Here is a 72089-nt window from a genome sequence, read left to right on the forward strand (position 1 = left end):
TGGACAAGCGCTCTGTAATTCTCAGCCACTGGGCAGTGCTGCGGATGCTGCAACACTACCTGCATTGTGGATGGACCTACTATCCACTGGAACAGCGGGTGGCACAGGATCAAAGACTGTCAATCTGGCCATTTGGCCCATCGAGTCCAAACCAGCTCTCCCTGGAGCAAATCACTCAGTCCCATTTCCCCGCTCTATCCCTGTAGCCCTGCAAGTTTATTTTTCTCAAGAGTCGATCCAATTTCCTCTTGAAAACATCGATCATTGCCACTTCCGCCAGCCTTACACTGCAGCGAGTTCCCAGTCGTTACCAAACACTGTTTAAAAACGTTCTTCACATTCCACTCCTCCCCACCCTCACCCACCCCACCACTACTGCACCCCGCCCCCCCCCACCAACCCCCATCCCCCACCACATCTCTTGCCCAAAACAAAATCTAACGGGAACAGCTTTTCTTATTGAAATCTGTCATAACCTTGTACACACTCTCCTCAACCTCCTATCCTCAGGAGAACAACCCCCAGCTTCTCCTACTTAACCTTGTAGCTAAAATCCCTCACTTCTGGAGTCATTCTGGTAAATCCCCTGTGCAACCTCTCAAGGACCTTCAGGATTCACAGAGACTGTTCAGTCAGTTCAAACCTATGATTAGCAAAGTTAATCGAGAACTGAGATGTATCTTAAGTGCCTTTGGCTGTAAGTAAAAATGGATTACTTTCCTCCTTCGAACAGTGCTGTTAGGGAGTGAGTTCCAGGGTTTTGACCCAGTGACAGTGAAGGAATGGTGATGTAGTTCGAAGTCCGGAGGGGAATCTCCGGGTGGTCGTGTTGCCCTGTGTATGCTGCCCTTATCTTCTAGGTGGTAGAGGCTGCGGTTTTGGAAGGTGTTGTTGAAGGAACCTTGATGAGTTGCCACCGTGCGTCAAGGACGATGCGATGGTCACTCGTGCCAATATGGGCATGGACAAATGCATCTATGACAGGTAGATTGGTGATGATGAGGTTAAGTAGATTTTTCCCTCTTGTTGATTCCCTCACCATCTGCTACAGACCTAATCTCAAGCTCAGCCAGCTCGGTCAGTTGTGTGCTATCGAACCACTCTTGGTGATGCACATTAAAGTTGCCCACCCAGGGTACATTCTGTGCCCTCAGTCTCCCTCTGCGTTTCCTCCAAGTATTCAACAATGAGGAGGATTGATTCATCAGCGGAGGGGGAGGGCGGCAGGTGGGGATCAGCAGGAGGCTTCCTTGTCCATGTTTGACCTGATGCCCTGAGACTTCATGGGGCCCAGAGTCAATGTTGAGAATCCCTCCCGACTGTCTACCACGGTGCCGCCACCTCTGCCCTGCTAGTTGGACAGCACATACCCAGGGATGGTGATGGTTGTGTCTGGGACATACATTGTCTGTATTCCATGAGTATGATCATGTCAGACCGTTGTTTTGACTAGTCTGTGGAACAGCTGTCCCTATTTTAGCACAAGCTCCCAGATGTTAGTATTGAGGACTTTTCAGGGTCGCGTTTGCTGGTGTCATTTCATGCCGCCAAACTGGGTGATCCATCTGGTTTCATTCCTTTTTGTAGGATTTGTAGTGGTTTTGATACAACTGAGTGGGTTGCTCGGCTATTTAACAGTCAACCACATTGCTGAGGGCCCGGAGTCACATGCAGGCCTGACGTTCCCTAACGCATATTAGTGAACCCGACAGGTTTTACGATATTTGGCAATGGTTTCCATGGTCACGATTACCGGGTTAGCACTGTTGCTTCACAGCACCAGGGTCCCAGGTTTGATTCCCGGCTTGGGTCACTGTCTGTGCGGAGTCTGCACGTTCTCCCCGTGTCTGCGTGGGTTTCCACCGGGTGCTCTGGTTTCCTCCCACAAGTCTCGAAAGACGTGCTGTTAAGTGAATTGGACATTCTGAATTCTTCCTCTGTGTACCCGAACAGGCGCCGGAGTGTGGCGACTAGGGGCTTTTCACAGTACCTTCATTGCAGCGTTAATGTAAGACTACTTGTGACACTAATAAAGATTATAAAGTGGAAGGAAATGGAAGAAACGGAAAAGGTGCAGCCCTGATTATTCAACGATTAGCAGGAATAAGGGTGGTGATTCTGAGATTAGGATGATTCAAGAAGCTGTTTTGGTTCTTTTCACTATAACAGAGAATGTTGCTGTGTAACCTCTTGAAGATTACAACGAGTTATTAAGCAGTAATAGGTTGTCGTCACTGATTAACAAGGTGGTTCCAAATTTAATTAACCGCAAAGAAATAATGAATCAAGTTGGGAGAAATCATTTTCTACAGATGATCATTAGAATGTGGAATTCTCTGCACAAATTATCTTCCACATGTTCTCCCAAAAGGAAATTGACACTTACTTGAACCAACAAATTGTTAAAAAGTTTAGAGAGTGAGAAATAGGTGGGTATAAGAGTTGTGTGCTGAAGCAGTGTATGATTCTAGTCTAGTACAAACTGGGTTGACAGGGCCTCAGTTGAACATCTCATCCCACAGCAAGTCGGCACTCCCAACTAGTGGGCGGGCTTGAACCCAATTGTAGTTCAGAGGTGAAAGTGCAACCAACTGAGCTACTTCTGATACATTCGTGACCAAGAGTAAGAATGTTGGAACGAAGATCAACTGCATCATCTCTAAAGACAGCACCAACTGAGATTAGATAAATCCACACAGACCCAATCTCAAGAGAGAGCACTTGTTATTTTCAGCTGAGCATCATGTTGGCCATTGTATTCACTCGCTGAGTCCACGGGGTGAATACTGTATCTAATGATGTATTTTGTTTTCCCTTTTCTTGATGATGTTTAAATGTGCTGCCCTTTAAATGTCTCTTTACTCTCAGGTGAACGTAAAAAATATCATGACACGATTGAGGTGAAGAGCAGAGAGATTCTCCCTGGTGTTGTGAGCAATATTTATCTTCAATGAAGATCACAGAAACAAATGATCACATTACTGTTTACCCACATGTGTAACTTCAAAAGTGCATCATTGGCTGTTAAGTACATGAGGACATCCTGAGGTTATCGAAGGCGCTATACACATGAAAGGTAGCCTTTCCTTTGGATGAATGTGTGACAATATCATTTTAGGATTGAATTTTGCTCAGTTTAATGTCCCATTCTTGTGCTCTCAATGTCATCATCAACTAGCCTGTTAACATCCATAACGAAGGGTCATTGCGATAGGTATCAAAGGCTACCATTTTGGGAACTGTACCCCAGCCCAAGTTACCACCTTCAGAAGAAATCGGGAAGTCAAGTCAATGGTAAGAAATACCCAGGAAGGGGTTAAGTGCTGTTACTATGGCAATCTGCTAACATCAGTAAACCATCCAAGCTTTGCTCTCATGCTTTATGATGTCATTTGAATCCCTCAATTGGTTTTACTGCCTTGTAACTCCCCGCAAGACAATTATTCTTGTTCCTGCTGCCATTAGTCCTTGCCAGACCATGTGTTGGTACCCAGTGTGGTCCTTTGAATATTCCAAAGGGCTGGGAAAACATTCAGCTTGGTATTTGAATCTTTAGCTTGTATCTGTCACATCCTAATGCCTGCATATTCTAACCTTTCAGGGGAAACTGGAGAGCTAAGAGCAAACAAATTAACTTCATGTGCCTGGAGCTCTGCAGAGCAAGCTGAACAAAAATGCTGTAATTGGAGGCGCAATGGGAATTATTCTTGGAAGCAACTGGAATCAAATCCAAGGAATGTGCAGAAAAGGTAAAAAAATTCTCAATTGTCTGGAAAAAACGTTCCGGGTTTCCATGGAGACAGTTGCCACAGGAGTAAAAACAAATGTTATTACCTTCCAAAATAGTGACCCTCCTGATTTCCATCCATTGGTAGTGAGTGTGTGTGTGCAAGAGTGTCGTGTGGCTGCAGTTAGGATCTTGGCAAAGATATCTGGATTAACATTTTAAAGAATGACATGATAAGAGTTTAGTGCATGCATAGTTACCAGGACTTTGAATTCTTTCCAGTGACACTGTGGTGTTCGAAAACACATTCTTTACTCCCAGACATCACCCAGCAAAGAAACAAAAATACTGCCACTCTGTAATGAGGGGTCCAATTGTGTTCAGACCCAGTTCCCTCAGATATTTCCAGTTACTGGTATTTCTGCAAATGCCCCGCTGTGACGTCAAAGGACCACAAAATGCACTGGGTTTAACCGTCTGTTTTCACCTCTTGCTTTATTTTGTCACTTAAGTGAGAGTGATCAACATCTCCAAGTCTGTTGCAGGGATTACAACGGATGTTTGCAACTCACCAGGGACCACCAGGGAGTCACAGCTCATCCACCTGATGAACTGTTTCAGGGAGGCAGTTTTGATTGCTTTCTACAAACATTCTAATTGAGGTGAATTCCTTGACTGCAAACTCGATGCCCCTGATTATGGACCCCATGTTTTTGCCAATGTTTTTGGGGAGGCAGTGATAATCTCACCAGACCATAATCCTGAGGCCCATTTTAATGTTCTTGGGACATTGACTAAAACCCCATCGGGGCAGCTGGCTGAATTTCAGTTCAGTCTGTCTCAGCACCCGGAGGAAACCCACGCAGACACGGGGAGAGTGTGCAGACTCCGCACAGACAGTGACCCAAGCCGGGAATCGCACCCTGTCCCTGGCGCTATGAAGCTACTGTGCTAACCACTGTGCGGCCTCAGTAAAATCCTGTGAAAGTTTAGCAATCTCCTAACTTTTGTATTTAGTGCCTCAAGGATTCCACTTGTCTCTTTAACCATCTTGTACTATCTCCTTTAATGACACATTCATTGGAACACAACGGTCCTTCTGCTCCTTGAATATTTAATGTCCTTTCATTAAAGGTACAGCCTCTATATTTAAAAAGTATATCATTGGGATGAGACAAGTCTGCATTTTTTGTCGGTTCCTGGTTACACTGAAGTGGTTTGTGACTCTCTGAATTACTGCAACCCTTGTGTGTGTGTGTGTGGTTTTCCCACAATATGGAACAGGGAATTCCTGGATCCTGAGGAAGTGACCATGCAGGAACAGCAATACATGTCCGTGTTCGGATAGATTGGAACGATACGCAAATACGGTGCTCTCGTATCAATGCTGCTGTTGTCCTCGGCGGTAGAGATCACACCACAGGGGAGAGAATTGCTCTTCAATAAACCTCGTGGGTAGAATTGGTCAGTCCTTCCCACTGGCGGCATTTTCCGGTCTCGCCGAATTCAATTGACATTTGAGCGGCTCGTCCGGCTCCCGGTCCGGCCCAAACGCGACTCGGCCGTACCATTCCGCCCAGTGTGTTGCCGCGGTGAGACCTGTAGATCTATCTTACTGCAGCTATGGTGCTGGTGGAGAGGTTAGATAGTGAATCTGGAGACAGGGCAACAAGTCACGTCAACATGCAACCTTGGAAGGTTGCAGGTTTCTAGAGCCGTGTTGCGGTGACCCATCCAGGTTAGCGCCCAGCCCCAGCCTGAAAGAGACGGTCCAATTCAGTGCAAAGTAATGATAGACAGTTACTCACAGTGGCATGCTTTTGAGAGGATATGACTGGGCCTTCTCTGGAAAATGATGTTTTTAAAAATAAATTTAGAGTCCCCAATTCATTTTTCCAATTTAGGAGCAATTTAGCGTGGTCAATCCACCTACCCTGCACATCTTTGGGTTGTGGGGGTGAGACCCACGCAGACACGGGGAGAATGTGCAAACTCCACACGGACAGTGACCCAGAGCCGGGATCGAACCTGGGACCTCGGCGCCGTGAGGCAGCAGGGCTAACCCACTGCACCACCGTACTGCCCTGAAAATGATTGTTAAAGCTGTGCCTTTTAGGGCAGCACGGTGGCGCAGTGGTAGCACTGCAGCCTCACGGCGCCGAGGTCCCAGGTTCGATCCCGGCTCTGGGTCACTGTCCGTGTGGAGTTTGCACATTTTCCCCGTGTTTGCGTGGGTTTCGCCCCCACAACCCAAAGATGTGCAGGGTAGGTGGATTGGCCGCGCTAAATTACCCCTTAATTGGAAAATTAATTGGGTACTCTAAATTATTTTTTTTAAGTTGCGAATTTTAAGGTTGGCATGTGGCGCAGTGGTTAGCACTTGGACTGAGATGCTGAGGAACCGAGTTTGAATCCCGGCCCTGGGTCACTGTCCGTGTGGAGTTTGCATATTCTCCCCATGTCTGCGAGGGTTTCTCCTCCACAACCCAAAGATGTGCAGGGTAGGTGGATTGGCCACGCTAAATTGCCCCTTAATTGGAAAATAAAAATAATTGGCTACTCTAAAATTAAAAAAAAAAGTTGTGCCAATTCTTTGCTTCCCCCGGGGCCACGAGGTTTGTAGAGTTTTGAGCGTTTTTCATAATTTAAAGAAATCGTTTGTTCTTGTGTACCAGAATCGAACGGTTCACTGAAGGTTTTTCATGAGAGCCTTATAGGTCGGTGGTTGTTTAAATGCCAATCATTTAGTGAGAAGGAGCAGTGGATGGTTTATTTGTGGCATTGCAATCTGGAACGTTTTAACCCAATTGTCACTTGCAGTTTCAGTGTTAAGGTCTGAATCACAAACGGATTGATCTACTCTACAACATATTCTTTCACACGCAGCGATCTTGATGATACTGATGTGCAGTTCCTGCCCATGAAATATTTTCCACATTCACTTTCAATGCTGTAAACCACATCCTGTTGATTCAATGCAGCCTCGTCACCAAACCTATCCTGCTGCCAATTGTATCCCATGGTTTAGGTAGACATTTCCTTTCGGATTCAGTGTAACCTTCTGCCAATACTTAGCGCAAATGGGTGGATTTTCTTGTTGTTGTAAATTGAGAGTTAAATATTTCACTCTTCGCAGAGCAAGCAGAGATTCCTCGATAGTTATTCCAGGGAGCCGGGCGGAGCAACAAGTTCCAAAGTTTTACTTTCGGCCTCGACTGAGCTTGATGATCAGGGGCGAAATTCTCCCCCAACGGCGCGATGTCCGCCGACTGGCACCCAAATCGGCGCCAATCAGACGGGCATCGCGCCGGCCCAAAGGTGCGGAAAGCTCCGCATCTTTGGGGGCCGAGCCCCAACATTGAGGGGCTAGGCCGACGCCGGAGGGATTTCCGCCCCGCCAGCTGGCGGAAATGGCGTTTGTTGCCCCGCCAGCTGGCGCGGAAATGCGGCGCATGCGCGGGAGCGTCAGCTGCCGCTGACAGTTTCCCGGTGCATGCGCGGGAGCGTCAGCGGCCGCTGAACGTTTCCCGCGCATGCGCAGTGGGGAGAGTCTCTTCCGCCTCCGCCATGGTGGAGGCCGTAGCGGAGGCGGAAGGGAAAGAGTGCCCCCACGGCACAGGCCCGCCCGCGGTTCGGTGGGCCCCGATCGCGGGTCAGGCCACCGTGGGGGCACCCCCCGGGGTCAGATCGCCCCGCGCCCCCCCAGGACCCCGGAGCCCGCCCACGCCACCTGGTCCCGCCGGTAAATACCAGGTTTGATTTACGCCGGCGGGACAGGCAATTTCTGGGCGGGACTGGGCCGGAGAATTGAACGGGGGGTCCCGCCAACCGGCGCGGCCCGATTCCCGCCCCCGCCCAATCTCCGGTACCGGAGACTTCGGCGGGGGCGGGGGCGGGATTCACGGCGGCCAACGGCCATTCTCCGACCCGGCGGGGTGTCGGAGAATGACGCCCTAGGACTGGAGATGGGTCCCTTACAATTGGCTCTGTTTCAAAAGGAAAAATCAGCCCAGGTGACCATGTGGTCTTGATGGAGAATATTAAAGGTTGCCCAACTGTGGAAAGGAAATTGAGGATGCAAATTTGAGGGGCCACGATTGTTACACTACATGGGACGCTATTCTCCCCCCCCCCCCCCCCCCCCCCACGCCGGGTGGGAGAATCGCCGGGGCACCGTGCGAATCGCGCCACGCCGCCCCGACCCCCGCACGTGATTCTCCCACCCCCCCGGAAACCAGCGGCGCGCGATTCGCACCGGGCCGCTCGGAGAACCGGCGAGCGGCGATTCTCCGGCCCAGATGGGCCGAGCGGCCGCTACGACACGACAGGTTCCCGCCGCCGCCGTTCACCCCTGGTCGCTGCCGGCGGGAACTCTGCGGGAACGCTGGGGGGGCGGCCTGTGGGGGAGAGGTGGGGGGGGGGAAGAGGGGCTCCTTCACCGGGGTGGCCTCCGATGGGGTCTGGCCCGCGATCGGGCCCCACCGATCTGCGGGCCGGCCTCTCCCCCACCCGGACCTACCTCCTTCCGCGCGCAACCTCAGAACACCGGCTCCATGTTGGTGAGGGGCCGGTGTGCGTAAGACGTTCCCCGCGCATGCGCAGGATTGGGCTGCCCCGACTGCGCATGCGCGGGTTGGCACGGCGCCCATTTGGCACCGCGTAAGGACGCTGGAGCGGCGCGAACCGCTCCAGCGCCGTGCTGGCCCCCTGTGGGGGCCAGAATAGGTCCAGCCCGGGCCCTGTTTGCACCGTCGTGAAACGCGACGGCGTTCACGACGGCGCGAACACGTGGGTCAATATCGGAGAATCGCCCCCACAGTTTCTGTTGCCATGTTTGGACTCTCAGTCCAAGAAGTCTCTTGTGGATTAGCTCTATCTCCCTACATCCCACAGAGTCAGGGTATTTCTGATCATGGGCAATATTGATTCTGCTGCCTGTTAAACAGCGTCAAAGGAAATGATACTGGGGTGAGGTGAACAACAGCCCCGCCCTAAACCTCCTCCTCCCTTACTCTCTTTCCTCCTTTAAGGAGAGGCCAATAGCGCACTGGAGAGGCAATGGCGGAGTGGGATTGTCACTGGACTAAAAATCCAGAGACCCACGTTGGAATCGCACCACGGCAGATGTTAAAATTTGAATTGAATAAAAAATCTGAAATGAACTGTGTGATCTACCCAAATGGGAACAAAGCACCAGACATTACGCACGCGATTAGCCCGGTGTCTCCCGGCACTCGGAGCTGGAGCACCGAGAAATACCACGCTATCAATTGGCCATTTGGGTGGATCAAGGGCCTCAGCGGGGAACAGGTGGCCGAGGCTGCACATAGTCCCATTTTGTACATTTGAGGGGCTCGGCCCCCCCCCCCCCCCCCGACGTAACCCCCCAAGCCCCAACTCACTGATAAGGTTCCTTGGCCTCCCACCCCTCCACCCACGCAGGGCATCGCCAGGCTTGATCCCCGCTATGTAAAAATGCCAGCGTGGAATCTTGGCAGTGCCGTCCAGGCACCCTGGCAGTGTCCCTGCCAGCTGGCAGTGTCACCTGGGCACCTTGGCAGTGCCCGGCTGGCAGCACAATGGTGCCAAGCTGGCAATGCCTGGGTGCCCGGGCAACATTAGAATTGCCAGGGTGTCACCCTGCCCAGAAGACATGCACCCTGGGGCCTCCGATCCCTGGGAGACCCCCACAAGGGCCGTTCCATCTGGTCCCCGTTTGTGGGCACCAGCACTGGCCCAAGGTCTCCAAGGTGAGGAGGTTAGATCCCAACGCCTCAGGGAGATGTTGGGAATGTGTGTTAGAGTGAGTTGAGCTGCCTCACTCTGTTATGTAGCTTTGCGACATCGCGTTAGATCTTGCGAGGCATGGTGAACTGGGTTGATCCCGGAAGAGGGATCTCACGCCATCTTCCGGCCGTGCTGCTTTTTGGGCACAATGCAGCCAGTGGATCTCACCCTAAAGGTCTAATGATGGACATGGAACCAATGCTGATTGCCATAAAACCGGTCTGGTTCACTAATAGGGAAGGATGTCTACCGTCCTTACATGTCCTGGCCTAATGTGACAACAGATTCACAGCAATGTGGTTAACCCTTAAATGGCTCAGCAAGACTCCTAGCTCAAGAGCTATTATAGATGGACTATAATTGCAGCCCTATCCAGCAATGCCCATATCCCGAGAAAGAATAAGAAATAAAAAGGACAGACGACCTCTTAAAATTTGCCTATTTAACCAGATTTCTGTTATCTGCCCTGATATCTGGTTATGTGACTCGGGGTCATGTTTTATTTTAACAAACATTTTATTAAGGCATTTATGGTTTTATAACAACAAAAGATACAAATACAAATGTAAACATAATTCAGTCCCCCTCCATCTCTTCTCACTGTTCCCACCTAAACTAAACTAACCTAACCTAACTCCCCCTGCCCCCCCTTAATCCTTAACCCTCCCCCCTTATTCAATCTGCTAACAGTTTAGTTTTCCCCGAAGAAATCGATAAGCGGCTGCCACCTCCGAAGGAACCCTAATATTGATCCTCTCAGGGCGAACTTAATTTTCTCGTCATGTTTTGTTTTAATAATGTTCCTTTGAAGCAGTTTGGGGCATTTTATTACATCGAAGGTGCTTTCGCAAAAGCAAATCGTTGTTGTCTTAGTAATAATAATATTAGACTGGACCCTTTCTTGGGGTTTAACGGCTAAAAACGTTTAAAAATAGGGAAAGAACAAGCAAATAGATGTAACAGCGCAGAACATATATTTACAGGAGTCATTGGGCTTAACAAGCTCTTCATTGTAATGGAAAACGATGGGCGGGATTCTCCGTTGGCTCCAGCCCTGTTTTCCACCCCCCACCCCCCAACCCACCAGCAGGATTTTCTGTTCCCGAAGCCGGCCAATGGGGTTTCCCATTGGGGCCACGTCCGCGTCGTTGGCAAAGTGGAGGATTCCGCCGACGGAGAAATTCCACAGAACGCATTTTTCACTAAATAAATAAGCTGCTTTGCTAATCTAGTTTGTGTAATTGTTTTCCATATCTGCCCTGCCACATGCCCACCGCAGAGGTTATCTTAACTTGTTTCAAACGTTGTGGACTGACTCTCTTCAAACCTGCTGGGCATTGGAATCAGCCCTCTTCTGGAAAGGATTGAACACAATGGAACACACAAATACACATCCAGACATTCGAATTAGGATCAGGAGGAGGCGACTCGTCCCCTCGAGCCTGCTCCACCATTCAATAAATTCCTGGCTAATCTGACTGTGACCTCAACCCCACGTTCTCGCCGACCCCCGATCACCTTTCACCCCTCTTTGTTAATCAAGAATCTATCTGGCTCTGCACTAAAAACGTTCAAAGGTTCTGCTACCGCTGCCTTTTGAGGACGAGAGTTCCAGAGACTCACCCCCCCCTCTGAGAGAAAGAAATTCCCCCCATCTCAGTTTTAAATGGGCGACCCCCTTATTTTTAAACAGTGGCCCCTCGTTCTAGATTCTCCCACAAGAGGAAACATCCTCTCCACATCCACCCTGTCAATTTGGAAAGGCAGTTTTGTCGGGTCAGGAGGATAGGGTTACTGTCCCGCAGAGAGGCTCGTGAAATTAGCGCTTTTTCCACAGGCGCTGAGGACGTTGAGGGGAACCAGATAGGCTTCCTCAGCACGACGAAGGACGTGAGAGAGGTGAGTGGCAGTTGACACCGACTGATCAGCTGGACGGCAGCAAGGATGATCACAAAATGAATGTTGGCAAAGTCTTCTAAAACCAACAATAACGCTTTCCAAAAAGAAATAATGGCAATGTCTTGGTGTTGGTTAAAAAGCATGTAAGACAAGGTCCAAAACCATGGTGACCAGGAGACACTTCAATTGTGGGGCCCAAAATTGTTGGCTCAAAAGGGAGGGGTATTGAGAGGCAAATGATACAAGCCGGTGAGGAAGATTAGGGCTTTTGTGGATGGTTGCAAACTTGATGGGCCGAATGTTCTCTCGTGGATCCAGGAGCCTGGTGAAAGTGCCAGTCATTCAGGGCTGGATTTGATGGCCCAGGGTTCAGAATGCCAGCTGGCCCTTGCTGCCAAGGATCAGGCCTATCTACCGTGAATCCTGGCGTCTGGACCTTTACGTCAGCAATGGGTTTTCAAGAGGAGAGAGACCAGGAAAGAAAGAGATTGAACTTTACCTGCTGGACTGAAGCCTGTGCAGTAAGAGGGAAAGTAGGCAAGTAAAGGTTCTATCGGCAACCTTTCAATTATCATAGAATTTACAGTGCAGAAGGAGGCCATTCGGCCCATCGAGTCTGCACCGGCTCTTGGAAAGAGCACCCTACCCAAGGTCAACACCTCCACCCAACACTAAGGGCAATTTTGGACACTAAGGGCAATTTATCATGGCCAATCCACCTAACCTGCACATCTTTGGACTGTGGGAGGAAACCGGAGCACCCGGAGGAAACCCACGCACACACATGTGGAGGATGTGCAGACTCCGCACAGACAGTGATCCAAGCCGGAATCGGACCTGGGACCCTGGAGCTGTGAAGTAATTGTGCTATCCACAATGCTACCGTGCTGCCCTAACAGCGAATTAACAGTGAATTCACCAATAATGAAAGTAAAGGACGTCCTTTTGTTCCGACCCACTAACAAAATCATGAGAGTACACAGCTTCAAAGCATAGGGTAGGATTTAAATGCCTATCTGGCCACCCCCCCCCCCCCCACCCCCCAATCCCAACCCCCTCCCGCACCCCTACCCCCCCGATCCCTACCCCACCGCCCCCTACCCCCCTCCCTGCCCCCCTACCACCCCCCCACCCCCACACCCTCTCCACACCCCCAACCCGCCCAGCAAGGATGGGCCAGAGACAGGGGAAGGATTAATTAAAGCTACAAAAATATGGAACTAGCCCAAACCTACCTTCAGTGCACCCAGTTTAAAAGAGTGGACAGGGTTTCTGCCACTGGGGGGGGGGGGGGGGGGGGGCAGCTCTGTCATTGAAACCTGTTGATGCCGCTGCATGCACCAAATTGTACTTAGATTTTACAAGACACTTGTAGTTGGTGATGCTTTCCAGGGAAATCCACAGTTGAAGGAGGAGAAAATGGCCGGATCCAGCAGGCCAAAGCCTTTTCCAGCACTGCTTGTGGGACAAGAGAATGAGACAGTGCTTCCCAAGACCCTCAAACTAACCTACTTCCCTCGTGATCAGTCTCCCTTGCCCTGCAATCCAGATCGCCCCTCCCTGACTTCCAGCCTCTCCGCCCTGACCTGCCCAATCTTTTTCCTGAACTCCCAGATCTCCCCTCTGACCACTACCTTACGGTTTGTAAATCTCTTCCAAATGATGCAAGAGTTTGATATTTGCATAACATTGCACAAAGCTACAAATACACATCTCTTGCATAGAAAGTTCACACTCATTGGCAATCTAAAGGACAATTAAGCTCTGCAGCATAATATGACGGTAAAGCCTTCAGCGGACAATGAGAATATAAATAACATTAAAAAATAATACACAAAATAGAACCAAAAAATCAGATGCCATTGATCTTGTCTGGTGAATAAAGCAATGGAACTAGTTAACATTTTAGTTATTGCCTTCAATTTGTCCAGTTGGGCTACATTGGGAATACCAAGTGCTAATAAGATAATGCCCGAGTCGTTATCTTAAATATACCCTGTAGTGTCAAACTATTTGCCCATTAGGAGGTCAATACAAATGTGTGAAGTGTGACACAAATGCTTGATTGTTTCAACATGTCAGCCTTTTGCTTCAGGGGATGGATTGGTTGCAAACACAAGAACAGATGTGCTGAGGTATTTCAACTTTCTCTGGCCCGACAACTTGGATGAAGCAACTCGAGGGAAACAAAGCTCGTCCGTCTCAAAGGGCCATCCAACACACCCTTCTTGCAACACCCGTTTGTTGCAGGCAGGGTGACCAACCGCCCCGTCCTTTCAGGGGTCGCCCCTTGTTTTTGGCGTAAGGGACGCCTTCTGCCCCATGTTTCCAGGACAGCCTTAGAGTGTTGAGTGGTTTGAGTGAGCCTGAAAGTTGCGACTCCACCAGAGGGGTTGTACGTTTTGATTGCTTTAACCCTGCCCAGCCCAGCTCTCAGGGTCACCAGCAGCTCCCCACCCCTTCCTGGGCCCCACAATTGAAGTGTCTCCTGGTCACCATGGTTTTGGACCTTGTCTTACATGCTTTTTAACCAACACCAAGACATTGCCTTCATTTCTTTTTATGAAAGTGACATTTTCCCACACCTGCTGCAATTATAGAGCGCCTTAGTGACACTACCTGGAGTATTGTGTACAGTGTTGGACTCCGGATCTAAGGAGACGTATACTTGCCATAGAGGGAGTGCAACGGAGGTTCACCAGATTAATCCCTGGAATGGCAGGAGGGTTTTGCGAGGAGAGAGTGAGAAAACTGGGCCTGTAGTCACTGAAAATGAGAGGTGATCTCATTGAAACTTCTGAAATTCTTCCAAGGCTTGACAGGGTAGATGCAGATAGGCTGTTTCCCTGGTCGGTGAGTCTCGAAACAAGGGACAGTCTCAGAATAAGGGGCAGGCGATTTAAAACTGAAATGAGGAGAACAATTCTTCACTTCGAGGGTGAGTGGTGAATTTTCGGAATTCTGTATCCCAGAGGGCTGTGGAAGCTCAATCATTGAGCATGTTCAAGTCAGGAATTGCTAGATTCCTGGAGACTGATGCGATCAAGGAGATGATGCAAGAAAGTGGTGTGGAGGTAGATGGTCAGCCTTTTTCTAATCGAGAGGTGAAACAGACTGGGTGGGCTGATTGGCCTGCTCCTGTTGCTATGTTCACATGTCTTTATCACCCAATCTCCCGTCAGCAGCACTTACTGCGGTGTCAGCCATAGTGTTGTGGGCCAGACATTTGCCTTTGATTCAGAAGGCCATGGTTACAAATCCCCCACACAAAGATCTGCGCACATAATCCATTTGGATGCATCCAGTGCAGTACTGAGGGCAATCTATGCTGTCGGAGCTGCTGATTTGGTCGTTATCACTTTGCTGGTTGTGGGATCTTACTGTGTTGCAAATTGGCTGCCACATTTCCCAACAGTGTTCAATCTTCCTCGAGGCTCAGCAACTCTACCTGTACCCCCGGGTAAAGCTTCAGGAAACGAGAGGAGCAAACTTTCAAAAAGAAACTTCTTACATTAAATCCCCTTACTGTAATCATTAACAAAGTTATCTGATGCCACAGATTGTACTGGTTTTACGAGCAAGCCAATTACAGTAAGATTAGCTTTTATGAGCACAATAACTTTGGACATATGATGGGCCATAATTTAATAACTTACTGTGTGTGCGTGTTCTTAAAATATAATTCAGGCAAATTTATTTGTTCTTAGGTCACTAACAAGACGTCAAGGTTTTGTGGGACGGGAGTCACATGTAAGGGAGACCAGTCTGCTTTCCTGCACCCTTCCCTTCGCATTGTTCTGTAATTCCTTCCTCAGCATAATTTCACTCAGCATCAAGCTCATTAAAGCGCTACTCGTTGATCAAGGTCTTTGCCAAAAACAGCAACTTTTATTTAGATAGCGGGCAGGGTTTTGCATCCCCCTTACCCCACCCCCACCCCATGGCGTGTTTTGTGCCAGCGGTGGCACCCTGCCATTGGCCGGCGACAAGATCTTCCAGTTCTGCCGCTGTCAATGGGGTTTCCATTGTTTGCACCATCTGCCAGTGGGGAACTTTTCCCAGGGGATCATCGACGGCGGAACTGTAAGATCCCACCGGTGGGAAAGGCCGGAAAATCCTCCTTAGAGGGGCATTGTAGAGCCATAGAAATGATACAGCGTAGAAGGGGGCCATTTGGCCCATCTTGGCCATGCCAGCCCGAGGACACCCAGGTGCTTTTTCTAATCCCACCTTCCTGCACCCAGCCCATAGCCCTGCAGCTTACAGCACTGCAGGTGCAGATCCAGGTACTGAGTTTAGTGTCTCTGCCTCTACCAACAACTCGGCCAGGGAATTCCAGACACCCACCACCCTCCTTGTAAAAATGTTTTTCCTCGTGTCCCCTCTAATCCTTCTGCCACTTACCTTGAATCTGCGAACCCTGGTTTTTGAACTCTCTGCCAAGGGAAACAGGTTCCTCCTGTCTACTCTATCTCCACTCCCTCACAATTCTGTACACCGCAGTTATGACAGCCTTCTCTGTTCTAAGGAAACCAACCCCAACCTGTCCAATCTCTCCCCATCGCTGCCATTCTCCAGACCTGGCAACATCTCTGCACACTCCCCCAGAGCGGTTACATCCTTCCTCTTATGTGGTGACCAGAACTGTACACATTACACCAGTAAGAAGTCTTCCAACACCAGGTTAAAGTCCAACAGGTTTGTTTTGAATCACTAGCTTTCGGAGCGCAGCTCCTTCCTCAGGCGAGTGATGAAGGATTCCCGAGAGCCTGGTCAAAGAGATAGGTTTGAAAGAGGAGAAGGAAAGTGAGGTCAGGAGAGGCAGTGAGGATTAGAGAAAGTTTCGGGCGGTTGGCCGAGGCAATCCAAATGTCTATTCCTTGGCCCCAGCATCCATTTCCAATGATCGTCAACTTTTTTTGGTAACAGTCAACATTACTAGACTTACCCTGCTGTGATTTAAACCTCAGATTCTGGGTTACAGACAAAACCATTGTATCTCCATAGTCACAGACTGAAAGTATCATCGGATGTGAAGCTGCATCAGCTGACGACTTGCTCAGAATGAGTTCTCACTGTCAATGCATTGCCTGGAATATTTACTGCTTTCTTCCCATAGAACCACCATAGTGCAGAAGGAGGCCATTCAGCCCATTGAGTCTGCTCCGACCCTCTGTAAGAGCTCCCTACCTAGGCCCACTCTATCATGCTATGCCCATTACCCCACCTAACCTGCACACCTTTGGATTGTACGATGAAACTGGAGCACCCGGAGGAAACCCACGCAGACACGGGGAGAACGTGCCAACTCCACACAGTAACCCAAGGCCAGAATTGAACCCGGGACCCTGGCGCTGTGGTGCAGCAGTGCTAACCACTGCGTCGCCGTGAATCAGCTCATCTAACAACATCGAATTCCTCACAAAGCAGTCAGACCCCGTGTCACCGTCCCAAGTTTTTGTTCATTTAGGTTGGGATACAGAGTGCGGTACAGCAGACGTTACTGCAAACCACTAAACTCATTGCAGTCAGCACAACCCAGTCCAATTGAGGCCGCCCAAGGTGACAGCTCAGCAAGCATCACCAGAACCTGGATAAGGGGCAGTGTCTTGCTCAAGCTTAGCTCATTACAGTGTACCAGGCTTTGACGGAACGCAGAGGACTGATATAGAATGTCACTGGACTGGCAATCCAGATGCCCAGACTAATCCCCCCGGGACACGGGGTTAAATCCCACCATAACTGCAGGTGGAATTCAAATACAATTAATAAATCTGGAATTGAGAAGTTAGTCACAGTGATGGTGACCATGAAATTAATCATTGATTGTTTTAAACAAAAATCTACCTTTACCCGGGCTGACCTACAGGTGACTCTAGATGCACGGTAATGTGCTGGACTCTTACTTGCTCTGAAATGGCCAAGCGAGACACTCAATTCAAGAGCAACAGGAGTTGGATTGTCAGTCACACTGACATTCCATAAAAGGATAAAAGAAAACAAAACGCATCGGAAAAATACCCCCCCCCCCCCCCACCGACGGGGTTGAAATCTGCGATCGCATTGACGGGACCAGGAGATCCCGCTGGCACAAAGGACTGGAAAATTCTGGCCTATGAGTCACACAGTGAACCCAGCACTTTATTGCACCAATGTAAAGAGAGAGAGATCTTTGCATTTATATGGTGCCTTTCGTGACCTCAGAAGCTTCCACAATGGGGTCTGTGCCTTGCAGGGTGACCTGCCCAGCTGGCCCTGATGGTTTTCGCACAACGGCCTCCAGACACCACACCCTCCCTTATTGTACCAGGAACAGAATCGTGGAATGGAGGAGCCCCAGAAGTTGACTGGCGTGACCCATCTCCACTGATGCCTGACTGATGTGCACCGACTTCCCTCGGCTACCAGCAAACGGCTGGCTGCCAGCGAATTGGCTGTAAATCACAACTTCTGAACAAGCGCTGCTGTGCTGTAATCTGCTCTGGCTGCTGCTGGAACAGCCGCACAATATTCACTGGAGGATCTCCACGGCAACAAGATCCAGTTCTGGGATGGCAATGTATTGAAAAGGAATTCCATCGGTAGGGCGCTGCATCAAACCTCATGAAATTTGCCAAAGGACTTGGCCAATTACTTTGAAGTGCAGCTGGCCATTGTCACGGGAATGTTTTGCTTTTTGCACAGCGACATCCCACACACTGCATCAAGACAAGTGAACAGGTCAACGTCGCTCCGATGGCATTGGCGAATTGACACACGTTAAACCACTTAGCTCCCCTCTGAAATACCCTTTGCCATTTTTAACATCCGTCAAAAGTGACAGTTGTGGGCGCAGTCTAACAACTCACTTGTAATGGTAACTCCTGACAATAGAATACTCCGTCGATACTCCACCAAAGTAGCAATCTAGATTAGACCCTCTAGTCTTTTGTTTTTTCAAAAATGTGCTTTATTCGTAAAATAATTGAAAGAATATTACAAACCTTTCAAAATGGCCGTCACACAAAGTGCAATATTCAGGTCCTCTACATACATCATGTTGCGCACTTGAGGTGCTTCAATACAGTCAAAGAAACAAAACAGACAAATCAAGGTGGTTGTTACAAATGGTGCAAAGGTATTTAAGTTGCCCACATTGATCAAGCTGCACTCTGAGGTGCTTCAATACAATTGTGCTACATGCAACCTTCACTGTACACATTCAGTGTGAGTCGTACAGCCAAGGGGGTTCTGTACAGTTCCCCTCCCTTCGGTTCAATCTGGCCAAAAGGCCTTAGATAGCAACCGTCCCCCACTGTGCTTCGTGGCGGCTGTCCCAAGCTTTAGTGCGTCCCTCAGCACATAGTCTTGGACCTTGGAACGTGCCAGTCTGCAACACTCGGTCGGGGACAACTCTTTGTGCTGGAAAACCAACATGTTTCAGGCAGATCAGAGTGTCTGTCACCAAATTGATGATCCTCCAGCAAAAGTCTAATGATGACCATGAAACCATTGTCAATTGTCGTAAAAACCCATCTGGTTCATTAATGTCCTTTAGGGAAGGAAATCTGCCGTCCTTACCTGGTCTGGTCTACATGTGACTCCAGACTCACAGCAATGTGATTGACTCCTAACTGCCCCCTCAAGGGCAATTAGGGATGGGCAACAGCCTGTGATGCCAACGTCCCATGAATGAATAAAAAAAGGATCAAATGGGGCTGAATGGCCTACTCCTGTTCCCATTCCTTATGTCCTTTTGCTGAAGTTCACCCCGGCCACCAGCATTGCCCCCCGACACCGCACACAACCTCAATTCCTTGGTGAACAAGGGTTTTTAAGAGAGGGGTGAGGTTTCCCACCTTGCACGCTACAAGAAGCACCGCAGGGTATAGACCGCGTGTCTGCTGCTGCCAGGTAGCTGGTCAAACGCTCTGGTGTCGGGGCAGGCAAATGCAGCGACCAGGTGCATCAGCTCCAAACAAAACTCACCAATGTCCTGAAAAACTGCCATCTCTCCAAGGATCAGGAGGACTCTCAGTAATACCGGGCTTGCTCAACAGAGGGTGCTGCCACACAAAATTCTTCTTCAACTCAGCCAGGCAAATTACCGTCAACATCGCTGCCAAAAAGTTAGCATTGCTGACTGCCGCAGGGGTATCGCAATGAAAGAAGGACATTATTTGGGTTAAGCAGCTGATTCGAGCTGAGTAACGCTGACAGCAGGTACCATTGACGTGGTAATGGCTGGGAATCCACACAAAATCCAGAAAGTGCATTAGACCTGCACAAGAGATTGTCATTTATATTTTACAACTATCTTGTTTACTGCTGGGCAAGGAGAGTCTTTTAATCCCGTGTATCTCAGAGGTAATTAAGTAATTTAGGAAGTATTTTCTCCTTCTTTGGCCAGCTCGGTTGGGGTTGGATGAGGCACAATTACTCAGGTCACATTCTGAGAGATATCGCAATGTGGGTTGTGCAATTAAATAATTTTCAAGCCATTGATTGTGACATCAACAAATGTGTTGCCATTTTTGTGCAGCGTCCTACATAATGTGACAATTATTGGATATGACACTTACACAAAGGCGGGCGGATAACCTACTCCAAGCTGGTTGTCAGATCCTACAGGTAGCAATGAGATTCAATGATTAATTAATTTTCTTCATGGTACTGGTTTCGGGTTTACCAAGATAGAGGCCTCTGTTCATTAACTAGTACCAAGAAATTTGTACCATCCACCTGGATTTCTGCAACAGTCGGATGAGGTGCATCAACTGAACTATCTCACTGATAAATAGCGGGCGGAACTTTACACAGGCGGAATTCTCCTGTCTCGCCAAAGTCAACGGGCCTTTGAACGGCCTGCCATGTTTCAAAGCTCCGCCCCCACCGCGGCATTGCCGTGGAACCCTGCCCAGTTCACGCGGTTAGTCTCACAAGGCCAAAGGGAATTGTAATGGGCGACACGGTGACACGGTGATTAGCACTACTGCTTCACAGTGCCAGGGACCCGGGTTCGATTCCGGCCTTGGGTCACTGTCTGTGCGGAGTCGGCACGTTCTCCCAGTGTGTGCGTGGGTTTCCTCCCGGGTGCTCCGGTTTCCTCCCACAGTCCAAAGATGTGCAGGTTAGGTGGGGGTTGCAGGCGTGGAGTGGGGGAGTGGGCCTAGGCGGGGTGCTCTTCCAAAAAGTCGGTGCGGATTCGATGGGGCGAATGGCCTCCTTCTGCACTGTAGGAATTCTATGTTTCTAAATGAACAAAAAAGATTGTGCTTGGGGCAGGTGTGCTGCTGACTGAAAGCGAAAGTATGAGGAAAAACTAAAACTGGCAAAGGACACAAAATGGGGCTGTGATTATGATGTGAATTGTTGATCTCAGTGTCGAGCACAGAAATCCGTCATGCGTCTAATCGAAAGATGAAGTGCTGCTCCTCAAGCTTGCTTAGAGTTCCACTGGAAGAGAGGTCAGTGATGTCAGTGTCAGAGCAAGGTGGAGAATCGAAACCTCGGGGTCATACTTGCGGACCGAATGGACGAATGTCACAAAGTGGTCGCCCAATCTGATGAAACGTCATCGACCTCCAAGGCAAGAGGGATCTGTGAGAAGAATTGACATTTGCAGGCATGAACATTAACTAACAGTACTGGTACTATCAATGTCTTTCTTCCTGTACGAGTCCGGGGCGCTGGCAACGGCGCCGCTGCCGCTCCCTCCAAGGAGGTATACCACGAGCCCGGTGGTGGTGGCGGCCCTCAAAATTTGGGGGCAGTGGAGGCGGCATAGGGGGGAAGTAGGGGCCTCGGCGTGGACCCCATTACGGGGGAACCACCGGTTCGCCCCAGGAAGAACAGGTGGAGGGTTTTCGGGGTGGCACAGGGCAGGGATACGAAAGTTGGGGGACCTGTTTGTGGACGGGAAGTTCGCGAGCTTGGGTGAGCTGGAGGAGAAGTACGGGCTTCCCCCCGGGGAACACCTTCAGGTACTTACAGGTAAGGGCATTTGCCAGACGGCAGGTGGTGGAATTCCCACAGCTACTGCCACACACAGTACAGGACAGGGTGCTCTCGGGGGGGTGGGTGGGAGTGGGGAAGATCTCGGAAACTTACCAGGAGATGCAGGAGGAGGAAGAGGCCTCGGTGGTGGAGTTGAAAGGTAAGTGGGAGGAGGAGTTGGGAGAGGAGATCGAAGAGGTGACGTGGGCAGATGCCCTAGGGAGGGCAAACTCTTCCTCTTCGTGCGCGAGGCTCAGCCTCATACAGTTTAAAGTGCTGCACAGGGCACACATGACCGGGACAAGGATGAGCAGGTTCTTTGGGGGTGAGGACAGGTGTGTTAGGTGCTCAGGGAGCCCAGCAAATCACACCCATATGTTCTGGGCATGCCCAGCGCTGGAGGAATTTTGGAAGGTCGTAGCGAGGACGGTGTCGAGGGTGGTAGGATCCAGAGTCAAACCGGGCTGGGGCTCGCAATATTTGGGGTGGCAGAGGAGCCGGGAGTGCAGGAGGCGAAAGAGGCCAGAATTCTGGCCTTTGCGTCCCTGGTAGCCCGGCGAAGGATTCTCCTTCAGTGGAAAGATATGAGGCCCCCAAGCGTGGAATCCTGGATCAGCGATATGGCAGGGTTCATTAAATTTCAGAGGATGAAATTTGCCTTGAGAGGGTCGGTACAAGGGTTCTTTAGGCGGTGGCAACCGTTCTTAGACTTTCTGGCAGAACGATAGACATTGGTCAATGGCAGCAGCAGCTCGGGGGGTGGTGGGGGGGGGTTTACTTTATTTTTGTTTATGTTATTTACACTGGAGGGTCTGAGGGGGTGTATACACCTGTTGCGTTAAGTCGGGGCGTTTATTATTTATGTACAGGGGGAGGGGTTTGGGGGTTGCTTTTTTAGATTGTGTTTTGTACTTAACCCTGTTGGGTTCTTTTTTCTTTCTCATTTTGTTATTGATATTTTATGAAAACCTTTAATAAAAATTATTTTTTTAAAAAATGTCTTTCTTCCTGGTCAAAAGAGATTAGAGACTGATTCGGGAGAATATATTTGGTCAATTTTTTATAAATTGTCTTTCTGTAATATTCATGTCCACAACTCATAAAAGGTGCTTTGCTCCAATGAATTGCTTTAAGTTTATCATTTTTCCCAGTTGATTCTCCTCTTGAACCTGTGTCTCTATTTACCTCTCCAGTGAAAATGAAAAATGAAATGAAAATCGCTTATTGTCACAAGTAGGCTTCAAATGAAGTTACTGTGAAAAGCTCCTAGTCGCCACATTCCGGCGCCTGTTCGGGGAGGCTGGTACAGGAATTGAACCGTGCTGCTGGCCTGCCTGGGTCTGCTTTCAAAGCCAGCGATTTAGCCCAGTGTGCTAAACCAGCCCCAGTGTGTCACTGATCCCTGTGCTCACGAAAAAAACATGCTAAAGAAATTTGCCATGTCTGCATCAACTCTCACAAACTTCTACAGATGTGCCACAGACAGCATCCTATCCGGCTGCATCACACCTTGGCATGGCAACTGCTCGGCCCAAGATCGCAAGAAACTGCAGAGTGTGGTGAACTCAGTCCAATACATCATACAAACTTGCCATCCGCACATTGATTCTGTCTTCACCTCCGGCTGCCTCGGGAAGGCAGAGAGCATTGTCAGAGACCCCTCCCACCCAGGCATTGCCCTCTTCCAGACCCTTCCATCAGGCAGACGGTACAGAAGCCTGAAGACCCGCACATCCAGACATAGGAACAGCTTCTTCCCCAAAGCTACAAGACTCCTCAACGACTCTCCCTCGGACTGATCTGTTCCCTGTAAGAACCCTATTCACGGCACCCTATGCTGCTCTTGCTCATGTATTTGCTTTGTTTGGCCCTTGTCCCGCACTGTAACCAATCACTATTTGTCGATATACTATTTGTCAATATATTCTGTTGATTATTCTTTTTGTCTACTATGTACGTACTGTGTACGTTCCCTTGGTCGCAGAAAAATACTTTTCAATGTACTTCGGTACATGTGGCAATCAATCAATCAATCAATATTTGGAAGGAGGATAGCATTTTGCATGTCTCCAATGAGCTCTAAACACTCAAAAGTACCAACTCCATTAACCCATGGTGCCTGTGGTCACAACAGCAATGTACTAACCTAAATATTACCAATCACAACTCACCTTCCTTATGTGTCACCCCTTATCTTATTCAAAGAGACAGTCAGATAAGCTTTCTGCTGTTGCAATGATATTGCACATGCAATAATGTGATAAATGAGGCTGAGTAGATAACTTAGGAATGAGAACATAATTCATGGGCTCTGGCTGGATTCATGAGAAGAAATCCTCACTAGTTTAGTTTGATATGACGCTTATCCAAGGTGCATGCCTTGTCCGATAGAGCAGTGCCAGCTCGTTGTGCCATATTCCGCTGGATGAACAGAACTTGAGCTAAACAGATGGCTCACAGAGGAGATGCATGACATTTTCCGTATCCTCCTCAAATCCCAAGACCCGGCAATTATTTTATTCACCTTGGAAGAATGCAGGGCCAAGAAGTTGTTAATAATAATCTTTATTCAGGTTTGACCCTGGCTCTGGGTCACTGTCTGTGTGCAGTTTTCACTTCTCCCCGTGTCTGCGTGGGTTTCGCCCCCACAACACCAAAGATGCTCAGGCTAGGTGGATTGGCCACGCTAAATTGCCCCTTAATTGGAAAAATGAATTGGGTACTCTAAAATTATTTTTTTTTTAAAAAAAATCTTTATTGTCACAAGTAGGCTTACATTAACACTGCGATGCCGTCACAGTGAAAATCCCCTAGTTGCCACATTCCGGCGCCTGTTCGGGTACACGGAGGGAGAATTCAGAATGTCCAATTCACCTAACAAGCACGTCTTTCGGGACTTGTGGGAGGAAACCGGAGCACCCGGAGGAAACCCACGCAGACACGGGGAGAACGTGCAGACTCTGCACAGACAGTGACCCAAGCCGGGAATCGAACCCGGGACCCTGGCGAAGTGCTTGGCAATCCCACAATGGGACAAACACACAAGAGGAAATAGCTGCCATCACTTGAAATTTACAAGACCCATACCTAGATAATTTCCGTTTGTAAGTTTTCATTATCAGGAGCACAATTTCAGCAGGTCATGTCTGGTTTAGCTAGCGTTACTCATATAAATGTTGGCAGACTATGGATATTAGTCTGTGATGTGGACACAACGGAAACAGACAAGCAGAAACACTCAATATATGAGGAAGTTGTCAGATTTGACATTTAGTGAATGAAGCTGGCTGAGTAGCCAATATGGATCAAACTAGGAGTGTGTTAGAAGACTGACTTTCCTTGTGCAAGTATCTAACAAGCTCCCAGCATGTTTTCTGTCAATATTCTGTCTATAAAACAAGGGCTTACTTAAATGTGAACGAAGAAAACTGAGATTGAAATAACGAGCTATTCTCTATAAGATAGCAAAGAGGTTTGAAGCATGTTACGATTGGGGAGAGGTTTTCATGCTTTAGGAATGCTACTCAGAAGCAACCTGGGAGCGGCTATCTTGTCACATCCTGAAGCTTCTTTCAAGCAACATCATGGATTTATTGGAGCTCGATGGGAGAGGTAAATCAACTTGTGATTCTGCTGTTACATGCTGGGGAAGTGTGTCCATGTTCTGTCGTGTGTGCCCATATCCTTTTTCTCTACATTACAGCAGGGCCTACATTACAAAAGAGCTTCATTGGCTATGATACACTCCAGGGCTTCCTGGTTGGCAGAATATGGATATTAGCGTTGGAAGCTGCTGTATGAAATGCAAGTCCTTTCTTTCTTTGGCAATTATGGGGACCTGTGATCGGGAGGGTTATGTTTGAGGCTTTTAACCTCATCTGCAAGATGGATGGAACCATGATGGAAAACGACTCTTCACCAGGGAAACATTCCAATTCCTCTCAGCTGAATAATGCCTGTGCAGAATTGTAAATGTCCCGGATCTTGTCTGCAAGTGAATGGGAATTCAGGTCATGTGATGAAATTCCCAGGGATACGTTCAATCACAGTTGCCAAGCCTAGGGAGGGTGATCAAAAGCTTGGTCACTGAGGCTTTAAGGAGAGTCGGAAAGGAGGAGAACGTGCAGTGAGAGGTAGGAGGGAATGCCAGAGCTTGGGGCCACAGCCATCAACCGGGGACGCACAAAAGGCCAGAATCAGAGAAGTGCAGAGACCCCGTGAGGTTGTAGGGTTGGAGGAGACTACTGAGATAGGGAGGGGCAAGGACATGGAGGAATTTTGAAAACAAGGAAGAGAATTAATGTTACAAATAACCAATTATCAAACTAACCGTCACAGGGACAAAATTCATGGGACCGGCAATCTTACCCAACATCCACCACTCCAGAAAGTAATTTCAATTCTATAAATGTTGTCTGCTTTGTTTAAAATGAGTCATTCTGTATTCTTAAAATAAAGATAACTGGTAGAGAACTCTTTCAGACAGGAAAATGATTTCCTGCCAGTTATGTTTTGCTTTCTTATTTAATCAAATTAAGTCGGCATTGAAATTTTCTTTCAAATTAATTCACAATTATAAAAGCTGTTTTATCTCTTGTGGCTGCACACATTTTGGTTGGAAATGTAATTTCAATCCCACACATTGAGTGTATTGGGCCCACCTGTCTTGTGTCTTTCCTGCAGGCTGCCAGGCACAGATTTTTGGTGACTGTTTAAAGGCTGGATTGGAGTTGAACGTCTGTTGGATGCTGCTTGTAATTGTCAACCAGGCCATCATAGATGTTATTCTCATAGAATTTACAGTGCAGAAGGAGGCCATTCGGCCCATCGAGTCTGCACCGGCTCCTGGAAAGAGCACCCTACCCACGGTCAACACTTCCACCCTATCCCCATAACCCAGTAACCCCACCCAACACTAAGGGCAATTTCGGACACTAAGGGCAATTTATCATGGCCAATCCACCTAACCTGCACATCTTTGGACTGTGGGAGGAAACCGGAGCACCCGGAGGAAACCCTCGCACACACGGGGAGGACGTGCAGACTCCGCACAGACAGTGACCCAAACCGGAATCGAACCTGGGACCCTGGAGCTGTGAAGCAATTGTGCTGACCACTGTGCTACCGTGCTGCCATCAGGCGTAGACATTAGGAAGTGTTCCTTCTGTTTCTTGGTAATTAAACAGGTGTAAAGCAAAACAGCTCCGTAGTGGAATAGCGTGTGTCCAATCGGGGCGAGGCACGGATCTCGGTGGGTCATTCACGAGGACCATTTTGTAGATGACTCAAAATGGGCATTAGGACCTGAAAGATATTAACAAGTGGTCCAGCACTCAAGAAGTGTCCTACTGATATAGTTTCCAATGAGCGGGAGTCTATTTCCCCTGGCCCTGACTCCCACTGGGATAGTTTCCCTGGCCCTGACACCCACTGGGATAGTTTCCCTGGCCCTGACTCCCACTGGGATAGTTTCCCTGGCCCTGACACCCACTGGGATAGTTTCCCTGGCCCTGACACCCACTGGGATAGTTTCCCTGGCCCTGACTCCCACTGGGATAGTTTACCTGGCCCTGAATCCCACTGGGATAGTTTCCCTGGCCCTGACTCCCACTGGGATAGTTTCCCTGGCCCTGACTCCCACTGGGATAGTTTCCCTGGCCCTGACTCCCACTGGGATAGTTTCCCTGGCCCTGACACCCACTGGGATAGTTTCCCTGGCCCTGACTCCCACTGGGATAGTTTCCCTGGCCCTGACTCCCACTGGGATAGTTTCCCTGGCCCTGACTCCCACTGGGATAGTTTCCCTGGCCCTGACTCCCACTGGGATAGTTTCCCTGGCCCTGACTCCCACTGGGATAGTTTCCCTGGCCCTGACTCCCACTGAGATAGTTTCCCTGGCCCTGACTCCCACTGGGATAGTTTCCCTGGCCCTGACTCCCACTGGGATAGTTCCCCTGGCACTGACTGTCACTGGAATACAGACCCACTGGCACTGACTCTCACTGGGATACAGTTCTCCTGGCACTGACTCCCACTGGGATACGGGCCCCCTGGCACTGACCCTCACTGGGATACAGTTCCCCTGGCACCGACCCTCACTGGGATACAGTTCCCCTGGCACTGACCCTCACTGGGATACAGGTCCCCTGGCACTGACCCTCACTGGGATACATTTCCCCTGGCACTGACCCTCACTGGGATAGTTTCCCTGGTCCGGACTCCCACTGGGATAGTTTCCCTGGCCCTGACTCCCACTGGGATAGTTTCCCTGGCCCTGACTCCCACTGGGATAGTTCCCCTGGCACTGACTGTCACTGGAATACAGTTCCGCTGGCACTGACTCCCACTGGGATAAGGGCCCCCTGGCACTGACCCTCACTGGGATACAGTTCTCCTGGCACTGACTCTCACTGGGATACAGGTCCCCTGGCACTGACCCTCACTGGGATACATTTCCCCTGGCACTGACCCTCACTGGGATAGTTTCCCTGGTCCGGACTCCCACTGGGATAGTTTCCCTGGCCCTGACTCCCACTGGGATAGTTTCCCTGGCCCTGACTCCCACTGGGATAGTTCCCCTGGCACTGACTGTCACTGGAATACAGTTCCGCTGGCACTGACTCCCACTGGGATAAGGGCCCCCTGGCACTGACCCTCACTGGGATACAGTTCTCCTGGCACTGACTCTCACTGGGATACGGGCCCCCTGGCGCTGACCCTCACTGGGATACAGTTCCTGTGGAACTGACTCTCACTAGAATACAGTTCCACTGGCACTGACTCACTGGGATACAGTTCCCCTGGCACTGACTGTCACTGGGATACAGTTCCCCTGGTACTGATTCACTGGGTACTGTTTCCCTGGCACTGACTCTCACTGGGACACGGGCCCCCTGGCACTGACCCTCACTGGGATACAGTTCCTGTGGAACTGACTCTCACTAGAATACAGTTCCACTGGCACTGACTCTCACTGGGATACGGGCCCCCTGGCACTGACTCTCACTGGGATACAGTTCCCCTGGCACTGACTGTCACTGGGATACGGGCCCCCTGGCACTGACCCTCACTGGGATACAGTTCCTGTGGAACTGACTCTCACTAGAATACAGTTCCACTGGCACTGACTCTCACTGGAATACATTTCCCCTGGCACTGACCCTCACTGGGATAGTTTCCCTGGTCCGGACTCCCACTGGGATAGTTTCCCTGGCCCTGACTCCCACTGGGATAGTTCCCCTGGCACTGACTGTCACTGGAATACAGTTCCGCTGGCACTGACTCCCACTGGGATAAGGGCCCCCTGGCACTGACCCTCACTGGGATACAGTTCTCCTGGCACTGACTCTCACTGGGATACGGGCCCCCTGGCGCTGACCCTCACTGGGATACAGTTCCTGTGTAACTGACTCTCACTAGAATACAGTTCCACTGGCACTGACTCACTGGGATACAGTTCCCCTGGCACTGACTGTCACTGGGATACAGTTCCCCTGGTACTGATTCACTGGGTACTGTTTCCCTGGCACTGACTCTCACTGGGACACGGGCCCCCTGGCACTGACCCTCACTGGGATACAGTTCCTGTGGAACTGACTCTCACTAGAATACAGTTCCACTGGCACTGACTCTCACTGGGATACGGGCCCCCTGGCACTGACTCTCACTGGGATACAGTTCCCCTGGCACTGACTGTCACTGGGATACGGGCCCCCTGGCACTGACCCTCACTGGGATACAGTTCCTGTGGAACTGACTCTCACTAGAATACAGTTCCACTGGCACTGACTCTCACTGGAATACAGTTCCACTGGCACTGACTCACTGGGATACAGTTCCCCTGGCACTGACTGTCACTGGGATACAGTTCCCCTGGTACTGATTCACTGGGTACTGTTTCCCTGGCACTGGCTCTCACTGATAACAGTTCTCCTGGTACTGACTCACTGGGATAAAGTTCCCCTGGTATTGACTCTCATTGGGATACTGATCCCCTGGCACTAACTCTCACTGGGATACAGTGATTCATTTTGGAAGGATTAACAGAAAGACAGAGTACTGGGCTAATGGTAAGATTCTTGGCAGTGTGGATGAGCAGAGAGATCTCGGTGTCCATGTACATAGATCCCTGAAAGTTGCCACCCAGGTTGAGAGGGTTGTTAAGAAGGCGTACGGTGTGTTAGCTTTTATTGGTAGAGGGATTGAGTTTCGGAGCCATGATGTCATGTTGCAGCTGTACAAAACTCTGGTGCGGCCACATTTGGAGTATTGCGTGCAATTCTGGTCGCCGCATTATAGGAAGGATGTGGAAGCATTGGAAAGGATATTTACCAGAATGTTGCCTGGTATGGAGGGAAGATCTTATGAGGAAAGGCTGAGGGACTTGAGGCTGTTTTCGTTAGAGGGAAGAAGGTTAAGAGGTGACTTAATTGAGGCATACAAGATGATCAGAGGATTGGATAGGGTGGACAGTGAGAGACTTTTTCCTCGGATGGTGCTGTCTAGCATGAGGGGACATAGCTTTAAATTGAGGGGTGATAGATATAAGACAGATGTCAGAGGTAGGTTCTTTACTCAGAGAGTAGTAAGGGCGTGGAAGGCCCTGCCTGCAACAGTAGTGGACTCGCCAACACTAAGGGAATTCAAATGGTCATTGGATAGACATATGGACGATAAGGGAATAGTGTAGATGGGCTTTAGAGTGGTTTCACAGGTCGGCGCAACATTGAGGGCCGAAGGGCCTGTACTGCGCTGTAATGTTCTATGTTCTATGACTCTCACTGGGATACAGTTCCCCTGGTACTGACTCACTGGGATACAGTTCCCCTGGTATTGGCTCACTGGGATACAGTTCCCCTGGCACTGACTCACTGGGATACAGTTCCCCTGGTACTGACACACTGGGATACAGTTCCCCTGGTATTGGCTCACTACTATACAGTTCCCCTGGCACTGACTCACTGGGATACAGTTCCCCTGGTACTGACTCTCACTGGGATACAGTTCCCCTGGTATTGGCTCACTGGGATACAGTTCCCCTGGCACTGACTCACTGGGATACAGTTCCCCTGGCACTGACTCACTGGGATACAGTTCCCCTGGTACTGACTCACTGGGATACAGTTCCCCTGGTACTGACTCTCACTGGGATACAGTTCCCCTGGTATTGGCTCACTGGGAAACAGTTCCCTTGTACTGACTCACTCGGATACAGTTCCCCTGGTATTGGCTCACTGGGATACAGTTCCCCTGGTACTGATTCACTGGGATACAGTTCCCCTGGCACTGACTCACTGGGATACAGTTCCCCTGGCACTGACTCACTGGGATACAGTTCCCCTGGTGCTGACTCACTGGGATACAGTTCCCCTGGTACTGATTCACTGGGATACAGTTCCCCTGGTACTGACTCACTGGGATACAGTTCCCCTGGCATTGACTCACTGGGATACAGTTCCCCTGGTACTGACTCACTGGGATACAGTTGCCCTGGTACTGACTCACTGGGATACAGTTCCCCTGGCACTGACTCACTGGGATACATTTCCCCTGATACTGACTCACTGGGATACAGTTCCCCTGGCATTGACTCACTGGGATACAGTTCCCCTGGCACTGACTCACTGGGATACAGTTCCCCTGGTACTGACTCACTGGGATACAGTTCCCCTGGCATTGACTCACTGGGATACAGTTCTCCTGGTATTGGCTCACTAGGATACAGTTCCCCTGGTACTGACTCACTGGGATACAGTTGCCCTGGTATTGGCTCACTGGGATACAGTTCCCCTGGTACTGACTCACTGGGATACAGTTCACCTGGCACTGACTCACTGGGATACAGTTCCCCTGGTACTGACTCACTGGGATATAGTTCCCCTGGCATTGACTCACTGGGATACAGTTCTCCTGGTATTGGATCACTGGGATACAGTTGCCCTGGTACTGACTCACTGGGATACAGTTCCCCTGGCACTGACTCACTGGGATACAGTTCCCCTGGTACTGACACACTCGGATACAGTTCCCCTGGTACTGACTCACTGGGATACAGTTTCCCTGGTACTGACTCACTGGGATACAGTTCCCCTGGTACTGACTCACTGGGATACAGTTCCCCTGGTATTGGCTCACTGGGATACAGTTCCCCTGGTACTGACTCACTGGGATACAGTTCCCCTGGCACTGACTCACTGGGATACAGTTCCCCTGGTACTGACTCACTGGGATACAGTTCCCCTGGCACTGACTCACTGGGATACAGTTCCCCTGGCACTGACTCACTGGGATACAGTTGCCCTGGTATTGGCTCACTGGGATACAGTTCCCCTGGTACTGACACACTGGGATACAGTTCCCCTGGTATTGGCTCACTGGGATACAGTTCCCCTGGCACTGACTCACTGGGATACAGTTCCCCTGGTATTGGCTCACTGGGATACAGTTCCCCTGGTACTGACTCTCACAGGGATACAGTTCCCCTGGCACTGACTCACTGGGAAACAGTTCCCCTGGTATTGGCTCACTGGGATACAGTTCCCCTGGCACTGACTCTCACAGGGATACAGTTCCCCTGGCACTGACTCACTGGGATACAGTTCCCCTGGTACTGACTCTCACTGGGATACAGTTCCCCTGGTACTGACTCTCACTGGGATACAGTTCCCCTGGTACTGACTCACTGGGATACAGTTCCCCTGGTATTGGCTCACTGGGATACAGTTCCCCTGGCACTGACTCTCACTGGGATACAGTTCCCCTGGTACTGACTCACTCGGATACAGTTCCCCTGGTACAGACACACTGGGATACAGTTCCCCTGGTACTGACTCACTGGGATACAGTTCCCCTGGTATTGGCTCACTGGGATACAGTTCCCCTGGCACTGACTCTCACTGGGATACAGTTCCCCTGGTACTGACCCACTCGGATACAGTTCCCCTGGTACTGACACACTGGGATACAGTTCCCCTGGTACTGACTCACTGGGATACAGTTCCCCTGGTATTGGCTCACTGGGATACAGTTCCCCTGGTACTGACTCACTGGGATACAGTTCCCCTGGTACTGACTCACTGGGATACAGTTCCCCTGGTACTGACTCACTGGGATACAGTTCCCCTGGTACTGACTCACTGGGATACAGTTCCCCTGGTACTGACTCACTGGGATACAGTTCCCCTGGCACTGACTCTCACTGGGATACAGTTCCCCTGGTACTGACTCACTCGGATACAGTTCCCCTGGTACTGACACACTGGGATACAGTTCCCCTGGTACTGACTCACTGGGATACAGTTCCCCTGGTATTGGCTCACTGGGATACAGTTCCCCTGGCACTGACTCTCACTGGGATACAGTTCCCCTGGTACTGACTCACTCGGATACAGTTCCCCTGGTACTGACTCACTGGGATACAGTTCCCCTGGTACTGATAGAACCTCCAGGAAGACATCCCATCTGATTTGGCAATCGTACCGACAACTCCATTATTCCCATTACCTAACTGCAACAGCTGTGCTTTCTCTGACATTTCCTGATGTGAAAATATCGCTCAATGTTTATTTTATATGGATAGCAATCATGTTATATCCTGCGATGATCTGCTTAAGCTTCTCACCATCAGCACTTCGAATCTCTCTTTCCAATTTCAGGGAAATTCTTTACGATGATTCCCAACTTGACTTTCTACCTGTTTTGTCGATTAACACTAATTGGTTGCATTTCCAGTGTTTTGGCTAATGTCAAAGAACAGATTTTCTTAACGAAAGATGTCTCTCAGCAGTAAGTATCAATTAATAGGAGCAGAATGATGCAATTGACATTCAGAAGGCTGGAGGGCTGATATATTTAACTATCAAAGAATATAGTCATTTTTCACGATAACATCCATGAAAGTAATTGCAGCTTGGTAGCCGGGAATGTTTTTGCAGACAGCAGTGATGCACAATCAGTTACTCTTGAGACAAGGTGAGGCATAACTAATAGACTTTAATCTGCTAGAACTGTACCCAGCAGCTTTGATACAGAAAGTGAAGGCTGCTGGGACGGCATCGGTTCTTATACTCCGCTTCTCAGGGCGGAGCTATGTACATCAGCCAATGGTAGACTCCAGGGTCTAACCAATGGTCATCCACCTCTCAGGTACCGCAATACCTGGTATTACCACAAGCAGCTTCGTTGGAAACTGAGAAATGGCCTCACTAAGACCCAATGTGGTATTGCCAGCGATTTCTCATGCTCAGAAACTCAATTGAAATCATGCATTGTCAGTGGAACTTAACAAATTGACTTGTTGTGTGGAGCTTGTCAGTGGCATCTCCGACACACCAATTACCAGTTGATTTTTGTGCTTCCATCCAAAAAGAAAAGAAAATCTAAAATTATCTTTGGCGAGGTTCTGTGGTCTCCCCGTGGTGTTTTATTCGGGTGCAGTAAGCAGAGGCGGGTGTACACCTTTGGAGGCCCCGCGCTCTCCATGTCACGTCACGCCCCCCCACCCCCACCCCTGGTGTTGTGGTGGCCTGCCCCTAATGACATCGAGCCTCACCCCCAAGACATTGTGCCCCGCCCCAAGACATGATCTCCACCCACAATGACGTCGAGCCCCGCCGTAAATGACCCTCGACAACCCCATGTGCTCCTGGCTGCCTGCCTGGCCTGGCCTCTGCTCTCTCTCGCCCTCGCTACCCGGTCCAGTGGCTTCCCTGCCCAGCCCTTTCACGCTCCGCTCTGCCTGGCCAGCGTCTGGCTCTTATTGAGTCGCCCCGCTCCTGCTGGACGCTGCTCCCCGATTCCCCGAGGCATGTCGCCGCCGCTTGCCTGGCCTTCTTCGCAGCACCCGACTGCTGTTCTGCTCACCTCTCGGCCCTCGCTCGGGTGGCCTGGCCTCGAGCCTCGACTCTCGACAGGCGCGAGTGCCCCTGGCTGGCTGCCTGGCTGCAGCTGGCTATCTGACCCAGTGGCCTCTTCTTTTTGGTTGGTTGCCTGCCCACCTGGAGGGATCCTCGATTGAATCCACTCCACGCTGCCGGGTAACCTGTGGCGGGAAGTGCGCCGGCGACGGGACTGGAAGATGCTGCCGGAGTGACAGCCTGAAATTCTCACCCCTTATCTTTTTTTTTGTTTGTTATTTGCTCTTGGGACTTGGCTGGCTGGGCCAGCATTGTTACCCATCCCTAATTGCCCTTGGGAAGGTGGTGGTGAGCCACCTTTTTGAACCGCTGTAGTCCACGTGGCGTAGGAACAACCCACAATGCTTTTCTTCTGTAGCAGTTGATACAACTTAGTGACGCCGGGACCATTTCAGACACAACCGCATTGCTATGCATTTGGAGTTACATGTAGGCCAGACCAGGTGAGGATGGCAGATTTCCTTTCCTGAAGGATATCTGTGAACCAGGTGGGTTTTTACAACAATCTGTTAACTTCATGCTCATTGACGGGACAAGCATTTTATTCCACACTAATTAACAGAATTTAAACTTCCCCCGGCTGCCTTGGTGGGATTTGTACTCGTGTTTCCAGAGCATAGGGCGGCGGGTTGGCACAGTGGTTAGCACTGGTGCATCACAGTTGCAGGGTCCCGGGTTCAATTCCGGCCTCGGGTGACTGTCTGTGCGGAGTTTGCACGTTCTCCCCGTGTGTGCGTGGGTTTCCTCCGGGCGCTCCGGTTTCCACCCACAGTCCAAAGATGTGCAGCGTAGGTGGATTGGCCGTGCTCAATTGCCCCTTGGTTTCCAAAGGGGTAGTTGGGGTTACTGGGTTATGGGGATAGGGTGGAGGTGTGGGCTTAAGTGCAGTGCTGTTGCCAAAGACCAGTGTAGATGGGCCGAATTGGCCTCCTTCTGCACTGCAAATTCTCTGATTAATCTGGGCCTCTGGATTCCTTGTCCAATAATAACCCCACAATGCTATTACCCCCACTTTGTATGCAAGGGAGAAGGTGGTGGTGCAGTGGTATTGTCACTGGACCAGAAGTCCAGCATAATGCTCTGGGGCCCGGATCGAATCCCACCATGGCAGAAGACGAAATTTGGATTCAATAAAAAGCTGGGATTAAAATGACCGTGAAACCATTGTTAGTTGGTGCAGGCATGAATGGGCCGAAGGGCCTCTTTCTGTGATGTGGAGCTCTGCGATACAAAGGAGGCCACAACATTTCAGCAGAAGTAATAACAAGAAACACAGTCAACAAAATAACAAGGACAAAATAATGGCAACATCATTGCCCTTGAAGGAAGGAAATCTGCCGTCCTTACCTGGACTGGCCCACATGTAATTCTGGACACACAATAATATGGTTGACCCTTAAATGCCCTGTGAAATGGAGGGTAGTTAGGGATGGGCAATAAATGCTGACCCAGCCCGTGAAGCACAAGTCCCGTAGGAATTAATTTTAATGAAAGGAGCAGCAATAAAAAAACAACAGCAACAAGAAAAGCACCAAAACCCACAATTATTTGCATTTATTCATTTTTTTTCAAAGAATTTACAGAGCAGAAGGAGGCCATTCAGCCCATCGAGTCTGCACCGGCTCTTGGAAAGAGCACCCTACCCAAGCCCACACCTCCACCAGTAACCCCACCCAACACTAAGGGCGATTTTGGACACTAAGGGCAATTTATCACGGCCAATCCACCTAACCTGCACATCTTTGGACTGTGGGAGGAAACCGGAGCATCCGGAGGAAACCCACGCACACACGGGGAGGATGTGCAGACTCCGCACAGACAGTGACCCAAGCCGGGAATCGAACCTGGGACCCTGGAGCAGTGAAGCAATTATGCTATCCACAATGCTACCATGCTGCCCCGCTGACAGTATTAATAAAGCATCCCAGGCTTTATTAACAGGGCCATAGAATACAAAAGCAAAGAAATAGGGCCAGATTATCCCACCAGACCCGTTTTCCGGCGGGGCCCTCCTCCATCGACAACGGGGTCCTCCGTTCCGGCAGCCAGCCAATGGGGGTTTTCCATTGTGACCACCCCCCCCACCACGCCATGAGGAATTGCTCCTTTGGAAAACCAGCAAGGACACGGCAGGCCAAATGGGCTGCAACCATTGTGTGACAAAGCATCTTTAATGTAGCAAACATCCCAAAGTGCTTCTCTGAGGAGAAATGGGTGCCAACCTTTGGTGGAAGAATTGGGAGAGGAAGGCCGTGTCTAACGGAGGCAGGAAGGTTTCTGGGTCAAGGGTTTTAGGAGGCGTGGACCAGGGTACAAGGCCAATATTCCTGAGGGTTCTACAAAAAGAATGGGGCAGAAGAGAGTGAGTGGCTGTAAGGAGACCAGGGCCATAAGAACGGATGATGCGAGTTTAGTCCAGAGGCTATGGGAGTTTTAATGTTATGCATCTTGAAAATGCCTTCAATCCATTCATACTCGTCAGCAGCCATTTCAGAATTCTCTCTCCAGATTTCCTCCCCAGCCCCTCAAAGGTGATGCTTCACATTCACAGGAGGTACTTTTGTTGTTTTCCAAATGATTTAGCTTGCCTTCTTGTTGATCATATAATTTTTTAAAGTGCATATCGTGCATTCTTCAAGGAGTCAGGTCTTTATGGCCATGCTGGAACCCTGTTGCGCTGGCTGATCATCCCAAGAAAACATCAAAGCCTACAGGCCCAGCAGTGGTGCTCAAGAGCCGTCCTTCAGAACTGGTCAGGCCGAGAGCTGAGCTGCTCCAGCGCAGCAGAACACTGGAATCTACCTGCGAATAAGGTAAATTTCCCGTGCATGTCCTTTTTCAGGACAAATCCAAGAATTTGTCCACCACAGACGGAATGTATGTATTCTCTTATTGCCCATGATCAGCATGTTTAATATGATGGAGTGATGTTTTTTTTTACCCTTGTGGGTTAATACCATTAATAATAATTCAGCAGCAAGCTTTTGTGAGATTAAAAATAAAGAGGTTATTTATTCTCATGTACTTACCCATAGTTAAATATGCTGTCACCTCTGCTTACTGCACCCGAGAAACACGCCACGGGGAGGCCACAGAACCTCGCCAAAGATCATTTTAGATTTTCTTTTCTTTTTGGATGGAAGCACAAAAATCAACTGATAATTGGTGTGTCGGAGATGCCACTGACGAGCTCCTCATAACGAGTCAATTTGTTAAGATCCACTGACCATGATTTCAATGAGGTAGATCCCAGTGTTCTGCCTGGGATCTACCTCATTGGCCTGACCAGTTCTGCAGGACAGATCTTGCGCACCACTGTTGGGCCTGTAGGCTTTGATGTGCCCGGTGAAGTTTTCATTCTCTCACACACCCTTATACCCACACAGATTAGATGCAGTTGAAGGCAATGTGCTTTTATATATTATATTTATCTCAGTCTCTGATTTCTGATCGGCCATGTGGCAGACCTATAGTTCCTTGCATGTTTCAATGCTTTAAGTTTGAAGTTAAGGCACTGTAAAGATTCTCAGTAGACTGTGAGGTTTCTTGTTATCAAATTTCTTGGAGGTTGGCCCTCAGCTGAACATTAACTAGAACAGGTTATGTGCTCTGGCTGTTCGATGTCTCCCTGTTTTTCCAAGTCTGAGTCAGAGACTATCTGAACTTATGCCTCGAATTTTTTAGTGGTTCTAACTGCAAACAGACACCAGCTGTTCCCTTAAGCAGAGAAAGGGAAAAAATATGGCTTTTCCTGCAAAAGAGTCCTCCAGATTTGGAACTTTAGCTCCCTTCTCTCTCCACAGATGCTGTCAGACCTGCTGAGATTGCCCAGCATTTTCTGACTTTGTCTCAGATTCCAGCATCCACAGTAATCTAGGGTGCAATGGATGGTTGGCAGTGACCATTCACTTCCACCTGCCAATTGAGTTTTGACCGTCTCTTCATGCAGCATGAAGCAAGGAGGCAGGCAATTCTATCGTCCTTTAGTGTTCGCTCATCCTTAAACAAAGAGACATGTGAATTCCCTGGATGGCTGCGAATGTCTCCATTTAACTAGGTAGTGACTTGAGGCTTGACACTGTCTGTAGCTCAAAGACAAAGGTGACATGATTTGGAGCAGCTATTTTAATAACTTGTTTGAGTCCAGTTTTTAAAAGTATTGACTGGAAGTTCAGGGTGTGACAGCTCCACTCATACTAGATATGGCTTCTTTATAACTTCATATAATAAAGTCTAAGGTGCTGGAATATAACCTTTTGTCAAATTATCCAATTGGGATTTGGTAGCATTGGACACAATGTGTTGAGAGAGGGGAGGGCAAGATCCATCATATATGTTGGATCCCTACCATGGGCGATCAGTCCATCTTTCCGCCTTCAAACCCACCAGAATTTCAGAGTCACAATACAATTTATTGTAAAAGTATTGCTGTGGAAAGTGCCTGTGTGGGTTTCTGACTGAATTCTTGCAGCAACCAATTATTCAGCTGTAAGCCAAGTTTCACATCCATGTAAAAATCCGAGGTTAGGTTTTGTTGACTTTGGAATAGCAAAGTAGAACAAAAAGAGTCAACGATGAAAAGGGCCTCTCCAGGCACGCTTTGAGAGCTGCCATTCGCTCTTGGCCTTGGACTCCGGCAGTGGATTGACTCCCAATTTCCGCAGCTCACTATCGGAGACTTCAATCACAGGCAGAAAACGTGATAAATCTTCCAAAGGGCAGCAGCAACCTGGAGAAAAGTTGCAGTTATTTCCCAAGGTGAGCGTAATTTCTGATTCGAAATGCATTGAGTCATTTGGGTTAAAGTATTGGGAATTATTGGGAATGTTGCTGCTCCGGGGAGCTTATTTAAGTCTAGGTGATGTTGAAGTTTAACGATACAAAGTCTCTCTATATGAGGCCGGGACATTCGCGAAATTTTAGCGTTAGAACCCATTCAAACACAATCATCTCTTCTCTCTTTTCCTCCCATTTCTCCCCATGTTTCAATTTCCTGGAGTGCTATCCTAAACAGCCTGTGAATGATTTCCTCCTCAGACAAGCCTGCCTCGAGAAAGCAAACAGGCCATCGCGTCAGGGGTGTGTTTATTGGTGTTCATAAGTGTGCTGGGTAAAGGGGCCAATTTTCACCATCCTTAGGGCGAAGATGGCAAGGACTAGTGTAATTTGGGACATCTCCTCGCGCTTGCCCTATTCATGTGTATTGCTGTTTTGTCACCTTACTGAATTGTTTGTCTCTCAGTGGCTATCAGCCTCCCTAAGGCCCCTGACCCCTGTAACTGAAGGTGCAGATTTCCAGTAATCTGTTCTCATGGAGTTGCATGACCCAGGTTCGATCCCGGCTCTGGGTCACTGTCCGTGTGGAGTTTGCACATTCTCCCCGTGTTTGCGTGGGGTTCGCCCCCACAACCCTCAGACGTGCAGGGTAGGTGGATTGGCCACGCCAAATTGCCCCTTAATTGGAAAAAAATAGAATTGGGTACTCTAATTTTTAAAAAATTTAATTAATAAATACTACATTGTGGGCAAAGTGTCAATTCTCACTGTGACACTTCCGCCTGCTTTTTATGACTGGCTTCAGAAGCTGGACCGAATAAACTGCTATTTCTCCATTTGCAAGCCCCTGTTCATCAGTCATGAGTACTGACTGGAAATAACAAAGCAAGGTTAGAAGATTGGACAACCCTCCACACTGTTGTTGGAACTGGAAACAAGTCAGAGGCTGATGATGAAGTGAGTGAGGCCTCCAGCTCGCGAAGGGCTTCATCGTACAAGCAGAAATTGTAAAGTTTCACATCATGGCCCAGATGTTTCTTGTGCAGCTGGAGGCTGTCGGAGATCAACGTTGATAATGTCTAAAGCCCCAAAATATTTCATCTGTGTAAAACCACTTCCTTTAACCAAAGTGCTAACAGTAACAGATAGCACCCATGAGAGCCGTGTTTTCAAGAACCTATTTGCAGCCTGCGTTGTCTTATGGGACAGTGCAATGACGTTCTGAATTATTTTTGGGTGGGGAATGTTTTGCACACTCTGAGTTTACACGATTGCCGATAGTGTATTCTGTTTGTGCACATAATATGGACCAAAACTAGGTTAGGAGCCCAGTAGGTCTCCTAGTTGGGTGGGACGGTAGCACAGTGGGTAGCACTGTTGCTTCACAGCGCCAGGAACCCAGGTTCGATTCCCAGCTTGGGTCACTGTCTGTGCGGAGTCTGCACGTTCTCCCCAAGTCTGCGTGGGTTTCCTCCGGGTGCTCCGGTTTCCTCCCACAGGTTCTGAAAGACGTGCTTGTTAGGTGAATTGGACATTCTGAATTCTCCCTCAGCGTATGGCACGGGCTTGGAGGGCCGAAGGGCCTGTTCCTGTGCTGTACTTTTCTTTGTTTGTACCCGAACAGGCGCAACTAGGGGATTTTCACAGTGACGTCATTGCAGTGTTAATGTAAGCCGACTTGTGACGCTAATAAAGATTATATTATAGATACGCCTAACAATTATAGTTTGTGCAATCGTTGTACTGGCCAACCATGGGTACAGTCCGTGGAATTTGCAAAGATGTACAACTTGGTTTCAAAGAGTCTCACGCTACATTTCTGTGGAAATCTGAAGAGAAAGTATGCTACGTACCATGACCTTTTCCTCACAGCTTTTCTTGTTCGGCAATATCAAGGGGGTGGTGGGGGAGGGGGGGGGAGGGAGGGGGGGGCTCCTCATTCCCTTGTTGCTTCCAGTGATCCTGTGGCCGCGAGGCCCGTCCCATGTCACTTTTTGATTAGCTTAGTTGTCTTTCCTAAGATTCCTAGCTTAGCAGGGAGATACTTCCCTGGTGGCAATGGGAATGATCACCTCTTGCTGCATTTTCTGTGCTTTCCTGGAAATGTCCTGTCTGACCTTCTCCATGCTGCCCCGGGGGGAATGTTCCAATTTTCTGGGAACGGGATTCACCTTCTGCCTTTGCCTTGCTATCCGATTGTCTAACAAGGAATTCTTTCCCAGGGTTGTAAAAAATCCAACAGGTTTTTGACCCCGCTGCAGATTCCAAAGAAAGACATGAGCAAGCTGGATTTACTCTTGGGTCTTTGGATTGGGACCTTTGGCCATTGGCCCTGATCAATGGCTCTTTCAGGCTGATTCAATACAAAGTTCCTTTCATGTCCACCCAGAAATCTTTGGTGGATCTCGGAGGTTTCCGAATGGGATTTTGAAGGTTGGCACTCTGGGAGCTTGCATTCCCTCACCTCCCGTAATTGTGCAAACTGGGAGCAGTGGACTGGCTCTGACAAGGGGAGGGAGAGAATACATAAGTACTGTGGCTACCCGTACAGGTCAGAGGCTGGGAATTCTGCAGCGAGTAGCTCATATCCTGACTCCCCAAAGCCCGTCCACCATCTACAAGGCACAAGTCAAGAGTGTGATGGAATACTCTCCACTTGCCTGGATGAGTGCAGCTCTAACAACACTCAAGAAGCTGCAGGATGAAGCAGTCCACGTGATTGGCACCCCATCCACTGCCTTAAACATTCACTCCTTCCAACACCAGTGCCCCATATGGCTGCAGGGCGCAGCTGCTACAGGACCCACTGCAACAACCCGCCAGCGATGTTGCTTCGTTGTGTGTTCGGGATGTAGATGGGGATTCTTCGGGGCTTGTCTATTCTCCCAAGGTAAGCTGCTCGAGACTGTAGTTTGTTAAAACCATTACTCTGTATTTGCAGCTTCAAATATATCTTAGGAGCGCTATGCGAGGCTGGATCTTTTCCCTTCTCCAGATCTCTGTTCCTCAATCATTACAACCACATCAGGCGTTCTGATATTAACACTTTACTCGATAGTTTCGGCAACGACTTCTGGCTGTGACCATGGAGTGAGTGGTCACACACAGGGCGGCTCCTGCTTGAAGGCACAGAAAAGAGCTCTTTTTACCCAGCACTGGGTGGAATTTTGATGAAAAGGCGTAGGTGAATGTTGGAGGAGTAGTTTCCCCCGGGAGTGGTATGTCTGCTGGCTATCAGACCTGGCAGAGAACAGTGAGAGAGTTGGCTGAAAAGTTGGAGGGAGTCTTTGCTGCAGCAGCCAGTGTAAACATGCAGGCAGGGGGAAGGGCTGATGCAAGCTGGAAGGCCCCAGATGGACAGTTTTGTCAACATCGCCTCGTAAACCTGCGAACCTCCACCACATAAACCAATTAACAACAGGCAATAAGTTGGCTCTTGCCAGGGTTTTGCCCACATTGAACAGATTCTAGGGAAAGCACCCTGGGGTGAGGGGCTAACACAGTAAAGATGCAGTGAACATACATTTTGCCATGATTGCAAACTGCAGTCAGAAAATCAGAAAATATTAAGGCTTAATAAAGTGGTACGGTAATGAATAATCTCCCATACCGTATGCAAAATGTATAACTATTTATATTGTGACCTGGTTAGAGTTATCTGCTCTATGATTTGAATCAGGGCACTGTAATAACCCTCCTTGTGGGACTCGTGGCATACACGCTCCCCTCACTGGGACTCACAAAAGCTGGCCTGGACTGGGAGCGGCTGAAAACGGTCGTCTCGATTGGGACCTTGGGATTGTAATCCGCGTTGCAGCCTTTACTTTTGCTGTTGAATTGAACCTCTTTTGGATTTACCATCTTGGGTCTCCAGAGCTTCTACAGGTACATAAAAAACAACCCTAGTTCCCAATTTTTGGGGGGCAATTAATTGCATTGATTTTGAGTGCTTGTCCTGAGAGCAGCTCTTTGGAAACTTGGAGACCTTGCTAGCCTTCCAATAATGGACAATGGAATTTAAATGGCCTCGGGTAACGTTAAATAAAATAATGGGGCCGTTCCCTGACCCAGGCGTTGATGTTTAATGAGATTGAGTTGGTGGGGAACTAGAGATCTGGTAGAGTTAAAGCTCAAATCTGGGGGTGACATTGCTGTGTCCGCAATGTACTCACATCAACAGGCAACAGGCAACGTCCAGTAATCAAATTCACTCTGAAACTGAAGAGGGGGAAGAATTAGTTTTAAAACGTGTTCAGATCCAGCTGCAGCTAAAAAACAAAATACATTTGGAGTCTTCTCCAAGGGTTCAGTGAAGTTGAGTGTACCTGAGGCTCAGGTGGTTCCAATCCTGGTCACCAGGCCCTCTCAAATTCGCTGATTGCAGCATTGCAATGATAGAGGGAAAAATAAACTTTGCTTCCTCCTGGTGGGAACCCAAATTTGTTTGTTTTGCGGATCTTCAACATCCACACTGTTATTTTCCCCTTTGGGGACGAGAGGAGGGAAGTGGTGGAAGGATTAATGAGCTGTGTGGCAGTCGGTATTAGTGGTATTACGGTACCTAAGTTGGAGGTACCTGATGCTGTAAGATCATTGGTGAAGCCGGCCTGCTGGTTCCGCCCAGTAAGGCGGAGTATAAGAGTCTGTGTCTCCCTAGCAGCTGCATTCTGTACCTGCGCTGCTGGGGGAAACATCTAGTCCAATAAAGCCTTCAATTGTCCTACAATCTCACTTCGGGAGTTATTGATCGTGCATTGAACTAGATTTGAAGAATGGAGCTCCGCATCAAGCCGGAGTGTCTGCAACTTAGCCCCCATGCGGCAAACTCAGCGGCGACCTTTAAACACTGGCTGGCGTGCTTCAATGGATACATCAGGACGGCCATGACTACACCCACGGAGGACCAGAAACTGCAAGTTCTCCACTCAAGGGTGAGCCCATAAATCTACACGCTCATCGAGGACGCGGACGGTTTCGAGGCCGCGATGACCCTGTTGAAAGGACACTACATTCGCCCAGTAAATCAGGTTTACGCCCGACATCTTCTAGCTACCAGACAACAAATTTGGGGGGAATTGCTAGTCGAATTCTACCGCGCACTGCTGGTACTAGGTAGGAACTGTGACTGGCCACAAGTATCAGCCAACGACCACACCAAACGTTTAATCCGGGACGCCTTCATTGCAGGTATGCTGTCCTCTCAGCGGCTGCTGGAAAAGGAGGCGCTAGGTCTCAAGGAGGCACGGGCCCTCGCAAGCTCCTTAGACGTAGCCTCCTGCAACGTCCGGGCGTACGTCCCCGACCGCGCGGCAATCCCATGGGCAGCGTGGACCCCACCTGCAGCCGATTCCGACGCATCCCCCAACCCCCCACAAGCTTGTGCCGCTTGGCTGCCAGGCAACCCCGGAGGGCCCCGATGTTATTTTTGTGGACAAGCCAAGCACCCCCGGCAACGCTGCCCGGTCCGCTCCGCAACTTGCAAAGGCTGTGGAAAAAAGGGGCATTTCGTGGCGGTATGCCAGGCCCGGGCGGTCTCTGGGGGCGAACCGGGGCCGCCGTCATTACCCTCATCGCAGGCCACGTGCGGCCCGTGGGCGCCGCCATCTTCGATCCCGTGAGCCATGTGCGGACCCCGGGCACCGCCATCTTGTTCCCCAGAGACCACGTGCGATTCGTGGGTGCTGCCATCTTGCCCACCCCCGGCCATGTGCGACCCGTGGCCGCCGCCATCTTGGCTGGAGTCTCAAGACCCCGATTCGGATGACCGCACACCGCCCGAGGAAATCCATCAGCTTCTGCCATGACTTGCCTCGGTGACTCTGGACCAATCTCGGCCCCAAACTCCTTCGACCGCTACGACGACTGTACTCATCAACGGACACAAGACATCCTGCCTAATCGACTCCGGGAACACATAGAGCTTTATACCCCCGAACACGGTAAGGCGCTGCTCCCTCCCTATACACCCAGTTAACTAGAAAATCTCCCTGGCCTCCGGGTCTCACTCTGTGGCGATCAAGGGGTACTGCATAGCTAACCTCACAGTCCAGGGAAGAGAGTTTAACAATTTCCGACTCTACGTCCTCCCTCACCTCTGCGCTGCCACACTCCTGGGATTGGACTTCCAATGTAACCTCCAGAGCTTAACCTTTAGATTCGGCGGCCCTATACCCCCTCTCACTGTCTGCAGTCTCGCGACCCTCAAGGTCGACCCACCTTCCCTGTTTGCAAACCTCACCCCCGATTGCAAACCCGTCGCCAGCAGGAGCAGACGGTACAGTGCCCAGGACCGGACTTTCATCAGAACAAACAAAAGAACAAAGAAAATTATAGCACAGGAACAGGCCCTTCGGCCCTCCCAGCCTGCGCCGATCCGAATCCTTTGTCTAAACCTGTCGCCTATTTTCCAAGGATCTACTTCCCTCTGTTCCCCGCCCGTTCATATATCTGTCTAGATGCATCTTAAATGATGCTATTGTGCCCGCCTCTACCACCTCCGCTGGCAAAGCGTTCCAGGCACCCACCACCCTCTGTGAAAAAAACTTAAACTTTCCCCCTCTCACCTTGAAATCGTGACCCCTTGTAATTGACAACCCCACTCTTGGAAAAAGCTTGTTGCTATCCACCCTGTCCATACCTCTCATAATTTTGTAGACCTCAATCAGGTCCCCCCTCAACCTCCGTCTTTCCAACAAAAACAATCCTAATCTACTCAACCTTTCTTCATAGCTAGCACCCTCCATACCAGGCAACATCCTGGTGAACCTCCTCTGCACCCTCTCTAAAGCATCCACATCCTTCTGGTGATGTGGCGACCAGAACTGCACGCAGTATTCCAAATGTGGCCTAACCAAAGTCCTATACAACTGTAACATGACCTGCTGACTCTTGTACTCAATACCCCGTCCGATGAAGGCAAGCATGCTGTATGCCTTCTTGACCACTCGACCGACCTGCGTTGCCACCTTCAGGGTACAATGGACCTGAACTCCCAGATCTCTCTGTACATCAATTTTCCCCAGGACTCTTCCATTGACCGTATAGTCCGCTCTTGGATTAGATCTTCCAAAATGCATCACCTCGCATTTGCCTGGATTGAACTCCATCTGCCATTTCTCTGCCCAACTCTCCAATCTATCTATATTTTGCTGTATTCTCTGACAGTCCTCGTCGTTATCTGCAATTCCACCAATCTTAGTATCATCTGCAAACTTGCTAATCAGACCACCTATACCTTTGTCCAGATCATTTATGTATATCACAAACAACAGTGGTCCAAGCACGGATCCCTGTGGAACACCACTAGTCACCTTTCTCCATTTTGAGACACTCCCTTCCACCACTACTCTCTGTCTCCTGTTGCCCAGCCAGTTCTTTATCCATCTAGCTAGTACACCCTGAACCCCATACGATTTCACTTTTTCCATCAACCTGCCATGGGAAACTTTATCAAACGCCTTACTGAAGTCCATGTATATGACATCTACAGCCCTTCCCTCATCAATTGACAATGTCACTTCCTCAAAGAATTCTATTAGGTTTGTAAGACATGACCTTCCCTGCACAAAACCATGCTGCCTATCACTGATAAGTCTATTTTCTCCCAAATGTGAATAGATCCTATCCCTCAGTATCTTCTCCAACAGTTTGCCTACCACTGACGTCAAGCTCACAGGTCTATAATTCCCTGGATTATCCCTGCTACCCTTCCTAAACAAAGGGACAACATTAGCAATTCTCCAGTCCTCCGGGACCTCACCCGTGCTCAAGGATGCTGCAAAGATATCTGTTAAGGCCCCAGCTATTTTGTCCCTCAGTAACCTGGGATAGATCCCATCTGGACCTGGGGACTTGTCCACCTAAATGCCTTTTATAATACCCAAAACTTCCCCCTTCCTTATGCCGACTTGACCTAGAGTATTTAAACATCCATTCCTAGCCTCAACATCCGTCATGTCCCTCTCCTTGGTGAATACCGATGCAAAGTACTCATTAAGAATCTCTCCCATGTCCTCTGACTCCACGCATAAATTCCCACTTTTGTCTTTGAGTAGGCCAATCCTTTCTCTAGTTACCCTCTTGCTCCTTATATATGAATAAAAGGCTTTGGGATTTTCCTTAACCCTGTTAGCCAAAGATATTTCATGACCCCTTTTAGCCCTCTTTATTTGAGATTTGTCCTACTTTCCCAATATTCCTCCAAAGTTTCATCAGTTTTAAATCGCCTAGATCTCATGTATGCTTCCTTTTTCATTTTAGCTAGTCTCACAATTCCACCCATCATCCATGGTTCCCTAATCTTGCCATTTCTATCCCTCATTTTCACAGGGACATGTCTGTCCTGCACTCTAATCAACCTCTCTTTAAAAGCCTCCCACATATCAAATTTACCCTTAAACAGCTGCTCCCAATCCACATTCCCTAGTTCCTGCCGAATTTTGTTATACTTGGCCTTTCCCCAATTTAGCACTCTTCATTTAGGACCACTCTCGTCTTTGTCCATGAGTATTCTAAAACTTACAGAATTGTAATCGCTATTCCCAAAGTAATCACCGACTGAAACTTCAACCACCTGGCCGGGATCATTCCCCAATACCAGGTCCAGTATGGCCCCTTCCCGAGTTGGACTATTTACATACTGCTCTAAAAAAACTCTCCTGGATGCTCCTTACAAATTCTGCTCCATGTACGCCTCTAACACTACATGAGTCCCATTCAATGTTGGGGAAGTTAAAATCCCCCATCACGACCACCCTATTGCTCCTACATTTTTCTATAATCTGTCTACATATTTGTACCTCTACTTCACGCTCGCTTTTGGGAGGTCTGTAGTAAAGTCCCAACAATGTTAGTGCACCCTTCCTATTTCTTAGCTCTACCCATATTGCCTCAGTGCTCGAATCCTCCATCGTGCCCTCTTTAATCACAGCTGTGATATCATCTCTGACCAGTAATGCAACTCCTCCACCCCTTTTACCTCCCTCTCTATCCCTCCTGAAGCATCTATACCCTGGGATATTTAGTTGCCAGTCTTGCCCTTCAGTAATACCAATAACATCATCTTCCCAGGTACTAATCCAAGCCCTAAGTTCATCTGCCTTACCTGCTACACTTCTCACATTCAAACAATGCACCTCAGGCCACCTGTCCCTTTGCATTCATCATCTCTTCCCTGTCTACTCTTCCCCTTAGTCACATTGAGTTTATTATCTAGTACCTCACTGGCTTTAGTTGCTGCCTCTTTACTGACCTCTAACTTCCTCATCTGGTTCCCATCCCCCTGCCACATTAGTTTAAAACCTCCCCAACAGTGTTAGCAAAAGCACCCCCTAGGACATTGGTTCCAGTCCTGCCCAGGTGTAGACCATCCGATTTGTAATGGTCCCACCGCCCCCAGAACCGGTTCCAATGTCCCAAAAATCTGAACCCCTCTCTCCTGCATCTCTCAAGCCACGTATTCATTCTGACTATTCTTGAATTTCTACTCTGACTGTCTCGTGGCACTGGTAGCAATCCTGAGATTACTACCTTTGAGATCCTACTTTTTTAAACTTATCTCCTAACTCCCTAAATTCTGATTGTAGGACCTGTTAATGAAAATATGGAAAGATGTGTCATTTGAAACATGGAAGTCTGGCAATATCTGGTCTGAGAGAAACATGAGAGGATACAGGGAAAGATCCCACAAAAGGTTAACAGCAGCTGCAAAGAGCAGGATCGTAAAATGCAGATATCCTTGGTCAAGCAGGCTTAGCAAACACACAGGATTTTGAATGAAGCCAAAAACAATGTTTCACACCTTCATTGAAAGTAACTATCTTAGTAAGCAGCTGGAAAGGAAAGGATGAGGTTCAGTTGAATTTGATGAGAATTCTAGGTGTGAAATTTTGCTAATACCCGGTAAATTAAAGAAAACTGGAGACTATCAGTCTACGAGAAACAGAATTCAAAGCCAAAATCAAAGTCAAAATTGAGCTGAGGACACAAATGGAAAATAAAACTATAGAAATGACAGGAACCAAACCAAAATTCACACCTCTTGAAACCAAAGCATTTTTGAATATCACAAAGAAATTTTGAACATCACAAAGGAAACAATGTAATCAGAGACCTGAGAGGTGAGGTCATGTCAAAATGAATACTTAGTTGTATTAGAATGTTTAGATCAAAGATACTTTTTACAATCAAAGTGATAAAAGTTACTTTACAATAAAGTCATAAAAACCTAATAACTGTTAGAAAGAGAATATAACCTAGAGACCAGAGCAGGAACTACCCGAACTCAGGGAGAAGCAGAGAAGGAACAAGCTGCTCAGAGTCAGATTACAGTCAGCTCGGTCATGGGAAAGAGACAGGGCAAAGCAGCCGAGCTAAAACAGCTTGTACATCTAAGGAAGACTAGAATTTAAAGAGTAGGCAGAGTCAGCTCAGAGTCAGCTCAGAGACAGCCAGCAGAGCCAGCTCTCACAGCTCGGTACATGGGAAAGATAGGACACAGCAAGCGAGCTCATCAGCGAATACATCTACAGAAGACCAGATTTTAAAAAGAAGATTGATTGTCAAGTTGGGCCTGAAGGTCCCTTGAACCAACCAGAAGGATCCAGAAGCAAGATCTTTTTTCTTTTCTGTAAAGACAGCGATTGCATCTTTTAAAAAGAAAAAAATATATAGTAATAAAATAACTTAAAAGTTTTAACCTGAAACAGTGGTTATTAGCCTACTTTACTTACTTAGCAACGCGGGACCCAGGATCGATGCTACTGAGGGGTAAGTAGGTAAAATTCTTCGGTGAAGGTATGGGTTATACCGGGGGATAACTTGAAAATATAGTTTGACCTGAATAACACCCACTGAAGCATGCATCGGAGTCAGGGAGTGAGAATCCCGGTTCACCATTTAGAATATCGACCCTTTTTGGTATAGGGGGAATTCTAAGAATAATGGTGAGTTTTTAACTTCAGACCTCATCCCGTTTTTTACCTATATCGTTGGTGCCTATATGCACCACGACAACTGGCTGTTCACCCTCCCCCTTCAGTATATCCTGCAGCTGATCTGAGACATCCCTGACCCGTGCACCTGGGAGGCAACATACCATTCGGGAGTCTCGTTTTCGACCACAGAAATGCCTGTCTACTCCCCTTACGATTGTATCCCCTATGACTATAGCCCTGCCAGTCTTTTTCCCGCCCTTCAGCGCAGCAGAGCCAGCCACGGTGCATGAGCCTGGCTACTACTGCCTTCCCCTGGTGAGTCATCTCCCCCAACAGTATCCAAAACGGTATACCTGTTTTGGAGGGAGATGACCGCAGGGGGCACCTGCACTGCCTTCCTGCTCTTTCTCTGCCTTTTGGTCACCCATTCCCTGTCTCCCTCACCAATCCTAATCTGCGGCGTGACCAATTCACTGAACGTGCTATCCACGACCTCCTCAGCATCGCAGATGCTCCAAAGTGAGTCCATCCGCAGCTCCAGAGCCAGCATGCGGTCTAACAGGAGCTGCAGCTGGACACACTCCCCGCACATGAAGGAGTCAGGGGCATCGGCCGCGTCCCTGAACTCCCACATTGAGCACGAGGAGCATAACAAGGGTCTGGGATCGCCTGCCATTTTTACACTTTACCTTAACTGATCACAAATATAATATCAAATAATGAATAAGTGAAAGGAATCAGGGGCGAAATTCTCCCGAAACGGCGCAATGTCCGCCGACTGGCGCCCAAAACGGCGCCAATCAGACGGGCATCGCGCCGCCCCAAATGTGCGGAATGCTCCGCATCTTTGGGGGCCGAGCCCCAACATTGAGGGGCTAGGCCGACGTCGGAGGAATTTCCGCCCCGCCAGCTGGCGGAAACGGCCTTTGTTGCCCCGCCAGCTGGCGCGGAAATGACATCTCGGGGCGGCGCATGCGCGGGAGCGTCAGCGGACGCTGATAGTTTCCTACGCATGCGCAGTGGAGGGAGTCTCTTCCGCCCCCGCCGTGGTGACCGTGGCGGAGGCGGAAGGGAAAGAGTGCCCCCACGGCACAGGCCCGCCCGCGGATCGGTGGGGCCCGATCGCGGGCCAGGCCACCGTGGGGGCACCCCCCGGGGTCAGATCGCCCCGCGCCCCTCCCAGGACTCCGGAGCCCGCCCACGCCGTCTTGTCCCGCCGTTCAAAAGGTGGTTTAATCCACGCCGGCGGGACAGGCAATTTATCGGCGGGACTTCGGCCCATCCGGGCCGGAGAATCGAGCGGGGGGGGGCCCGCCAACCGGCGCGGCCTGATTCCCGCCCCCGCCGAATCTCTGGTGCCGGAGACTTCGGCAACCGGCAGGGGCAGGATTCACGCCAGCCCCCGGCGATTCTCCGACCCGGTGGGGGGTCGGAGAATGTCGCCCCAGGATTTTACTTACCAATCACAATATTTACCAACAAACGAAGAGTTAAATTTCTCCCAGCTACTGCTAATTGGAGCACTTTCCTTACCAGCCAATCAGGTCACTGCTTTGCTGTGATGTCACTCTTCAAGGTAAGTTTTTAAAGAGGTAAACTTACCTTCCCGACAGACCCGTGGCCATTGCTTCTGCTGAAAATCTAAAGGCCGTTTCTCCTGCAAAGTAAGTTTTTAAATAGGGAAACTTACCTTCCCGACAGACCTCTGGGCACTTCTCCCTCCGAAAATCTGAAGGCCGCATCTCCTGCAAGGTAAGTTTTTAAAGAGGTAAACTTACATTCCCGACGGACCCCTGGCCACTGCTCCCGCCGAAAATCTGAAGCTATAACTTGCGGATAAAAGAAAAGAAAGAGCTTACCTGATATTCACTCACCCCCTTAGGTTAGAGGAGGTGGAAGGGTGGGAGACACTACACGTGTAGTGTCTCGGGTTCAGCAACCGCCCAACTTAAATACAGGTAAAAATAAAACACTTAAGCGCCTACCTGATTCCCAAGCTGCACTCCGGCTCCCTCTCTGTCTCCCGCTCCCGGAAATGAAGGCCGTTGGAGCCTGGGGGTAAGTTTAAGCACCTACCTGAATCCCAAGCTGCACTCCGGCTCCCTCTCTCTCTCCCATTCCCGCTCAGGTCGGAAGTCCAGCGGTTACTGAAGGCTAGCAACAGCCCCTGGAGAGCTCAAGTGGTGGTTGTAAAGACCGGGGTGAAGCACAGGATGGTCATCGATTATAGTCAGACCATCAACAGGTATACGCAGCTCGACGCGTACCCTCTCCCCCGCATATCTGACTTGGTCAATCAGACTGCACAATACAAGGTCTTTTCCACGGTGGACCTGAAATCTGCCTACCACCAGCCCCCCATTTGCCCGGATGACTGCAAGTACACTGCATTCGAAGCAGATGGGCGGCTCTACCACTTCCTAAGGGTTCCCTTCGGTGTCACAAATGGGGTCTCGGTCTTCCAACGGGAGATGGACCGAATGGTTGACTGGTGCGGTTTGCGGGCCACGTTTCCATACCTCAACAACCTCACCATCTGCGGCCACGCCAGCAGGACCACGACACCAACCTCCGCAAATTTCTCCATACCGCCAGTCTCCTTAACCTGACCTATAAAAAGGACAAATGCGTATTCAGCACCGATCGTCTAGCCATCCTCGGCTACGTAGTGCACGATGGAGTCATAGGCCCCGACCCCGAACGCATGCGCCCCCTCATGGAGTTTCCCCTCCCAAACTGCTCCAAGGCCCTGAAACGTTACCTGGGTTTTTTTTCATATTACGCGCAGTGGGTCCCCAATTATGCGGACGGCCCGCCCACTAATCCAATCCACGGTTTTCCCCCTGTCGGCAGAGGCCCGCCAGGCCTTCAGTCGCATAAAGGCAGACATCGCAAAGGCCACGATGCACGCAATCGATGAGTCCCTTCCCTTCCAAGTCGAGAGCGACACATCCGACGAACTCTGGCAGCCACCCTCAACCAGGCGGGCAGGCCCGTGGCCTTCTTCTCACGCACCCTCCATGCCTCCGAAATCCGCCATTCCTCCGTTGAAAAGGAGGCCCAAGCCATAGTGGAAGCTGTGCGGCATTGGAGGCATTACCTGGCCGGCAGGAGATTCACGCTCCTCACTGACCAACGGTCGGTAGCTTTCATGTTCGATAATGCACAGCGGGGCAAGATAAAGAACAATAAGATCTTACGGTGGAGGATCGAGCTCTCCACCTACAACTACGAGATCTTATATCATCCCGGGAAGCTAAACGAGCCTCCTGATGCCCTATCCCGCGGCACATGTGCCAACGCACAAGTGGACCGACTCCGGACCCTTCACGGTGACCTCTGCCACCGTGGGGTCACTCGTTTCTTCCATTTTATCAAAACCCGCTACCTGCCCTACTCCACCGAGGAGGTCAGTCACCAGGAACTACCAAATCTGTGCGGTGTGCAAGCCGCACTTCTACCGGCCAGAGAAAGCGCAGCTGGTGAAGGCTTCCCGCCCCTTTGAACGCCTCAGAATGGACTTCAATGGGCCCCTCCCCTCCGCCGACCGCAACACGTACTTCCTGAACGATACTCCCGGTTCCCGTTTGCCATCCCCTGTCCCGACATGACCGCTGCCACTGTCATTAAAGCCCTCCACAGCATCTTTACCCTGGTCGGTTTCCCCGCCTACGTCCACAGCGATAAGGGGTCTTCCTTCATGAGCAACGAACGGCGTCAATTCCTGCTCAGCAAGGGCATTGCCTCAAGCAGGACGACCAGTGACAACCCCTGGGGAAACGGGCAGGTGGAGAGGGAGAACGGAACGGTCTGGAAGACCGTCCTACTGGCCCTAAGGTCCAGGAATCTCCCAGTCTCCCACTGGCAGGAGGTCCTCCCCGATGCAGTCCACTCCATTCGATCACTACTGTGTACCACAACCAATGAAACACCTCATGAACGTCTCCTTGTCTTTAATAGGAAGTCCTCCTCCGGGACCTCGCTCCCAACTTGGCTGGCAGCTCCTGGACCCATTCTGCTCCGCAAACACGTGCGGGCACACAAGTCGGACCCGTTGGTCGAGAGAGTACACCTCCTTCATGCTAACCCTCAGTACGCCTATGTGGCATACCCCGACGGCTGGCAGGATACGGTCTCCCTCCGGGACCTAGCGCCCGCTGGATCCCCACCTACACCCCCATCACCAACCCCACCCACCCTCCCACCAGTGCACCCTCCCACGGCTGCCCCCTTCCCAGGGGGATCGATCCTTCCACTGGTCTCACCTAGGGTGATGAAGCTGAAGATGCCACGCTCCCGATGTCACGGACGCCCGAGCCGGCGCCTGCATCACCACCGAGACCGCGACGATCGCAGAGGATGACCAGGGCCCCCGATCGACTAATAGCTTCATTATGAAATGTACCTGTAAATAAATACCTGTAAATAATTTGTGTGACATGTAAAAAGGCAAAACACTGTACCGCCATAACCTCCACCACTGTATAACGCGAGACCACCACCCCAGCCGGACTCTTTTTTTTAACAGGGGGTGAATGTGGTAGTCGGTATTAGGGATATTATGGTACCTAAGTTGGAGGTACCTGATGCTGTAAGATCATTGGTGTTGGAGGTACCTGATGCTGTAAGATCATTGGTGAAGCCTGTCTGCTGGTTCCGCCCAGTAAGGTGGATTATAAGAGTCTGTGTTTCTCTAGCTGCTGCATTCTGTATCTGCGCTGCTGGGGGAAACATCTAGTTCAATAAAGCCTTCACTGGTCCTACAATCTCGCTTCGGGAGCTATTGATCGTGCATCAAGCTGATTATCGTTATGCCGTTGAACCGCATTGAAGGTGTTGGACTGGAACCCAGGGCTTCTGACCCAGTGGTGGTGGTGTGGGGGTGGGAGTGGGGGAGGAGCTACCACTGCGCCACAAGACCTCCACTGGGAACCCAGGTGTGTCGGTGTTGTTTGAGGACAGGATTGGATTGAGTTACGATGACCTGCAGCCACATTGCACCCCCCACCACGTACACTGCCCCCTCATCCCACTGACATGGAATGGTACTTTGGGATGAACTCATCCTCTTGCAGCAAGACAACCAGACGGGCGGACGTCACACAACTCCACCTTGAGTTCGAGGACCTCCTAAATCTCCTATTTGTTCACATATTTGCAAGTTCATAAGGCAACCGGGACTCTCTCTGTTTCAATCTGAAGGTTGGCAATTCAGGCAGCTAAAATCGGTTAGTAATTAATTTGTGGTCAATTGTATCAATCAGACGCCAGAAGCAGAAGCTTCCCTTGGCAACTCATTCAACTAAGGAAACAGCACAGAAACAAAAAACTGTCATCAAGAGATACGTTACAAAACCTCTGTACTGACCGGAGGTACCTAGAATTGGACGAGGCAGAATACACCATCAAAAAAAAGTAAAAACATTTGGTAGCATTAGCACTAAAACCACTGACTCAGATTAAAACACTCCACCGTGCCAATATTTGGCAAAATTGACAGTTCTGCATCTTGCTTTCCAAAAATCCCAGACAGCGTGAATACAGTCACGTCTGGGCTCTGCTGGAGACGAAATGATTGGATTGCTCCAAAGCCTAGCCCAAAGGAAACTGTTAATCTTCTCTTCCAATGATGCACTTTGATGTTCCTTCAAACTTGGATGGGCTCCCCTGGCAGGAGAGATGTAAGCTCAGACCATCACCTGTACAGCTCAGCCCCAGATATCCTCCTTAGCATCAAAACCCGACTGCTGTCTGGATCTCCCAAATGCTGTATAGTTTTCTAGACATTGAGAAAATGCAGTAAACATGGCTTATAATCACTTTTGCCAGAAGGATAACATTTGTCTGTTTATCTTCTGTTTAAACCAAGTAATTTTACACTGTTACGACATCGAGTCAGTCAACTAATATCAGATTCACCAGAGACAAGAAAAGGTTTGGAAAATCAAACTGAAAGTTGAAAAAATGAAAATCAATTATTGTCACAAGCAGGCTTTGAATGAAGTTACTGTGAAAAGCCCCTAGTTGCCACATTCCGGCGCCTGTTCGGGGAGGCTGGTATGGGAATTGAACTGTGCTGCTGGCCTGCCTTCAAAGCCAGCGATTTAGCCCTGTGCTAAACAGCCCCTAATTTAGCCCCTAGTTGCAATTCCATTGCCTCGAAATGCTGTATTGAAGTGATGCTGGGCACTCATGCATTAATTTAGGACCTCTGACTGTATTGCAGCTAAGTGTCAACTTATTTATTTTAAATTGGTTTGAGTCCTTGTTAAAACACAGGAACGTCATCTTAATTAATGTGTTACTAAGATCTCACTGTGCTCTTTCAATTCATGTACTGCTAAGAACTCAATAACCTGCAGTCAGGCAATGGACTGTAGCACTCAACAATTGTTCACATTGTTTAAAATTCTTCATAGGAACTTAACAGGAGCTGGATTAGGCTATTTGGCTCTTCAAGCGTACACTATTCTATATTCCTTTATTCCGTTCGAACCCAAAAATCTATCAATCTCTTCCTTTAATATACCCAACCATTGAGTGTCCACTGCTCTCTGGGGAAGCAAATTCCAAAAGTTCTCAACCCTTTGAGTAAAGAATCCTCTTTTCATCTCAGTCCTAAATGACTGGCCCCATATTCTGAACTGTGCTCCCGTCTTTGAGGTTCCCCAGCCAAGCGAAGCACTGACACCAAACTTGGTTGGGCACAGTTCCCGGAATGTACAAAATTACCGTGGCACTTTACCGAATCAAAGAAAGGCAAATGGAAGGTGAGGCAAGGGAAAGAGTTGACTGAAGGTCAGGTTGATAAGACGGGTTTCGGGACGGCTTTTCAAAGGAGGAGGGCAGACAGATTTTGAGCGCAAATCTCAATACATTGACAATTTTGTGGATGTACAAAGAACATAAAAACTAGGAGCAGGAGTGGGCCATTCAGCCCCTCCAGCCTGCTCCGCCATTCAATGCAATTGTGGTCGATCTCATCTCAGCCTCAACCCCACTTTCCTTCCCTCTCTCCACAACCCTGCAAGTCATTACTGACTAAAAATCTGTCTGTCCCACAGACTCACAACTCTTTGAGAGAAGTAATTTCTCCACATCTCTGTTTGAAATCTGCTACTCCTTATCTTAAAACTATGACCTCTCCTTCTAGATTTCTGAGGTACCCTCAATAATGATGCTTAGAGATTAAACTGTAAAGTAGGCTTTATTAGGCTAATAACTATGCTACAGATTTGGAAGAGAGCTGACTGCTATACAGACCATGAGGCAGGCCTTTATGTATGGCTCCCAGATGGGCGGAGCCAGAGGCGGAGTCCCCAGGGTTCCAAGCCTGGTCTTAAAGGGGACATCACCTTACATGATGATAAGGCAGTAACCGTTCATCACAATTTCCCCACAAGAGGAAGCGACTGCTCTAGGTCTACTTTGTCAATGCTTTTTATCATCTTAAATACCTCAAGGAGATCGCCTCTCATTGTTCTAAACACGAGAGAGTATAAACCTAAACTGCTCAATCTCCCTTCAGACGACAAACCCCTCAGGCAGGATTCTCCGTTTGGGAGACTGTGAGACACTCTGCTTAAAGGAACCGCCTCCACAGACTCCCCCCACACACAGATCTCCCCCTCCACGCACACAGACCCCCCCCCCCCCCACAAAAGGGACACTGCCTGGAAGCTCAAGAGCAGTCCAGACAGGGGCAGTGGGGGTATTATTGCTGTAACACTTGTCCCTGTGGGTGTCCCCCTATTACAGGGGTCACTGCGGGGTCTCCACTATGACAGGGGTCCCTGTATGTGTCCCCCTATTACAGGGCTCCCTGGGGGAGTTCCCCCATTATAGGGCTCCCTGGGGGAGGGGGTCCCCCTATTACAGGGCTCTCTGAGAGGGGGTCCCCCTATTACAGGGCTCTCTGAGAGGTGGTCCACCTATTACAGGGCTCCCTGGGGGGGGGGGGGGGGGGTCCACCTATTACAGGGCTCCCTGTTATAGGGCTCCCTGGGAGGTGAGGGGGGTCTCCCTATTACAGGGCATCCTGGAGGGGGGGGGTCCTCCTATTACAGGGCTCCCTGTGGAGGGGTCCCCCTATTACAGGGCTCCCTGGGTAGGGGGGGTCCACCTATTACAGGGCTGCCAGGGAGGGGGTCCACCTATTACAGGGCTCCCTGGGGAGGGGTCCCCCTATTACAGGGCTCTCTGAGAGGTGGTCCACCTATTACAGGGCTCCCTGGGGGGGGGGGGGGGTCCACCTATTACAGGGCTCCCTGTTATAGGGCTCCCTGGGAGGTGAGGGGGGTCTCCCTATTACAGGGCACCCTGGAGGGGGGGGGGGGTCCTCCTATTACAGGGCTCCCTGTGGAGGGGTCCCCCTATTACAGTGCTCCCTGGGTAGGGGGGGGGGTCCACCTATTACAGGGCTCCCTGGGGGGGGGGTCCACCTATTACAGGGCTCCCTGTTACAGGGCTGCCAGGGAGGGGGTCCACCTATTACAGGGCTCCCTGGGGAGGGGTCCCCCTATTACAGGGCTCCCTGGGGGGGGGGGGTCCACCTATTACAGGGCTCCCTGTTACAGGGCTCCCCGGGGGGAGACGGGGAGACGGGGGTCTCCCTATTACAGGGATTTCTGCATGGGGAGGGGTCGGACGGGGGCAGGCAGCGTATTGCTGGAGGTGTGACCCTCAAATGGTCTCCAGCAGTGTGGCCCTAGCCCTGGTGTGGTGGACCTCACGGACACTGGGAAGTCCACCACGTCAGGTTCACGATTGTTGAGACAACAGCGTTCCGCGTCCAAGTGATTCCCGGCCGCGTAGACCGGAGAATCGTGGGAGGCCAGAGCATTAGGTGTCGGTCCCGCTGAATAGATTTATTTACATCCTCCCCGCTGGCGCGCATCATGGATCTCATTTACGGCGCCAGTGGGGGTCCGAACATCACGTTCAGATCAGCGATCCAGATTTTCCCCCGATGTCTCTGTTTCCTGTAAGAACATTATTCACGACGCCCTATGCTGCTCTTGTTTGGCCCCCTGTTCCGTACTGTAACCAATCACTGTTTGTCGATGTACCATTATCAATGTACTCTGTTGATTATTCCTTTGTCTACTATGTACGTACTGTGTACGTTCCCTTGGCTTCAGAAAAATACTTTTAACTGTACTTCGGTACATGTGACAATAAATATCAATCAATCAATGTCCGATTCTCCGTCCCATCGGGGAAAGCATTCCGGGCGTCCCAGTGGGGAGAATCCCGCCCCTCATCTCTGGAATCAATTAAGTGAACCTCCTCTGGTGCAACTACATCTTTCCTCAAATAAGGGGACGCAAACTGTGCACAGTACTCCAGGTGGTATCAGCAATATCCTGTACAGTTGCAGCCACACTTCCCTGCTTTTATATTCTATTCCTTTAACAATAAATGCCCAAATTCCATTTGCCTTCCTTATTAGCTGCTGTACCTGCATGCTAGTTTTCTGCGATTGATGCACAAGGACGCCCAGATCCCTCTGCATTGAAGCACTCTGAAGTTTCTCTCCATTTAGATAATGGTTATGAAAGAGAAAATGCTGGAAAATCTCAGCAGGTCTGGCAGCATCTGTAGGGAGAGGAAAGAGCCAACGTCTCGAGTCCGATGACTCTTTGTCAAAGCTATTGGACTCGAAACGTTTGCTCTTTTCTCTCCCTACAGATGCCGCCGGACCTGCTGAGATTTTCCAGCGTTTTCTCTTTGGTTTCAGATTCCAGCATCCGCAGTAATTTGCTTTAAGATAATGGTTATGATCCAATGGCCACGTTGCGCCTGACAATCAGCTCACCGCGACGCAGGATGGCTGTTAAAAGCTGGGAGACCCCGCTCCCGGGATCTATACGGCTCGCAATGCCTCGTCAGACTCAATGGGTGGGATCACGTTTTGGCAAATCTGCATATCAGAGCGAGACAGCTAGTCTCATTCTAATGTGCAGATTTGTGAGGTACCTGAGGCTTTGGGATTTATCCCCTTTGCCTTGGAGATCTTGGGCCAGTGCTGGTCAGCCCTGGTGTCCACACGTGGGAAACAGCTGGAATGAAACCAGTTGGGTCTCCCAGGGGATCGGAGGCCCCCTGGCTGCATGCGTTTTGGGCAGGGTGGTGCCCTGGCACTGCTGGTGCTACATGGGCATCATGGCACTGCCAGGCTGGCACCTAGGTGGCACCGCCAGAGTGCCATGCTGGCATTTTTTGTGTGTGCAATTGGACCGTGTGGGTTTTCCAGCCTCAACAGTTTATTGCTTTTATTGTTCATATAGATCCTCCCTCATCCTTCTAAACTCCAATGAGTACAGACAGAGTCCTCAACTGTTCCTCATATGACAAGCTTTTCATTCCAGGGATCATTCTTGTGAACCTCCTCTGGACCCTTTCCAAGGCCAGCACATCCTTTGTGAAAGTGTACAAACTCAGCAATAGCATGATGGGAAAAATAGCCAGCTTATGTAACCAAGTGTGAGAAAGCTGTGTCAGCTAAGTGCCAAGTTCAGACCCTGACAAACTAGACAAAGCTAAGAATCCACATAATTGTATCATACAAGGCCAGAAGAGGGAAGATAGTGCCTGACCTTATTAAAACCTGATAACAAAGCCACGATCTAGGAATGTCCTAATAACACAACTTCCTCATGACCTAGGTCCATCTGCGTCAAGGCATCATGAGGGCAGAAGTGAAAACAAAATAGGACCACGTCTTATTTCCTCTAAAGACAAACTACTGCAAATAAGCCGAGTCAGGGTCTTTCCATGACAACATGTTTGATCAGAAGTTATGACTGTATTGACATTTTTGAACAAGGTCTGTTTTTGTAAAATGATACAGCTTGTGTATAAATATTGAACGTTTTCTCCATGTCTTTGCGAGCTTGAGAAAGAATGAGCAGGTTTACCTTAACAGCTCTCTCTCTCTCTAACCTGTAGCCATCTGCATGCAGACTTTGGTCAATAAAGACAAAGTTATTTATTTCGAAACAGAGTTGTAAAGTTGTTTTCTTCACAGTCTTGAAGTAGGAAAGATTTTAAAAGACGACACCTTCCTTAGATACGGGGCCCAAAACTGCTCACAATACTCCAAATGGGGTCTGACCAGAGCCTTATACAGCCTCAGAAGTACATCCCTGGTCTTGTATTCTAGCCCTCTTGATATGAATGCGAACATTGCATTTGCCTTTCTAACTGCCAACTTAACCTGCACGTTAACCTTATGAGAATCGTGAACAAGGACTCCCAAGTCCCTTTGTGCTTCTGATTTCGTAAACGGTTCTCCATTGTGTCCCATCTGCCACTTCTTTGCCCGTTCTCCTAGCCTGTCTAAATCCTTCTGCAGCCCGCCTGCTTCCTCAATACTACCTGTCCCTCTCCAGATCTTTATATTCATCTGTAAACTTAGCAACAGTGCCTTCAGTTCCTTCTTCCAGATCATTAATGTAGATTGTAAAAAGTTGAGTTTGAGGCATTCCATTGATGGCAGTGGATCCTCTGCAGGTATCTCGTTGTAGGGATATCAAATGAAGGAACAAATCTGTCTCATTTCTTTTTGCAGCTCTGGCCATTTTTCAGATGTACAGTTATTTGGAATAGCAGAAGTTTGGCTCGTGTTTTGTTTGGAATATATAGTGGCTTCATTATAACACCACAGCCAGACACAATCTCTGATATAACATCCGCTTAGCGTCTCACTCATTTCCAGATAAGCTGTTTAAAATTGCTTCCCCGCGGTTCGAAGAACAGAATAATAAAGAAGATCTGGAGTGCCCAACATCAAGTTACTGTTCCCTCAGTTGTCTAAGCAGCAAGGCACAAGTACACTTTCTCTATTAAAGTCAATCAGGAGTGTGAGTCTTACACGCAGTAGTGGGTTTAAAGTTGGTTGTGGAAGACAAGACAGTCACAGCCACCATCAGAAGGTGGTGTGAACTATGTGAGACAAGCCCTTAGAGAAACTCACCCAGAGACTTTATTGATGTACCATTCACTCAACCTCCGTCATGATCTATAAATTGTCACAGGATTACGGCGATTGGGGATTATGTTGGAGGAAAGTTAAATTCTGCAGCATTTTACATGTGTCTTAAGGGATCAAATAACTTGCAAGATTTCTCCCCACCCCCAATTCCAATCCACGCAATCTTTGCAAAGGTTTCACTCAGGGTTTTGTTCTTTTCAACGTTGCATTTGAGGGTAAGGTCCACGGTGCTTCAGTCTAAGAGTGTCACTGGGAAGGGACTAGGGTTTGATTCCCTGTTCCCAAAGCTTTCAGCTGCTTCGTGGGCGTCTGCCTGAGACCCAAGGACAAGGGTCACAAGGGCATGTCACCTACGACTCTCACCAACTTCTACAGATGCACCATAGAAAGCATTCTTTCTGGTTGTATCACAGCTTGGTATGGAGCCTGCTCTGCCCAAGACCGCAGGAAACTACTAAAGGTCGTGAATTTACCCCAATCCATCACGCAAACCAGCCTCCCATCCATTGACTCCGTCTACAATTCCCGCTGCCTCGGAAAGGCAGCAGCATGATTAAGGATCCCACGCACCCCGGACATACTCTCTTCCACCTTCTTCCGTCAGGAAAAAGTTAACAAAGTTTGAGGTCACGTACCAACCGACTCAAGAACAGCTTCTTCCCTGCTGCCATCAGACTTTTGAATGGACCTACCTCGTATTAAGTTGATCTTTTCTCTACACTTTGCTATAACTGTAACATTATATTCTGCAGTCTCTCCTTCCTTCGCTATGTACGGTGTGCATTGTTTGTACAGCATGCAAGAAACAATACTTTTCACTGTATACTGATACATGTGACAATAATAAATCAAATCAAATCAAATAAAAAAAAAGAGTGGCAGTGGAGAGAGTGCGACGAGATTTTCCCTGGCGATGAATGTGCACTGACCACAAGTAAAGCCACAATCATTCCAATCCATTCCACGCAATCACCAAATCCAGCCTGGATCGTTCAGATCGTTACATGTGCCACAAGAGCCATGGGCATGAGGGAGAGTCATGGGCATGAGGGAGAGTCATGGGCATGAGGGAGAGCCATGGGCATGAGTGAGAGTCATGGGCATGAGGGAGAGTCATGGGCATGAGGGAGAGTCATGGGCATGAGGGAGAGTCATGGGCATGAGGGAGAGTCATGGGCATGAGGGAGAGCCATGGGCATGAGGAAGAGTCATGGGCATGAGGGAGAGCTATGGGCATAAACGAGAGCCATGGGCATGAGGGAGAGTCATGGGCATGAGGGAGAGTCATGGGTGTGAGGGAGAGTCATGGGCATGAGGGAGAGTCATGGGCATGAGGGAGAGTCATGGGCATGAGGGAGAGTCATGGGCATGAGGGAAAGTCATGGGCATGAGGGAGAGTCATGGGCATGAGGGAGAGCCATGGGCATGAGGGAGAGTCATGGGCATGAGGGAGAGCCATGGGCATGAGGAGAGCCCTGGGCATGAGGAAGAGTCATAGGCACGAGGGAGAGCTATGGGCATAAACAAGAGCCATGGGCATGAGGGAGAGCCATGGGCATGAGGGAGAGTCATGGGCATGAGGGAGAGTCATGGGCATGAGGAGAGCCCTGGGCATGAGGAAGAGTCATAGGCATGAGGGAGAGCTATGGGCATAAACAAGAGCCATGGGCATGAGAGAGAGTCATGGGCATGAGGGAGAGCCATGGGCATGAGGAGAGCCATGGGCATGAGGGGGAGCTATGGGTGTGAGGGAGAGTCATGGGCATGAGGGAGAGTCATGGGCATGAGGGAGAGTCATGGGCATGAGGGAGAGTCATGGGCATGAGGGAGAGTCATGGGCATGCGGGAGAGTCATGGGCATGAGGGAGAGTCATGGGCATGAGGGGGAGCTATGGGTGTGAGGGAGAGTCATGGGTGTGAGGGAGAGTCATGGGCATGAGGGAGAGCCATGGGCATGAGGGAGAGTCATGGGCATGAGGGAGAGTCATGGGCATGAGGGGGAGCTATGGGTGTGAGGGAGAGTCATGGGTGTGAGGGAGAGTCATGAGCATGAGGGAGAGCCATGGGCATGAGGGGGAGCTATGGGTATGAGGGAGGTTGATGAGTAGTTATTGGCTCACTCAGATCTCCCGCATGGAAGCTGTGTTCTGAAGCACCAAGACACCAGACACCAGACACCTGGTCAACCGAGGTCTGGATGCTGCATGCAAACTGATCTCAAGGCTCATCGGAGCCGCAAAACCAACTTAAAGTGGGGGGGCCTCAAAGGGCAAAAAGGCCACATTGACAGTGTTCCAAATCCACAGTGCGTGTTAGGAATGTTATTCAACAAAATAAGTTCCCCCGCCCAGCATGCCAGCTCCCGTGTCTGTCAGGTACACACTGCCCCACTGCCAGGTACACACTGCCCCACTGCCAGGTACACACTGCCCCACTGCCAGGTACACACTGCCCCACTGCCAGGTACACACTGCCCCACTGCCAGGTACACACTGCCCCACTGCCAGGTACACACTGCCCCACTGCCAGGTACACACTGCCCCACTTTCTCCACACTGTTTCCAAGAGTGGTTGAGGCTCCTTGCACCGCGTTCAGTCAGCTTGGATTCAAACTTGCCCTTGTTGGATTTAAACTTGCTCTTGTTGGATTCAAACTTGCTCTTGTTGGATTTAAACTTGCTCTTGTTGGTTTTACCTCTTGAGGGCGAAATTTGTCAGGTTCTTGCTGTTCAAGGTGAGCACCGCTCTGCATGACCATCCTCAGTAGAATGAGCTTCACAATCCATTCAAGCCCTGGAACACCTTTTGAGGGAAGTCAGCAGCGGCTAATACAAAGTTTTGGCTGAAGGGGAGTGAGAACGTACCTGGTAAAGCGGACTTCAACATTGTGGATTGGGATGGAATAGCGGGAGCAAGGTCAACTTGTAACACTTCAGCCCGCATCTGTCAATCCTATTCCCCGCCAGATGTTTCCAGTTGTTTTGAAGGAGTTAATTTACACAATGTCAGCTGCTTTTGTTGGAATCTGTTCCATGTATCCATTACTCTGGGAAAATCTTTGTTCTAACCTCAATCCATTCTTGAGACTTGTCCCGTTTTCATCCCACTGTGTTCTCTAGCCCTGTGCTCACAGTCCAAGTCAAATAGCCTGCTCGAAAGTGGCTTCCAAAGCAAACAGATTTGACAAGAACTGGAGAATCTCTTGGGATGGACACAAAGTTTTCGAACACGCAAGGCTCACCCTGTAATCAGCAGTACCCGTGCAGTCTGTGTTCACCTTTGTTGGAAACCTCAGCAGTATCGATCACGCATTCTACTGGTAAAAATGTCTGCCATCCCACTTTGCAAACATCTCTTCCTCTCCCTCCTTCTCTTGCCTCTCGCCTTCCTGGTAACCTGGCTGAGACCGAGGTGGGCTAAGACTAGGATTCTGCCAGGTCATCATGTCGCGCTCCATATTCTGACAGTGCAACTATTGAGACTCTTGCAATACTTCTCTCTGTAGCATCTGAATAATGCGAAGCCCTCTTCAACTTAGATGTCTACCCAGTAATCTGGCTGTTACACAAAATGTAGTGTTTTTAAGTTCATTCCGTAGATGTATGATTATTCAATTACTAAATATATACTGGGATATTGGGTCTTTTTCTGATTGGCAGGCAGTGACTAGTGGGGCACCGCAGGGATCTGTGCTAGGACCCCAACTGTTCACATTATATATTAATGATTTAGATGAGGGAACTAAATGTATTATCTCCAAATTTGCAGATGATACAAAGTTGGGTGGGAGGGTGAGCTGTGAGGAGGATGCAGAGATGCTTCAGCAGGATTTGGATAGGCTGAGTGAGTGGGCACATGCATGGCAGATGCAGTATAATGTGGGTAAATATGAGTTTATCCACTTCGGGAACAAAAAAAAGGAAAGCAGGTTATTATTTGAATGGGTGTAAATTTGTGCTCAAGTAAGCATTTAATCAATGACATCCACCTGTAAGGTGGATACTCAGCGAGACCTTGGTGTCCTCGTGCATCAGTCGCGGAAAGTAAGCGCACAGAATCAGCAGGCAGTAAAGTAGGTAGGAAATGGTATGTTGGCCTTCATAGCAAGAGGATTTGGGTAAAGGAATAGAGATGTTTTACTGCAATTGTACAGGGCATTGTGTGCAGTTTTGATGTCCTTATCTGAGGAAGGATGTTCTTGCTATAGAGGGAGTACCAGCGAAGGTTTACCAGGCTGATTCCTGGGATGGCAACACTGTCATATGGGGAGAGACTAAGTCAGTTAGGATTATATTCATTGGAGTTTAAAAGAGTGAGCAGGGATCTCACAGAAACTTACAAAGTTCTAACAGAATTAGACAGGGTAGATTCAGAAAGAATGTTCCTGATGGTGGGGGAGTCCAGGAATAGGGGTCATAGTTTGAGGATAAGGGGTAAACCTTTTAGGACTGAGGTGTGGAGAAATTTCTTCACCCAGAGAGTGGGGAATCTGTGGAATTCACTCCCACAGAAAGTAGTTGAGGCCAAAACATTGTGTGATTTCAAGAAGGAATTAGATATAACTCTTGGGGCTGAAGGGATCAAGGGAGATGGAGGGGAGGGGATCAGGGTATTGAACTTGATGATCAGCCATGATCATGATGAATGGCGGAGCAGGCTCGAAGGGCCGAATGGCCTCCTCCTGCTTCTATTTTCTATGTTTCTATGAGTGGTACTTTGAGAAGCAGAAATCAGGCTGTTTCTTTGGCAGCTCTTACAGGGTCAATTCTGGAACTGAATTAGCTGCTACGATACATCAGATCATACCTTTTAAAGCTGAGATGTGCTGTCCTGATATCTGCTGCACCTTTAACGTATGAGGTGTGCAAAAGGGAAGGTGGTGGCACAGTGGTAATTTCACTGAGCACGTGACCCAGAGGCCCAGTCTAATGCACTGGGGATGTGGATTTGAATCCCGCCACAGAAGCTGATGGAATTTTAATTCATTTAATAAATCTGGATATCTAGAAGCAATTGTTGAAAAAAAAATCTGGCTCACTCATGCCCAAAGGGAAGGGAAATCTGCCATCTTACCCAGTCTGGCCAACGTGCAACTCCAGGGGTAGAGTTGTCCTGAACAGAATGGTTACGGAACAGAGTGGCATTTGAACAGAGTGGTTCTGGAACAGAGTGGCATTTGAGCAGAGTGGTTCTGGAATGGAATGACGTTTGAACAGAGTGGTTCTGGAACAGAGTGGTGTTTTCTCAGAGCGGTTCTGGAACAGAGTGACGCGTGAACAGAGTGGTTCTGGAACAGAATGGCGTTTGATCAGAGCGGTTCTGGAACAGAGTGACGTGTGAACAGGGTGGTTCTGGAACGGAGTGGCATTTGAACAGAGCGGTTCTGGAACAGAGTGACGTGTGAACAGAGTGATACTGGAACGGAGTGGCGTTTGAACAGAGCGGTTCTGGAACAGAGTGACGTGTGAACAGAGTGGTTCTGGAACGGAGTGGCGTTTGAACAGAGCGGTTCTGGAACAGAGTGACTTGTGACCAGAGTGGTACTGGAACGGAGTGGCATTTGAACAGAATGGTTCTGGAATGGAGTGATGTTTGAATAGAATGGTTCTGGAACAAAGTGGTGTGTGAACAGAGTGGTTCTGGAATGGAGTGGTGCTGGAACAGAGTGGTTCTAGAATGGAGTAGCATTTGAACAGAGTGGTTCTGGAATGGAGTGGCATCTGAACAGAGTGGTTCTGGAATGGAGTGGCGCTGGAACAGAGTGGTTCTGGAACGGAATGGCGCTGGAACAGAGTGGTTCTGGAACGGAATGGCGCTGGAACAGAGTGGTTCTTGATTGGAGTGGCATTGGAACAGAGTGGTTCTGGAATGGAGTGGCATTTGAACAGAGTGGTTCTGGAATGGAGTGGCGCTGGAACAGAGTGGTTCTGGAACGGAATGGCGCTGGAACAGAGTGGCTCTGGAATGGAGTGGCGCTGGAACAGAGTGGTTCTGGAATGGAGTGGTGTTTGAACAGCGTGGTTCTGGAAAGGAGTGGCATTTGAACAGAATGGTTCTGGAACAGAGTGGCATGTGAACAAAGTAGTTCTGGAACAGAGTGGTGTTTGAACAGAGTGGTTTAATTGGGAATTTGGAGACACTTCTGGTAAGTGGAATCTGTAGAAACTGAAACTTAGTTTCGCAGCTTGAATTAAACTTGGAACTTTCAAAATTCTAGTTAACAGCACTTGCCTGCAGCGGCAGTTAACTGTCAATCACTTGTAAGTGTTTGTTTTTGAATAGATTTGAATCACCAGGTATAGGACAGTGGAGTCATCACTGGGAACTGGGAATAGTATAAAAGCAAGGGAGTCCGAGCAGAGCGAGTGGTGAGCAGTGAGCAGTGCGGAGTGGTGAGCAGTGCGGAGTGGTGAGCAATGAGCAGGAGCGATGCGATGAGGGGAGCGGAGCAGTGAGGGGAGTGGTGAGCAGAATGGTGAGCGCTGTGGTGATGTAATAGTGAGCACTGTGGTGAGCAGAGTGGTGAGCACTGTGGTGAGGGGAGCAGTGAGCAGAGCAGTGAGTGGAACCATGAGCGCTGTGGTGAGCAGAATGTTGAACGCTGTGGTGAGCGGAATGGTGAGCGCTGTGGTGAGCAGAACAGTGAGCAGAATGGTAAGTGCTGTGGTGAGTGGAATAGTGAGCGCTGTGGTGAGTAGGATGGTGAGCAGAATGGTGAGCACTGTGGTGAGGGGAGCGGTGAGCAGAGCAGTGAACGGAATGGTGAGCACTGCGGTAAGCAGAATGGTGAGTGCTGTGGTGAGCAGAACAGTGAGCAGAATGGTGAGTGCTGTGGTGAGCAGAACAGTGAGCAGAGCAGTGAGCGCTGTTGTGAGTAGAACAGTGAGCAGAGCGGTGAGCGCTGTGGTGAGCAAAGCAGTGAGCAGAATGGTGAGCGCTGTGGTGAGGGGAGCAGTGAGCAGAGCGGTGAGCAGAATGGGGCGAGGCAATGGGGCAGAGCAGTGGGGCAGGGCAGCGGGCGGAGAAACAGGGCTGGGCAGCAGAGCGGGGCAGCAGGGCGGGGCAGCAGGGCGGGGCAGCTGGGCGGGACAGCAGGGTGGGGCTAAGGGCGGGGCAGCAGGGTGGGGCAGCAGGGTGGGGCAGCAGGGTGGGGCAGCAGGGCGGGGCAGCAGTGTGGGGCAGCAGGATGGGGCAGCTGGACGGGGCAGCAGGGCGGGGAAGCAGGGCGGGGCAGCAGGGCAGGGCAGCAGGGTGGGGCAGCAGGGCGGGGCAGCAGGGCGGGGCAGCAGGACGGGGCAGCAGGGCAGGGCAGCAGGGCGGGGCAGCAGGGCGGGGCAGCAGGACGGGGCAGCAGGGCGGGGCAGCTGGGCGGGGCAGCAGGGGGGGCAGCAGGGCAGGGCAGCAGGGTGGGGCAGCAGGGCGGGGCAGCAGGGTGGGGCCGCAGGGCAGGGCAGCAGGGTGGGGCAGCTGGGCGGGGCAGCAGGGTGGGCAGCTGGGCGGGGCAGCAAGGCAGGGCAGCTGGGCGGGGCAGCAGGGCGGGGCAGCTGGGTGGGGCCGCAGGGTGGGGCAGCTGGGCGGGGCCGCATGTTCACAATATCAACCAAAATACAATTCCCGGGGGTGGTGATGCGCCTCAGCCCAGTGGCACCCATCAATCGGGAAAGACCTGAAACGTGCCAGTGGACACGGCAGGTTCCCTCGCTCATGCCACCCAGCCACAAATGCGGCAATGGCAGAGGGGCAGACAATCAGGTCGGACAACCCGCCCGACCATCCGCTGCCCAGACGTGTTAATGGTCACTCGGTCACCTCCACCTGTAAGTACTTAACCTCAATTGATACAATTAACACTTCTGGCAATTTCCTTGCGTTGCACTTTCCATGCCTTTGATGTGTTTTTTGGGGACGTCACACAAAATCTTAAAGTTTCTGTGGTGCATGTTGGGGGCGGGGGGGGGGGGGGGCAATTGTTTAATGGTTTGAAACTTTAATTTCGTAATAAGGCAAAGCGGGACTTAGAGAGGGGAATTGACACATTTTGTGTTCTTCTCGAATCTCACCTGCTTACCTTACTTGTTTTGCATGGGATCTTTATATTCCTGGAATTGCCAGAGAATGTTGGTGTAGGTTGCTGCCTGCTAGGACCCAACGTAAATTTCACCCAAATTCGGATCAGAAGATTATTTCTATCGTTGCTGCTCATTAAGGTAAGGGATAATATCCCAGGAAATGGGACACCTTCTCACGGCACACATCCACTTTTAGACAGGACTCCAAATCAGTTGCAGCACAGCTAATTGTGGAATAAAATTCCATTTGCTGTGTGTTTCAACGTTACCCTCATAGGAGCACCCTTTACGATGCTAATCTGACAGTTTCTATTCCCACATCAAATGTCCTTTGGTTTCTTTCAGCAGGGCTGTTAATTCACAGCTAATTAGTGCAGAATTGATGTAGTTTTGCAGGCACAACCGTTTATTAACTGAGTTGAGTCTACTCAAAGTCATTTTTTGCACACAGCGGTTCCACCAAACACAGAATTCCGAGTTTCAAAAAAATAAATTTAAAGTACTCAATTCATTTCTTTTTCCAATTTAGCGTGGCCAATCCACCTACCCTGCACATCTTTTTGGGTTGTGGGGGTGAAACCCACGCAGACACGGGGAGAATGTGCAAACTCCACGCGGACAGTGACCCGGAGCCAGGATCGAACCCAGGTCCTCGGCGCCGTAAGGCAGCAGTGCTAACCACTGCACCACCGTGCCGCCCCCCGAATTTTGGGGCAGTATTTTTTAGGCTGCACAAGACAAGGAAATGAGGGTTGGAGCTTGCAAACCACAAGCCTAATTTTGCAAAGTGGGCTTCAAACAGGCATGAAGCTGGCGATCGCATATGCATGGGGACCTGAAGTCAGTTTCAGACATGCCTGAGGGAAGGCCCCTAACCGAAATTAAAGACAGCGCTACCTCAAGCACCCAGTTTACACCTAGACAGATGGGTGCGGCGCGATCCACTTTCTAGGTCTCAATATTAAGGACTGTACAAATGCAAGGGCTTGCTTGCTTCGCTCCAGTTTGTTCAGCCGTAAAGTTTAACCTTGGGGGCAGTTTTGCGCCTGAGGCCGTCGACAGCGAGAACGGCTGTGTGCGAGCAAAATCGCGCCAGAATTGGGAAACAGGATTCCCACCGGCGAGATCTCGTTTCTGATTTTTCACATCCCTCGCTGGTGATGTAATGAGGTTCACGCTCACAAAGGCCGAGAGCACCATTGCAATCGATTTACATTTTGATCTCATTACCGAACCCAACCGCCATAAGATCGCGCCCCCCCCCCCCAACCCCTTCACTGAATATTCAAATTGCCACGTCGGCGAGCTTTACCACAAGTTTGGAAAAACGGGAATCAGTTGTGAGGATCAACCCCCCCCCACCCCACCCCAATAGCACAAAGGCAAGTATAGCCCCTCCCCCCGGGGAGAGGGACAGGGGGACACACCATGGCAGTGCCAACATGGCTGTGCCACCCCATGCCAGGGGGCAGTGCGGGGGAAGACCCCCTGGGGGTGGGGTTTGTGTTATGTTTCCTGGAGGGGGGGAGGAGGCCCTGATGCTGATGGTGGTGGGAGGGGCAGGGTGTGGATGGGGCAGGGGGTGGGAGTGAGCCCTTGCTGCTCGTGGGAGGGGGGGGGGGTCGGTGGTTGTCCCCCGTGTCTGTAGTGGGGGCTGGAGTGGGGTGGGCTAATGGGCCGAGTTCCCAACGGCACGGACTACGTGCCGCCACATTTGACCAGGATCTGTGCCACTGGCCGAGGGGGCTACGGCTCGAGCTGTGGGGACTGGTGGGGTTGACCAGGGCGTGGGCTGTGGGGTCGCAGTTGGCGGGTTAGGGTTCGAGCACGGCCGACAACATGTTATACGGCGCGACGGTGCAGTTCGGCCATGCGCCCGGGACCCGGCCGTTTTCGGCACGATACGCGGGAGCTTCACGTGGCGCTGTGCTAGCTCCTCACCGGTACCGGAATCTGTGAGGGATTCGCGCCTATTTTCCTGTCGTGAACCTGCCATGGATTCTCCGTTCGTGC

General features: G+C 49.8%; 1 long non-coding RNA gene across 1 annotated transcript; it reads left to right on the forward strand.

Annotated features, from left to right (window-relative positions):
• The first annotated feature begins 3483 nt into the window (after positions 1 to 3483).
• On the forward strand, positions 3484 to 23326 carry LOC140392333 (uncharacterized). Its single transcript, XR_011935291.1, has 2 exons — positions 3484 to 3749; positions 22582 to 23326. It is a non-coding gene; the product is annotated as an uncharacterized lncRNA (long non-coding RNA).
• Positions 23327 to 72089: the final 48763 nt, after the last annotated feature.

The sequence above is a fragment of the Scyliorhinus torazame genome, chromosome 16 (assembly GCF_047496885.1).
Source record: "Scyliorhinus torazame isolate Kashiwa2021f chromosome 16, sScyTor2.1, whole genome shotgun sequence".
In the NCBI taxonomy this organism is placed as follows: Eukaryota; Metazoa; Chordata; class Chondrichthyes; order Carcharhiniformes; family Scyliorhinidae; genus Scyliorhinus; species Scyliorhinus torazame.